We start from the raw sequence: 72,089 nt of genomic DNA, 5'->3' as shown, positions 1-72,089 counted from the left end.
CCTTCAATCCTCGCTTATACTACTACTTTTACTACTACTACAACAACAACTACCACTACTACTACTACAACTTCTCCTTCAAGACTTGAGTGAACGGCGTCAACAAAATGAATGGCTATTACGCATCCGCGCGCGGCATGCGAGAAGAAAAATCGCTTTTTGTGAATAAAAACCAAATTCCACTCATATAATGAAAAAAAAATTTTGAGGCAAGTGATCAGTACGAAGTGAGGACCACACCAAAATTTGTAGATCGTGATCTGTGCGAAGTGAGGACCACACCAAAATTTGTAGATCGTGATCTGTGCGAAGTGAGGACCACACCAAAATTTGTAGATCGTGATCCGTGCGAAGTGAGGACCACACAAAAATTTGTAGATCGTGATCCGTGTGAAGTGAGGACCAGACCCCGTCGGTTGTGCACACTTTTTTCCCATTTTTGCGAATAAACCCCAAATTCCAGGTGAAACATTGAAAAAAATTCGAGGCACCAGCCCCCTTGGAGGGGGAGGGGAGGTCCAGGGGACGAGGAAACGTCCATTTTTGCGCATAAATATCGAAAACAGGTCAAATTATGCAAAAAAAATTTTGAGGCACCAGCCCCCTCGGAGGGGGGAGGGGAGGTTTCCTTTGTCAGAAATCACAAAGCCAAGATGGTCTGCGCGGTTCTTGAAGAACTGCGTCTTAGTCGGATTTAATTTCAAACCGTTCGTTCTTATTGCCGTGAAAACTTTTATAATTCTCTTAAGAGTCTCCTCAAATGTTGTTCCAGAGATCTTTATGTCATCAACATATTTTGTGATGCCATCTTCGCTTGCAATCACTTGGTTAATCATATTCACAAATTCCCCTGATGATATCTTTAGACCATAAGGTAACCGATTGAATTCGTAAACTTGACCTTCTACTTGGAAGGCAGTGAATTTGCGCGATTTTTCATCAAGTTCGAGTTGCCAAAACCCTGCAGTGAAGTCAAGGGTGCAAAAGAACTTGTCTCCGGCATTATCGTATAACAGACTGGAAATTGTATCAGGTTCAGTGAGGACATTGCGTAGAAATTTGTTTAGTTCATCAGGGTCGAGACATAATCTGATATCTCCATTTTTCTTTACGACGGGTGCTATGGTGTTGATATAGCAAGAGTGCGAGTAACGGATGATACCAAGCAAAAGCATTTTTGTGATCGCTTTTCTTATAGCAGGTAAGAGTTTTTTACTAGGACGAAACTTTTCACCTCTCCATGGTTTTAAGTGTTCGTCTCCCTCAATGAAGTTGAAGTGAACTTGATGTTTGGTATATTTTCCAGGATTCATGTCAAAGATGTCCCAAAATTGGTTCAGATGTAATAGAGCTGTGCACATTTGTGCTTCCGTGATGAATCCGTTCTCAACTGCCTCATTGAGGTCATTTCGTAAATTCTCTATGTATATTGATTTTGCTACTTGTTGTTCTTCAAATACTTCTTGCTCTGCTAAGGTGTATATCGTTTCAGTTGGATCAGCGTAATAAGTATCGAAATCCTCATCCTCATCTATATCCAATGCGAATACCGTTAGCGCACTTTGAAACTCGTCAGGGTGTAAGAATGGGACTACGAAATTCTTGCAAAATATTGGTTCGCATTTTGCAAGTCGATTATGTATTTCCAATGTCATTTGTAGGTAATCCATGGAAATTCTTCCCATGATGAATGTTTGACCAGGTGCATTGATGATGTAGAATGGGACTTTGATGTATTGTGTCCCTATTAGCATACGAATTTCGGCAATGTGGGTCGCTGATTGGATTAGCGAATTGTCGGCTAATTTGAGGGTAACTTGCTTCTTCAACTTGATGAATTTTACCCATTGTGGTGCCTCCTCGAGGAAGGTCTTAATCATGACTCGGGAGAGGACGTTAGGAAGTGCCCCAGTATCTAGTTGTAGTGCAATTCTCCTATTTCCTATCATTACTGGGATGGCACATGCTGGGTCGTTAGTTTTCTGGGTCACTATTTGGGCAGAAGTTGAAGGATCAGGTTCCTCATTGCAGAAGTAGGTGTTGTCAATTGCGTCGATCGACTTGAGTCCTTTATTTTTTGGTTTTTGAGTTTTTTCAGATTCAATGTAGATCGGCGGTTGCACCCATTGATGACCATATTGTTCTACTAATATTTCACCGAGGTCCTGAGGTGATAATTCTGATGCTAATTTAATTTCTTTGCAATGTTCCTTCATTGTCGAATCATTTTTCTTCTCACATCGGAGCGTCTCATTTTGTAACTCATCGGGAAAATCTTTGGTTGCTATCGCTCGAAAACTCTCCATATCCTCTTTGGAATTAAAGTTAATAGTTTCGATGCGAGCCAATTGAGGTGTTTGTAATTTTCGTTGCGCAAGTTCGACTTTGGCAATTTCAGAAAAAATTGTCTCTCGGACGTCCATGTACTCAGTATTTGCCATGAAGTATCGATTTAAAGTCGTGTTGTGGTGAAATTTTTGCTCAATTGGTCTAAGTTCCGCAGATGCCCCAATCGTAGGTCTTATTATGGTCTTATCTCCTGCCATTGCGGTCTCCGTGTATAAGAATTTCATCGATGGAATTTTCAAAAATGTGACTCTTGGTCTATTTGCCACACGTATGTAAATATTCTTTATGTCTTTATACCGGTTCAACTTTATATCCTGTTCTCCTTCTTTTCTAGGTTTCATTACAGGGAGTAATAGTATAATGCTTTCTGCATCCTTATCAAGCAGTTCATGGACTATTAGGCTTAATTGAAGTTCAATTACCGCGTACGGTTTTCGCGAGTAGTTAAATTCTAACATGCCAGCTGATAGGATGAAATTTGATTTCTTTGGGAATCTAGCTCTTTTTACTCTAAGAAGGATTTCTTCAAACGAAAGTTGGTCTTGTAAATATTCTGGTAGCTCTTTTTCAGGTGAAATTTCGCCTTTTGCCATATAATGGGATAATCCATCGCCAACCCAGATATATTTTTTGGTTACTGCTTCAACTGGGGCTTTGTAGGCACTAGGAGTTGCCCCTCGGCTACCTAGTGTCTCTCGTTTCCCGCTGTCGAGCATTGGGCTTCACTCTCATCTGATTCTGATGGTATGTTCATCATTAAAGACTGAAGTGCTGCTGTGAGACTCTCTCTTTCTACTTCTGATTCTGAGTCCTCAAACATGGTGTTAAGCAAATTGCACATCGCTACTTGATCAGACGGATCTTCCTGAGGAGTATCGATGACAACATATTCGTTTAGTTCAGGATCGAATTGTATTGTTTGAATAGGAGCTGGTGGTATAGTTGACGCGGTTTTAGGTTGAAATTTGTTTATAAAGACTTTGCCATTTTTATCAATAGCGAATGGTTTTTGGTTTGTATTTTGAGGTATGAAGGTCGTGGTCGGTTTTGGCTGTTGAGGATTTTGAAGTATCGTTTTCTGTTCCGGCTTTTCCATCATAGGATAAGTTGGTACAGATTTTGTTGTTGGGGTGAAATTAGTTGTTTCAGTTTGCGCGGGAGTACGATTAAAGTTGGCTTTGAAGTTAGGTTGTGCCGTTTTTATGTAATTCCATAAAGCGATTAGTTGATCGTTTGGTGGAATCGGTAAGTTCGGATTTCGTTGAACTGGCGGTACAGCCTGAACTTGCGGTGTTTGAGTCGATTTGTTTATGAATCGTGTATTTTGCGGTGCAACTTGGTCATCGTATCTGCGTTTGTATTGACGTCGAAACACTATCGGTACTTCATTATCCGGGTCACGTTGGATTTTTGTCAATTTGGCTAATCTTTCCAAGAACTCTTCCATCGTCTGACCTTCTCTAGTCAACCTGACTTGATAATCTTCTGGCGCTTTGCCTATCAGGAGGTCGATGATCTCTTCATCATCCATATGGCGATGATGTATGAGCGATCTAGCCCATCTCGCCATCTTGTTCGCCATATCTTTCAGATCCTCACTGTATATGAATTCATATCGACACGCCTTTAATGCCTCATTCTGGGCTTTACGGTCCCAGTAATAATCCAAAAACTTCGATTTCATTTCCGGGTAAGTCTGAACATTTCTAACGGTTTCAAGGAATGAGTTTCTCGTCTTGGTCTGAATAACTCCTTTGAATGCGAGAATCTTATGCCCTTCGAGAGCGTTGGTTTCCATAAAGTAATTATCGAATTCGTCAAGAAATTCATGAGGAAAGTGTAATTGATCATCGGTAAATGAAATCCCTGCATTCTTTACGGATCCTGCGTCGATTGCGAGCGATTTCGATTTTATGCCATGAGCGGGTGGATTATGACGTATTGTTTCTTTTATAGCATTAATTTCTTTCACCATTTTTAGACTCCCTTCATCACGTTTCCCATTATCTAGATGAATTTTATCTATGGTTCTCGAAATTTTTCTAATATCGAATGAATTTTCTTTCGCGGCATTATTAGTTTCTTCTATCGCTACATTTGTCGCTTTTAATTTATCGTTCAATTCGTCCATCCACTCTCCAACTTTCATCAGATTTTTATGAGATTCAACTGCGACGTTAGAAATTTTCCCGTTTACGTATAATGAATTTTCACTGACTTTGTTTAAGTTTTTCACTAACGAGGTAATTTCCTTGTCTCGCTTCACAAGATTTTTATTTACTTTTTTATGTATTTTCTCGTTCCATTCCCATGTCTTTTTAAAGATTGCATAAACTTTCTCATCAGTGGTGTCTCTCAAAGCTTCTTGGTCGAATGGACATAATCTCTCTTGGGTACTCTCTTGAGTGCCTATCCCTTCATCACCTGGTACTAGATAGAGTTCATCGTCAGACGAGTCTTCTCCTACATAGATTTGAGTTTTATCACTAAAGAAAGAATGTTCAGAACCTTGACCTTGAGTTTGAGCCTGTTGGCTAGTCGAGGTACTAGGGACATTGGGAGCACTGGGGTTATTTTCAATATTTTCATTTAATTCCGCCATCGTTACGTTAATTGGGGGCCTAGATTCACGAACTGATCTATCGGAATCTCGGAGTTGGCGGTTAGATGAATTTTTACTCACTTTACTGCGTGTGTTTAAAGCTGGAGTATTCATGGATCGGATTGCAATATTTGATTGGATCAATTCGGACTCGAGCACTGGATCAACTTGGTATGGATCTTTATGGAATTTGCGCGAGTTGGACCACGACACGAATTTACGAATTTTGACAAATTTGCACGAGCCTGTCAATGCGATCTACGATTTTGCGAATGCGATTTCGGGTGTTGCGAAAATTAACACGAATTTCAACGGTATTGGCGCAATTGGTACGATTTCGCGAAGTACGAATTCGGAAATTGACGAATTTCTCGAAAATTATTACGAGGTCACGAATACGAAGACGGCACACAATTTTTCCGGAAAAATTCACGTAATATCGAAGATGTGAGTTTATTGAAAAAACACGAATGCACATGCAGTAATTTAATTAATTCGAATTTGAATTATACACGAACGCACAATTAAATCGATGTTGGTTCTAGTATAAGAATTTGAATTTCAGAGAAAATAAACGCGAGAGAGAATACAAAAGAAAAAATTCTAAGTTTCTACTGGCTACCACACTTTAGAAAAGCTTGAGAAAAAGAAAGGTCTGAAAAGTTCAAGAACTAGTCAAGATATAATTTTTGTTATGATCTAGCTTTGCTTATATAGTCATCTCGCGATCATCCCTTATCGAAGGGTTGGTGGGGACGATTTCAGATCTTATACCCTTTCTCCCAGACTTGGGGTGGTGTCGGAGACTTCGATTAAAAGTAAAAAAAAACTCATTGAAATGTATTTGATTTCGATTAAAAAGTAAAAAAAAATCGTTGATATGTACTTGACAGGTATAGTACATATCTCTATACAATTGCCGACTAAAAGAGACGCATCTGTCATTTCTTTTGTGTCGTGAATTTCTATTTGATTGACAGGTCTAATTGTCCCGCTAATGGATACATGCACGATACATGTATCTATTTAATTCAATTAAGAAATTCTAAAAAACCTGTGTATTTTTCTGTGAGCGTGTGCCTTTTCTTTTTGTTAGACGAAATGGATTAAAAAAAAATTTGATCCAATCTGCAGGGGTGGTGGTGGGGAAGCTGAGGTATACAGACTCGTGGGAGCCATATTCTCGAGCTATTGAAAACATGTACCGAGCCATGTTTTTCTCCCTTTCGAAAAAAAATATTTTTTCTTACTTTTGATAAAAAGGAAATTGAGAAGAGATTTAAGGGTTATCAAAAATAATTGATTATTGCCGAAAAAGAAAAGGGGGATAATTAGAATAAATTTTGATAAAGAGACTATTAAATTGGAGACAATTACACAGACGCTACTGTATTATTGAACCTTTCTAATACCCTACTCTATGAAAAAATTATTCTGGGTGCGTTTTGGGGATTTTTTCACTAGTTCGTTTTCGTGAACCGAAAACCTATTTCTTATCTAACTAATAGCGAACCACAAAAAAAAGTTTTAACTAATTTTGATACTCCAGAGAAGATTAATCAAAAGCACAACTTTCTAATCTCAGGCACGGTTAGGCATAGAGCTGCATCATTCGATCCTTTCTTCTTATAATGTTATCAAAACTACTTGCCACGTAACTTGTAAGCGTTCCAAATTACTGGCGCATTTTTGGGGTTAAAAATCTTCTCAATTTTGAAAAATGCAAATGAGATCATTATTCATCATGTTTTTATGGACAGTCGTCCATAAGAAATGAATGAAAAAATAATTCGCTGCCATAAGACCTACTAAAAGTTTATTTTTTGGGCACAGGCGCTCGAATTAATGACTTGTGACTTAATTAATCGAATACGATGAGATATCTTCCTACACAGAGTTCCGAGAAATATGACGATTATTACTTTAAAATAAATCTCTACGTAATTTAAAATCGTCTATATTTGTTGGGTGTGTTTAAAAAAAAAATCCCTGTATTTTTGATGGCTCTTAATTTTGATTGATTTTAATGACCTAATTATTTAAATGATCGTCATATTCCATGCAAATACATGGAAATATGATCGATACATTTTTCCTTTACCTACCCTCTTTTTTTTTTTATAAGATAAATTCACTGTCGCCAACAGATCGTCAGATCTTCACCCTCAAATCCATTAAGAGACTGGCGATTTTTTACCTGCTTTTTTTTTTTGCTAAGTGGTTGTCTAGACCTTTCTAAAGCATTGTATTTCGCATCAACGAAATCAATTAAATGGAAAGAAATGTCAATCACCTATATTTATTTTTTTTTTGTTGGTATTAAAATATTTTATAGACCTTATTATTTTTTTTTTTGTTTAGAATTGATTGAAAGTGTGTGATGTTGGGTAGTTTAATGATTTGTAATTTTTGACATCGAAATAATTAGGTAGTTTTCTCACTCATTAATTTTGCCTCTATGCTCCTAAACTTGACCACACATACGCCGAGAGGTGTTGGCTAGCACACATACGCCGAGAGGTGTGGGTGAATAGAAACAAATTTCAGACTGAGTTTCCTATCTAATTAGTCACTTCTCGGAATATTGATCAAGACATTGTCTTAAAAAAAAATCGTCCGAGAATAGTTACTTATAATTGAGTAGTATATTCTCAATGAATTACGAATCACTCAACTGTGAGCTAGTTAACTTTGAACCATCCTACTTTTTGTGTTATTTTATGTGATCTAAAAAATATTTTATGTAAGGATAATTAGGTATTAATTAAGAGGCCTTATATCAACTCTGGAAGGATCGTAGTTTTTAATTAATAAAACTAGGTTCCTAACTTAGATCTACTTCCAGAGGATCGTAGTTGATAAATTAAGTACACTATTATATTTCTAATTTTATTTATTGGATTTTTAGTCTCGAGTCATTTTATTAACTTAGATCAACCATTCGGGATCGTAATAAAAAGTTCTCCTTTTCGAAAACGATCTCAAGTAGGCGGTCAAGCCACCATACATGAGGGTTTCCTACTTCCGAGAAATGTTGAGTTATTTACTAGTCTAATTATTTCTATTACGTCATAGTTATTCTAAATAAATTATAGTCTGACCTAAATATTAATGACTCGAGAATGACCACCTAATGGTTCAAGGGTGTTCCTAATTTGGATTTTTTGCATTTTCAAAAATTCTCACAAACATGTGTTTGTGATTTTTATAGGTTTTCGACTATTTTTAGACATATATTTTTTTTTGTATAAGAGTTGTTTAAAGCGTTGGCCTACGACTTTGAACTATCCTATTTTTATGTATATTTTTACTGTCTAAAAATATTCTCCTTTGATTTTAGTTAGGCGGTTATATTAAAAGATTGGCTTAGATTTCAGTCACGAGTCATTTTTCTAACTAAACTGACTATTTTCATACTTGATAAAGATTTTTTGGAAAATGTTTGTTTTCGAAAACTTACCCAAGTAGGCGGGCAGGCCACCATAAATGAGTGTTTTCGTGAGAAGTAGTCAAGAAACATAATCAAGTAGGCGGTCAAGCCACCATAAATGAGTGTTTTTTGACTAGGAAGTGTAGTCGAAAATTACTCCAAGTAGGCGGGCAGGCCACCATAAATGAAGATTTTCAACAAGGAAAAGACGAAATTTTAGACTCTCAGAATAATAAAAAATTCACATTAAGAGATAGACCATTACTTCAGATCAGCCAGGGAGAGTGCCCTGTTTCTCTGTGAATAAGATGATTTTTCTGAGAGGCAAGGATAGTCGAAAATGATCTCAAGTAGGCGGTCAAGCCACCATAAATGAGGATTTACGACTTAAGGAGGAATTTTAAGGAAAGAATGAAGTTAGCCTAAAAGTTAGATCAGACCTATTAATGACTCGTGAAGACGACACTAATAGTTCAAATTTTCTAGTTAAAATAGTTATGATAGTGGTGTTCCAACGTAGGCCTAATTTCTAACTATTTTTCTATCTTGGTGGTCAGGTTGGTGTGATTCGCAACAAACACGTTCCTAACTCTTATACTCGAGAAACCTAGATTTGTCAACCTTTGTTTCTCTAATTTGACTCGAATCAATAACCAGCAAAATGCTTTCGTGATTATAAAAAATCCACATTAAGAGATAGACCATTACTTCAAGTCAGCCAGGGAGAGTGCCCTGTTTCTCTGTTGGATAAGATAATTTTCACGAAAGGTTTTGAAAGTACCAATTATAAGCCAATTGATGAGATAAAAAATATTGTCACGCATTTTATTGCCAACCACGAAATTTTTCTTAAAAATGTCTATTTCATCTGCGAAAAGATGCAAAAAATGGAGTTGCACAAAATTCCAATTTTTGACTTAGCCACGCATTCCTCAAGAGGTGTTGGTATTTAGCCATACAGTCCTCGAGAGGTGTTGGTATGTCGGAACCGGAATAAAATACAATCCAAGCTCGCACTTGTATTTCACTGAATCGTTAACACTTTCCGAAAAGAAGATAGAAAAAATAAACTTACGTGATTTTCAGATGGAAAGAGTAGATCTACGAGAGATTTTTCCCTAATCATATTAATATTTCTCTGTACTTTGACAACTATTCGAAGTCCAAGAAACATTAAGTGATCGTAAAAATGACCTGATTAAAACACTACTAAAAATTTTGAAACTATTCCTATTTTCTTTTTCATGCACGATACATGAAAAAGACTCTGAAAAAATTCTCATTTTTTCGCACTTACAAAAAATATGAAAATTTTAGTTTTCTATGGGTGGGTTAGAGCTTAGGTTATTTCTGCTAGTTTCATGCAAAACTAGAAGATGCCTTACGTGCAGGGCGCCAAAATATGATATAATTAAAGGGGGAATGACTACGTTAGTGAGGAAGGGTTCGAAGTTTCCTCTACGTGATAGTGATTAGAAATATTCCTTACGTGGGGAATATTTGCCTTCATCCCAGACTAGCTCAATTTGGGAGAGTATATATCATTCACTTTACTATATCGATATTTCCTGATACTAACTAGAATAAAATAGACACCTTACGCCTTTCAATGATATTTTATTACAAATCAGCTCAAGTACTAGAGACATTTCTGTACATCTACTATAAACTACACACAGGTACGAGTATATGCTCGTATATGTTAGATAGACAGATAATAGATGGGTTTTCACTATTAGCATTATTAAACACGCGATGCGAGTTTCTCCACTCTTAGTTGTAAAAATATTTATATTAGGTAAAATTCGACAACGTTACAATTCGACACTAATTAATATTTTTACGTTATGAGAAATATTCATCCGGAAAAAGGCCCTTATGTCCTAAGTATCCATTCTCGAAATGACGCATCACCGTGGACTTTCCTATCCCACCCTCCCAGGAGTGACAGATAGGTCGTGGGTTTGAGAATATGTTTGAAAGTTTCCTTGATACCGATTATTAAGAATTATTTTAAGAGTCGTTATTAGAGATTTTCGAGTTATTAAACTAGATAATTCGCGTTTTGATCGAAACTGTACGAAAACTGCGCGAATCACCAATAAAAGGTCAACGGTAACGGATTTAATCAATTACGTTAATGACTTATAAATTTCCACGCCGAAAGTGGTACAAACAGAAATGAGATGACATGAGCTGGAAGAGCTCATGCGATCATAATCAGATGAGGTGGCCGAAACCATCTCATCTATGCGGAACTAAAACCAACTTGTCGCGAACTCGTCAAAGTAATAGAACATGATCAAGAAGACCATATCCAAAAACTAATGTTTTAGAACAAGCTAGCAATGTCTGTGCATCGCTTTATATACTATAAGGGATGTAGACAGGGTGCACTGAGGAACAGGTACAACCCTTTATGCGCGATGCGCGACCTAATAAACCAGACATGATCGATTAATTTGCATCACACAAATAAAGAAAATACACACGGACAGTCGTCCGTGCATATGTGTGCGTATGATTGACGTTTCAACCCTTATTTCCCCTACTGGATACATATAAAAATGCGTCTGTGTGTGTGAGCTGTCTCCACCCTCGCATTAAAATAGACATGACAGGTGATCGAGTGACATTTCCCCTACAATATACACACGAATCATGCGTGCGTCTCTGTGTGGGTGAATTAAATTGTATACGATCTTTTTATGAATGATCGTATACTTATACTAGCAGTTAACACATTACCGCAGCTTCCAGCATAGGGGAGGAAAAAGAATGTACTTTATGGTACATATAAATGTGTACCAGCATTTCGACGTATTTTCCTAAGAAAGACTGACACGAAATACTAGTAGAGTGTGTAGGGCAATCCTTCCCATATCAAGGGGACGAGGAAACGTCCATTTCTGCACATAAACATCGAAAACAGGTCAAATTATGCAAAAAAAAAATTTCGAGGCACCAGCCCCCTCGGAGGGGGGAGGGGAGGTCTAGGGGACGAGGAAACGTCCATTTTTGCGCATAAATATCGAAAACAGGTCAAATTATGCAAAAAAAAAATTTTGAGGCACCAGCCCCCTCGGAGGGGGGGAGGGGAGGCCACAAGGTCAAAAATATTGTCAAAAATGAAATCAGCGTCATCGAAAACCTATTATAAGCATAGGTCACATGATTTTTTGGAAAATTTTCAAATTTGGCACCCCCCAGCACCCCCAAAAAAAGCTCGAAGGTCAAAAATTTTGTCAAAAATGAATTCCGCGTCCTCAAAAACATATATAGGGATATGTCACTCGATTTTTTTGAAAATTTTCAAGGGCTGTTGTTGAACTTAGAAAAAATAATTGAGTCTGGAGATAGAAAAAATTTTCGAGGCACCAGCCCCCCTTTTGGAGGGGGAGCCCGAAAGTGCTCGAGACTCCCCCACGTAAATTGGTGGAAGCGTGACGGCGCTCGGGCGAAAACGCCGAAAAACGGCCTTTTTTTGGCAAAGTTTACTGATTGCGGATGGTCGAGTTGCAATTGCTCGAGGTCTCAAGACCCTTATTTTTGGATTTTTCTCAGCCCCCTTAAGGTCTGCGGATCTGGGACCACAACGTACCCGAATATCTTTTGGCTAGCCCAATTTTGAGCTATAGAGTTGCCGGATTGGACGCACGGAACGTACCGCATTATAGTCCGGATAGGCGCTAGGATAGCTCGCCGCGGTTCTTAACGTTCATGTAGTGTCGCGCAGCCGAGTAGAGAGCGCGAGTCCGAAGACGAGCCGTTCTGCCACGCGTCGTCGTGGAGCGAGCGCGCAGCTCGGGGAATTTATTCTCCGAGCCGGCAACCTCGTTCCACGGCGATGCCATGGGCAGTGCAGCCGTTCGTTCGGATTTCGCACTCTATGCCCGAATGCCTCGTTCACTCGCCCACCATTTGACCGCTTAGCCGCGTACGGCGTGTCGTGTCGTCGCGTACGTCCGGAGGACGATAACGCGCGGCGTTCACGATGCGATTTACCCATGCACCTGGTGTAGGGCCTTTGTGGCTCTCACACCGAGCGGCACACCAATTCTTTGGTTTCGGTTTAGCGCGTTCGTTGGTTTTTTGACTGTACGAACGTGGGGATTGATTTACATCTACCTATGAGGCGATTGCGCGAATATGGCAACGTATATACGAGCTTGTCGCGCATCAGCAGAACTAACTACCTTCTTCCAGCGAGATGAATTCATCCGCTGGAAGTGAGTTGACGTGTCGAGAGAGAGCTACTGTCAGCTGATCGATACCTGCGGGTCGAGTGCATGCGTGCGATGAGTTTGATCGCCGATTGGATTACTGCGCTGATTGAGTTTTTGCGCCGATCGGGTTCGTTTGCTCAAATGCTTCGGGCAAACGTGCGACTTAACGTTGCGTGTATGTAGAGTTGGCCCGAATTGAACAAGGTTCGCGCCAAGTTTTCTCCTCGGCGAGTCAACTAGACGGCCCGATATGACCGCGACTGGTTCGCAATCGTATTGGTGAGTCGTCTGCGTGAACGGCAAATGCGTTCCCGACGTCGAATGACGGTCAACGCGACTAATTAGAGAATTTGTTGTGGAGTCGGTGAGATCGCGAACGTAACGTTCGCGGTTAGCTGGCCGCCTCGCTTCCTTCACAAAGATTCTCGAACAGCCGCGTCCTGAATTCGATTGACGGACACATTTGCACGCTCATGGTTCAAACGTGCGTGACTTAACATCGCGCGTATATAGAGTTGGCCTGAATTGGACGTGGCTCGCGTCACGTTCTCTTCTCGGTGTAAAACCTCAGAGCGAAAGACGCACTCCAGCATAGGTACCAGCCTTGACGTCGGCGCTGGAGCTTAGGTCGGCACCGCGGAGAACGGTGGTGCGGCGAACTAATGGTACCTGGTTACTCGTATCCTTGGTAGTGCAGCGACTTTTTCGCAATCGGATTTGTGCGCTGATCAAATTTGTGCGCTGATTGGATTTGTAAGCCGATTGGATTTATGCGCCGATTGGGTTTGTTCGCTCAAATGCCTCGGTCGAACGTGCGACTTCACGTTGCGTGTATATAGAGTTGGCCCGAATTGAACATGGCTTACGCCAAGTCCTCTTCTCAGAGGGTCAACTCTGAGCGAAAGACGCACTCCAGCATAGGTACCAGCCTTGACGTCGGCGCTGGAGCTTGAGCCTGCACCGCGGAGAACGGTGGTGCGGCGAACTAATGGTACTTGGTTACTCGTATCCCTGGTAGTGCAGATGGCCCGATCAGACCGCGACTTGTTCGCAGTCGGATTTGTGCGCCGAGTGGATTCATGCGTCGATCGGGTTCGTTCGCTCAAATGCCTCGGTCGAACGTGCGACTTCACGTCGCGCGTATATAGAGTTGGCCCGAATTGAACATGGCTCAGGCCAAGTTCTCTTCTCGGCGAGCCAACTAGAAGTGCAGTAGGTAAGATGGTCTGATCTGACTGTTACTTGTTCGCAATCGGATTTGTGCGCTGATCGGATTTGTGCGCTGATTGGATTTGTGCGCTTATTGGATTTGTGAGCCGATTGGATTTATGCGCCGATCGGGTTCGTTCGCTCAAATGCCTCGGTCGAACGTGCGACTTCACGTCGCGCGTATATTGAGTTGGCCCGAATTGAACATGGCTCGCGCCAAGTTCTCTTCTCAGCGAGCCAACGCTGGACAACAGGTCCGGCGGCGAACACCTGCGGGTGTTTGTCAGCTCTTCACGGGGCACGCCTGCACGCGGCGAAGAGTGCCGGTCTATTCTGAAGCTGCGTATGGTGCAAGGCGGTCCACTGAACCATCGTCTCATTGATGCGGTGATTCAGTGTTCTCCCTTGTATAGTACCAGTTTTTGGTGATCGCAAGTGCCCCACCCGCCTCTTAGCGAGGCGTAATACTAATGAATTACCTGTGTTTACAGAGCTTGTAATCGACTAGATAATATAATGCCAGGTAAAGCGCTCGCATGCCCTTACTGCGGGGTACTGCAAAAGAAATTTACCCGCCATGTTGAGCGAGTGCATGCGGAAGAATCGCGCGTTCGCGATATCATGTCAAAAAGTGACAAGTTCAAAGATGAAGCGAAGTTAAAATTTCGCCGGGAGCGGTATCAACTGTTGGTTCACGAAGGCTCATCGAAGTTCAACGCGAAACAAAGGCAAGAATCTCGCCCTGATGACCTCATTTTAGCTCGCAAAAGTCCTGCCAAGGTGGTGAAATGAACTCTCCTCGAGTGCTCAGACTGTCGAGGCACATATGCTGACATTAAAAGGCACCAATGTCTCAAGCGCAAATCTCAAGATAAGAACATTCGGGATCGGGCTTTGCTTCATACCAGGACCGTGGAGTTGAATGATCCGGAGTTGGCAGAGTTTGTGGCGCCCATGAGGTAAGTTAGTGGCTGGTCCCAGGTCACACATTTTCATTGTTTCTTACCATGTTCATTCTTTTCAGAAATGACGAGATACTTGATATAATCAAAACGGACCCGCTACTCAGAAAATACTTGAAACATGAGCTGTCGAAGATCAACAACGTAGACAGTGACAACGACACCGATGAAGGCGATATTGACGATCCTGAAACTGCAGCTCCTGCACCAGATGACGCGACAAAAGCTTGTAAACGTAGCGCGCTATACAAGACGATCAAAGAGCGGAGAGTAACGGCGCTACGTCAGGGCGTACGTATTTTTGCGCGATTTGTCGAAGCGTTCCGCCAGAGATGCGGTCAGGATGTCGGCATGGTGGACATATACAAGCGGGATTATATCGGTCATATGCACCGCGTTGTGCGCACATGCACGAAAGGGTATGAATATGCGGAAGCGTGTAGGAAATATACATCGAAGCTAGGTAGGAGCTTAGTATCTGCAGCGAATATACCCAGGGAGTTTTTTTTTAATCGTGTGTCTTTCTGTTTCTTGCAGGAACGATGTACGATTTCGCTAAAAGCGAATTCAATGAAGATCGGAGCATGGTGAAACGAAGCACGTTTGAACTCCAAGTCGATATCATCAACAGTCACGCGCATTCTACCAGAGCGCACAAGGAGATGACAAAGAAGAAGGGACCGCCGTTAGGACCGCAGGTTAAAATTTTCCGCGAACATCTAGTGGAAAAAATGAAGGAGTTCGAAGCACGTGCCAAATCAGAATTCACCTACAAGGATTATAAGGAGTACTGTCGATACGTGATGGCGCGGGTCACGTTGTACAACCTGAGAAGAGCCGGGGAGGTGGGCTCAATGTCACACGAGCAGTTCAAGAATCGCGAGGAACGTAAGTATACAGATAGGCTTAGCGTAAGTAAGAAAGTAGTTAGTATATTTTTAATATGATGTTTTTTTTTCAGTCCCGTATAATCACACCTCGTTATGTATGAAAACGCCGGAGGAGAAACGCGTGGCAACCGAAGCGAGGGTTGTGACGTTGAGAGGGAAGAGCGAGCATCACCAGATGGTGATTGCTGTGCTCACACCGGAGATGACAAGTGCCATAAAGCGAATTAGAACGATTGGCAAGAACTTGGTGCCGGAAAATCCGTACGTGTTCGCCTCAGGAGGCGAGAAGGGAACTTACCTTCGGACCGATAAGGCGTTCGCCGTGATCTCGAAACGTCTCGGTCTGGAGGGAGTAACCACAGGCAAGATCAGAAAAATGGCGTCCACCAATGCAACGTTCGAACCAGACGCGAGAAAGAAGAAATTGTAGGTATCCAGACTTCCAAGCATGTTCTGTGGTGAGAAAAAATTAATAATCAAAAATTCTGTTCCCAGGTTATCCGCGATTTTGGGCCATGACCTGAAAACACACAGTAGGATCTACGAGGAGCACATGGCGACAGGTGACGCACGCTTTTTTCACGTACCGGCCATTCTTAACTTCTTCGATACAGGCTGCGGAGAGTTAGATCATCTCGAGACATTTTTACCTGCACCAGAACCGGAGGTAACGGAGAATCATGAGCCGGGAACCAGTGTGTACTTTGGAACCAGAGTAGAAGTTGCTATTGACACATTTTAACTGATTTGCATATAGGAGCAGAGGCATGAGTTGAGTTGTCAAAAAAGCGAGCCCCGAAGGGGCGAGAGGCCTGAGCGGAGCGAGGGCCAGGGCGAGCAGCACGAGCGAAGCGAGTGCGCGAGCAGGGTGTGGAGCCCGTGGAGCGACCTAGGGGGCAAAGCCCCCCAGTTGTGTACTGAAAAGACTTCATAAAACTTAAAATATGCAATTCAAAGTCTGGAATAAATTGAGTTTTTTTTTTGACCAAATTTTATTGGCTCAATTTTTGTTTTACTATAAATAGACTTCCGACTCTAAAACATATTCACGTTGATGTTGAATGATTTTTTTTTCTAGAGGGGATTGCTTTCAAAAATTTGAAAATTGTACTCATACTAGTCGTGAGATATCTTGGGTTAATATTTTCACTTCTTTCTAACTAGGATAAAACTCTTTTCATTTGTATTTTTTTCCACAAAGTTGATTAATTCTGATTCCTAGTTGAATGTACTTAGTACTTATTACGTAGTTACGTACCTATTATTTGTTTCGTTGTCCTGGTAGGAGATGTCGGCAGTTTACCTTTCATTTCTATTACTGCCAGTGGTCTATTTTGCTCCACCATTCTCTTTCCAGAACCAATGTATTTCATGAGACGTTCATTCTAACTTTACTTTCTCCTGTGTTGTCATTTCGGGTTTACTTGCGTTAGTTTCAATGGTTATTTTCAAAGCCTGGTTTGTCGTGTTTTATAAATCATTCGAGGCTTCCTTTTAAGGATATTTTTATTTTTAAAAAAGCACGAGTACTTACTTATGTCAATAAAAAACCGAGAGTAGAAAATTTTAAAAATATTCAAAATACCTTCCTAGAATGATTTTATTGCATTTGTTTGAAATGCAAGAAATGTATATGAAGGTATTTAATTGAGATAAAATTGGAAAGTATAAGTATAAGGCCTTAATATTAAAATATCATAAAATACTTAGATAAGATAAACTTTTTAACATTTTGTTGAAATATCATCAAGTCAGGTAACAATCGTAGACTTTGCTACATCACCAATAATTTTAAGCGCTTCTTTGCACGCACGATGCATTTTCATCACTTCTTCGCGTTTCGCTGTTTCTTCCTCGCCTTCATCCATGAGTGATGACTGTTCCATCAGAAAAAAAAATGATTCAATACAATACATTTATTATTAATTGAAACTGGAAACGCTACGACATGATAGAAATTGGTATGAACAGGAGGAAGTAGTTTTATACCTGATTTTCGCACGTATTTAGATGAGCCGGCAATTCGACGCTGATGAAAGTTTTTACATTCATTACAATCAGGTTCATGATTATTTTCGGTAAATGATCACGGAAAGTTTTCATCTCGATTTTCATATACGAATCTACCAAATTGAGAATCTTTTCTACTTGATTTCCCAGTGAATCTTTCGGCTGCGTGTCTTCGTCCACGTTCTCTAGCTAATAAAATATTTCCAATATTATTAGGTATACTCTTGAAAGGACTTTTAAAACACACTACACAGTAGCATCGGTGAATCGTTTTTTTGCCTTTGATCGTCAAAAAATTCAAAACTATCATAAATTTTGTTTAAAATTATTTTAATACCAATATTTTTTGACTAACTAGATCATGTAGGGCGATTTTCAAACCATACTGCGTTACCTAGGGTATTTTTGTTTGAGTTTTTTTGCATTTGATAAAGATTGAGTCAGTTACAGGGGAATTTTTATCACGTTATTTTAAGGTAGGTACATACATAGACGCATCATTCAATTTACCCTTCTCTAATAAAAAACCCCAAAAAATTGGAAAAACGATTCACTCTAATTTTTGCAATAATTATGTGTATTTGATCGTTTTTCGGATTTAAATTCGAGTTCAAATCATACTTACGTCAGATATGTCTGACAGCGAGTCAGATTGATCGACAAGTATGCCAACTTCGAGGAAAGACGATGTCCACAAACTCATATCATTCGGATTTTTACTACAGAACTCCAATTGTTTGTGATCCTAGATATAACATGACAAAATAAATATGCTTACAATGACATCGCCGCATTGGTTACCATGAGATATAGACGCGTTCTGCCATTACCTGAAATTTTTTTCTGTTTTTCAGCTTGACCAAACGGAATACTTTCTTACGGGGCTCACCGAATACTTGTTCGACTAATTTCAATTTCAATCCATCCAAAGGTAAAGTGGCTTTTTTATAGCGTTCCTACGTTATGACATTTCGCGAATTAAAAACAAAATATATCATTAAAGCATTACATCACAATCTTCAATTCGTCTTTAGAAGCATACTCACATTTCTATCTTTATACCACGAAAGATATTTATTCGTCAATACGAACCAATAATCGCGAGGTCCATCTTTCGAGTTGCCCACATTTTGAATAGTCATTAATCCTTTTCGAATTATTTTGTATGCGAAAACAGTGTCTTCTTTTACTTCTTGCGCTTTGTGCCTTCACAAGAAAAACCATAAAATTAGTCGTTTTGATCTCGTAGCAATAAATGTCTAATAACTAATTACGACGAATTACCAATTTACCTTAAGGGATATCATCTAACCCTACTAACCCAATTTTGAATTATAAAAAGTAATTTTTTCAGTTTTGGTGAATTTTTCCAATTACAAAAAATTGAAATTTTTTATCTACTTATCGTATGTCCAAGAACTTACTCTCCTATTTCTTTTTTCCAATAATTAAAAATTTCCTTGTAATTTAAAAAAAAATTTCAAAATTGAAAATTGGTACCATGAGTAAGTAGGTACCTATATTCTTTCCCAGAAATTGAAAATTTATAATTATCAATAGGTACTATTATTTAAAAATTTGTCAAAAATTGAACTTGAAAATCTGCAATTTTTTCAAAAACCAAAGATTTATATTTTTTTTATAAATTTAAAATGTGTAAATTTGTGATTAAATAGGTAGATATAAAATAGATATTTATTTTTTTTTTAGTTTGAAAATTTAAACATTTTTTAAAAAGTAAAAATTAAAATTTTTTCATTAAATTAAAATTTGAAAATTTTTATTACTTAAAATTGAAAATTTTAGAAATTTTTAAAAAATTGAAAATTGGTATTTACGTATCTACTTGAGTATCTAAATTTTATGTTCAGAAATCGAATATTTATAAATCCCTATCAATATTTTTATTCTGAAAAGTTTTAAAAATTGATTTAAAAATTTGCATCTTTTCATAAATTAAAAATTTTGTAGTAAATTTTTTCAAAAATTGAAAATTTGTAATCATTTTGAAAATTGGGAATAGGATTGTTTTAAATTCAAATATATCCAAATTATGGTATTTTTTTACGATTTAAAACAAATTGAAGATAAAATTGAAAATTTTGTACATTTTTTCAAAAATTGAAAAATTTGTAGATAATTTTTTTCAAAAGTTTAAAATTTAAAAATTAAAAATTCGAGGAATTTTTTAAAATTAAAAAATAGCCAAATTATAGTTTTTCTTACTATTTAAAAAAATAAAAATTTGTAGCTAGGTGACAATTTGAAATTTTTCAATTTTTCAAAGAATTAAAAATTTTTACTTGCATTTTCCCAAAAATTGAAAACTTTGCATTTTTTTTCAAAAATTAAGAGTTTATGAGTTCTTTTGAAATTTAAAAATTAGTAAATTTTCTCAAAAGTTGAAAATTTGAAAAAGAATTTTTTTAAATTAAAAATTAAAGAAATTTTTTTGAAATTGAAAATTGGCAGATAGGTACTTACTTTTCTATTTGAGTAAGTAGTGAGCATCTACCTATTTTTTTCAGAAATTGAAAATTTTTAATACCTAAGTATAGGTACTTTTATTCTAAGAGTTTTAAAAATTATAAATTTGTAAATTTTTTCAAAGTTCAAAAATTTTGCAAAATTTTCAAAAATTGAAAATTTGTCAAAAAAAAAATAAAGGATGTACATAGAAAGTTGTATGTATTGTTGTTTATTATCTATTGAGAAATTCAAACTTTCCGAATTACCCCCTCCCATTAAGTAGGTACATCAGTATTCGCGAACACGTAGCAAGATGGATTATTTTTTTGCAAACCTGATGATATCATCCTGAGGTATGTTGATCAGGGATAACTCGCAGGCCATGAACGTGTTGATATATTCTTCGCATACTTCATCGCGTCTCAGAATTTGCTCCATGAGTATTCTTTCGGTCTCTTCTCTTAGACGTGGGTATCTGTTCATCTGGGGCAACGGAGGAAAAAAATAAGTATACAACTTCGATGTGATTTTGCCTCTCAAATGGTCGTTAATACCATGGGAAAAAGATACTTACTTTTTCGAGGCAAAGTTGTATAATTTCCTCCAACTCGGTTACGACTAATTCCTTACACTTCAAGCTGGGTTCTTTAAGCTTTCGTATATGCTTCGTGACTACAGTTTCGAAGGCCTTATCGGGCGGAAATAAGCCATTTCTGATAGCGTGAATGTTTTGAATAGCGAGCGTGATTTCATTACGTAACGCTTCCTCTTCGATTATTATTTTGGCAATTTCGGATTGCAAACTTTCGTGGAATATACGATTGATTTTAGCACCGCCGGACAGCTCAATTGTATTGATCTCCGTCGCAATGGATCCTTCGACTATGGTACCAAAATCGTCTCTCAATTGTTGGATCATTCTGCCAAGCACAATAAGTGTGAATAAATTAATCATTACCTACCTACATAAGAGTTTCATATATTTGTATGTGTATAGGAGATACTCACTGTTGCATAATTTTTGCTTTCGCTAACGGATCATTTGGATTGAGGCGGTTGATGGTATCCATTTCTTTATCTAGGTTTGCTTTTTGTTTCTAGGATTGAAAAATAAATTTAAAATGATGATTATTGGCCTTCTCGTTCGAGCAATTTTACGTCAGTTGGGAGAGAGAGGCGAGAACGACTTACTTGTATTTTTTCCCTTAAACTGGGTAACGTATTTCGAATGTGCTTAGTCAACTGTTGATTCAAAACTTTTTGTAGATGCGGCGTTCCTAGTTTATCTGCCATATGTCGATAAGCTGGATTACTGTGAAAATGCAACGAATTAAAAAAAATATTGAACTTGAAAAAATATTACCACTGTTGGCCTTACCTACCACAATGGTAATATTTTTAAGCGTGGATGGCAAATGAAACATACGTTTGGAAAAATTGTTTTTCAGCTTGCAACGCGGCTTTGATGTCTTTACGTCCATCTATATCTTTTTGACTTCTATTCACTACGCCTATATAGCCTCTACGTAAAGGTAACAATTTATTTTCCAGAATATCGCGAGCATCTGTTCCTTCGTCCATTAAATCCAATTTTGTAAGAACGCCGATCGTTCGATCACCTGAAATAAAACAAGTTATGAAAATCTTCCAGTGTCCCAGACGCTTAGGAGCTTAGGAACGCAAGAATGAAAATACCCATAGCCCCGCCACAGGCATTATACAAAATTACGAAATCAGCACAAACCTTTCGGGTCAACTTCTTTCGCAATTTTCAAAGCATCGCTATTGGCTAAATCCGAATTAGCCGGACTTATCGCTAGTATGATACAATTATCATTCTTCACGAATTCTAAAACCATATCTCTGATTTGCGTCTCGATATCTGTCGGCTGATCGCCTATAGGAACTTTCGTTAAACCTGGCAGGTCTATTATTGTGAAATTCAGTACTGAAACATAAAACCAACTTATTCACAAATTTTTCAAATTTCGTCGTCGTCGTCGTGGTTCCTTGTCCTTTACAGGACATTGGAAATCGCATTTTTGTGGTACTCTAACAGGGTGAGGCAAATGCCTAATATGCCACTAGTTACCTAAAAATTTTTAATTTTTTTTAATTTTGAAAAATTATAAAAGTTTTTAAATTGATTTTCAAATTGATAATGGCTTTCTGAAATTTCTTTCAAACTTGAAAAAATCCTCAGACGTGCTTTATAAAATTGTAGAAAAAGATTAAAGCTTTACACTTACGTGTAAAAGTCTTGCACTCAATACCAATAGAAAGATACCTGCAGCACTGAAGATCAGTGGGCTGCATGCATGATATTGTACAGAAATTTTAAGATTTTTATTCGGACTAATTCCTACAAAAGGTTTTTTTGCGGGATACTGTAGGGGAAGGGGTCCTATTTAACATACTAAAAGTCTCACCCCGTACCCCGCGTGCGTCGCGTGCTAGAGCGTGAAAAGTGTCACGCCGCGGTGTTTTTTGCGATTTTCTCGCGAGGGGTTGATTTTACGTCGAAAATAGCTTTATTTTTGTGTTCTACGTAAAATTTCCGATCTAGTGATATGTCAACTGTCCTTCTAGCCCCAAGGGGGGTGGAGCTAGAACCATTCAAAAAAGGGGGGTTTCCTGAAAAATACATAAAGACTATAGGGGCCTAAGAGGGGTGAAATGGTCCCCAAAAGCGTTCGAGTTGATATTAGCATGGAAGATGGGTACCATTGAGAAACTTCCGCGTGAAAAATTTCAGATCCACGCCACCTCCCCTTTTTTGGGAACCCCCCTTTTCTAAAATTTCAATAACACTTTTCTCGGCCCCATTTTACTCGATTTTGAAAATTTTTCAGTATGTTATGTATATCCTTAGTAGGTATCCCCACAAATGATTTCAACCCGGCGTGGATCTGAAATTTTTCACGCGGAAGTTTCTCAATGGTACCCATCTTCCATGCTAATATCAACTCGAACGCCTTTGGGGACCATTTCACCCCTCTTAGGCCCCTATAGTCTTTATGTATTTTTCAGGAAACCCCCCTTTTTTGAATGGTTCTAGCTCCACCCCCCCTTGGGGCTAGAAGGACAGTTGACATATCACTAGATCGGAAATTTTACGTAGAACACAAAAATAAAGCTATTTTCGACGTAAAATCAACCCCTCGCGAGAAAATCGCAAAAAACACCGCGGCGTGACACTTTTCACGCTCTAGCACGCGACGCACGCGGGGTACGGGGTGAGACTTTTAGTATGTTAAATAGGACCTCTTCCCCTACAGTATCCCCCAAAAAAACCTTTTGTAGGAATTAGTCCGAATAAATCCTCTCATTTCACCTAAAATTCCTGTACTAATAAAGCAACGCTTCAAAAGAAAGTTGTATAAACAATGGTGAACGTGGCAAAGTTATAATATTCATAAATAGAACAATTACAAAATTATTTAAAAAGAACACACTAACAGTCGAATTGCTTTACATGAAAAGGTAAGTATGCAGACCACAAACATACCATTTCATGCCCATAGAAATAACAATACGTAAGGTTCAGCTAACGAACATAAACATATACTATACTAGCGATAAAAGCTCTACGCGGCAGGCTCAGAGCCACTTCGCTGTACCTAATCGGTTCAGCTGCATGCGCATTTGATGAAGCACAGATAGTTGCTCTAAGGAAACTTTCCGGCGCAATCCTACTCGTTACAAAATTAATATTTTAAAAAAAATCAATTTTATTTATTTGAATTAATAAAAATATTAAGTAAGTAAAGTAATATTCAAATTTGAAAATATTTCAATTATGAATAATACACCTATTTTGTTTTTCAAACTTCTGAAAAATTATTAAATTCTTTGATGAATGTGACTTTTTGAAAACTTGTAAAAAATCGTTAAAATACTTATTAACTCTGTAATTTCTGGCTGATTTTTTTTTTTTTTTTTTTTACTAAATTTCTTTGACTGAATTTTCATTTTAGGTAGATCCTTATGTATAAGTAAAACTTTTTCATGTTAATACCCAAGCATGCCTTGTTAGAAAGATCGAATAATGGGTATAAAAAAGGATCAACTTACCATGTGGCGAATATATACTTAAATTGATGGGAATTTTGGAAATTCCTTTATTTTTCCCGGTAAGTCTATTGGTTTCAGCTTCGATTTCTTTTCGAATTTCATCGAAATTCTCAAATTTTTTACCTTTTTTGTGTAAAAATTCGCCATACTCTGTAAATTGAAAAGGAATGCACTGTGAGAAAATTATTCAAAACCGTGAGCAGCACAAAGTTTTTGAGATAGTTTTTTTTTTGAAAACATACCCAATTCACTGTGGTTTAATTGCAAAATCAACGGTCTCCTGGTGACAATTCCGACACCGCGAGGTAAAAAATCTCTGTAAAAATCAACATGATTCGTAAAACATTGCGAATAAATTAATAGGCCTACATTGCATCAAGAAAATTTCAAGGTATCGTTAAAAAAAAATTGATAGGAAATGCAAAGAACATATCTTGCCATGTTCACTTTAGTTATGAATAATTTTTATTCTGGATTCATTCAATGTCTAAATTCTCGAGGTCATGATGCTCGTAATTTAGGTTTTCAAATAAACATAAGCTGCCCCACATCTTCGTATTTTTTTTTTTTTTATACCCAAATTGATATACTTAGTTAGTTAGGTATCTAATTATTTAGCTATATTTTTTTGACAAGAGTTTGTTAAAGTTTGTATTTGCAATATTTGTGTGGAAATCCTTTCCAATGAATTTTCATTTTTCAAGCCTCCATGAGCGTAGGTATGGCTTTCCAAAGTAGGTATGATAAATAATTTTAAAAAACCAACCAATTTTTTCAATATAAAATGTGTGCGTGCATCTAAAAAGAAAAAGGGCCCACATTGACGATTTGATTTACCTACGAGTTGCGGCGATTTTTCTGAAATAAAGTCAAAATTATCGTTTTTGAGATTTTCAGCGTTTCTGACTGAGTGAACACTGCTATGTCGCGAACCACGATAACCTTGGTATGGTGTTACGGCTATAAGATGTGAACACGTGTTGCCTGTCGCGCCGTTACTATGGCAACGTTACCTGCATTCCTCCCTTCACCCTGTCAATGATTTCTAAATTTGGATGTCTCCGCGAATTTCAGTCTCAAAAGGCTGGGCTCTTTCGATCACAAATTATCGACTATGTGGCACCTTTTCAGATGCAGGTAGCACGTACACATCATAAATATGTTTTAGATTCTTGACCATAAATTCCAGTTCAAGTTTAATAATAATATTTATGAATTTTATGATAACAAGAACAACCGAATAACGAAAATTTTCCCAGTCTGATAAAGAATTAAAGGCTTCTGAAAAATTATGAAAACTTTTAGATTGATTTTTAAAGGTTATTGATAATTTTTTGAGATTCCTTTTAAACTTGAAAATTTTTTTGAAGATGTCATGGCTAGAGCTGGGATTTTTATGCTTCGCATATTTTTCTACGGACTAGAAAAAGTGCAGATTTGATGTGATCTCCGAGAATCATGAAATTTCCAGACGAATGAGTCCAATATCATTTTACATAATATTTCCGACCAAATTTGCATGTTTTAGCATTTTAAGGGAAAACCTGCATATTTCTATTTATTTGAGCGTTTTCTGGTATTTTTTTTGCAAATTTGCGGAAATTTCGCCAAAATTAAGATTTTTAAGACTTCTTTTTTTTTTTAAATCTCAACACTGCTGAAATGTCATCAAAAAAATTTGTTTGGTTTCTAATTTTTTTCGTTAAATTTTTATTTTTTTTCACCTCTTGATTTTATGAATTACGAATGATAAGTATTGATAAATTTAATTTTATAAATGATTTGTTTTGCCTATTTTTGAAAAAAAAGAAAATGAACTTTTTTGATCACTGGGTTCATTTTGTTCTAAATTGAGGAATTAACAGTTTTCATTGTTTTTCAGCCTGCAAAAAATCTTTTCCATGAATACATCAGTCAAACTGAAATTTTTGTACCTATATTTTTTGCATATTTTGGGTGAAAAAAATTGTATTAAATAGGCCTATTGCATATTTTCATCATATTTCTGCGTGAAAGTCCCAGCTCTGGTAATGACTTATTGACATTTCATCAGGCTTATGAAAAATTATAGAAATTTCATTCGACTTTTTATAACTTTCTGACTTTTTTTGGGCCTTGAAAAAATCTATAAAATTATGCTTGACTTTTGAAAAATTTTAAATTATTTATATTTTTTTTGACATCTCAACATTTTTTTAGGCTTAAAAAATTTGTGATATTGTCAAAGATTTAAAAATTCTTAAAAACGCTGAGATTTTTTGAAATCTTATCAAGACTTCTGAAAATTATAAAAATTTAGCAAATAATTAGACTTTTTGACTTTGTTTTTTTGAATCTTGAAAAAATGCTTGGAGACGCTTCCCACTTTTGAATGTCGATAAATACCTACATTATTTTTTTCTCAATTTTTTCGTTTTAAAATTTCCTCAACTTTTTTTTATTTTGTTAATTTTTTCATTTAAAAATTTTTTTATTTTGTAAATTCTTCAACTTGAACAATTTTTTTTTCAATTTCTACATTTCAAGTAAGTACATAAGCTACAGGGTGTCTGGTAAGTGGTTAGCCAAACCTCAGATTCGGATATAACCGAGTAGACTAAAAAAAAAGCGTTATATGAAAGTGTTGCCTATCTTTGAAATTTAAGGGGCAAATATCCTTCAGAAAAAAAATCAGCTCAAATTAATTTTAAATAAGAGGGATGGGAAGAACGTCAAAAAATGAACAAATTTTGTCATTATGAATTTTTGCCCAACTTGAAAATTGAAGGAGCAAGCAAATGTGGGTTCGAAAAAATCAGCCCAAATGAATTTTCAATAAGGGGGTGAATAGAGCATCAAAAACTAAACTAATTTTGTTAATTTGAATTTTTGCCTAAAATCAAAATTGAAGGGGCAATAATTTAATTTTCATGTTGAAAAAATGTGTTAGGACTAAGAAAATTGAATTATTGCCCCTTCAATTTTGAAGTTAGACAAAAATTCATGATAACAAAAGTTGTTCAGTTTTCAATGTTCTATCCATCCCCTCTATTGAAACTTCATTTGGGCTGATTTTTTCGAACCCACATTCGCTTGCTCCTTCAATTTTCCAGTTAGGCAAAAATTCATAATGACAAAATTTGTTCAGTTTATGATGTTCTATCCATCCCGCTCATTGAAAATTAATTTTAGCCATTTTTTCCAAAGGTATTTGCCGCTTAAATTTTACAGATAGGCAACACCATCATTTCACTTTTTTTTTTTTTTGTGGTACCCGGTTATATCCAAATCTGAAGTTTGGCCAACTACTCGCCAGACACCCTGTATAACTTTTTTCTACAAATTCTCATTTTGTAATTTTTTCAATTCACAATTTTCTCCTGAATTTCTACTTTATAATTTTTTTCATTTTTGTTTTCAATTTGTGTACTTACATTTTTTTTTATATTCAATATTTTTTGCAACGCTACATAGGTATTTTTAAAAATGCGAAATATTTTCATTTTGAATACCTATTGCACCTAGGTAACAATTTCAAAATTTTCAATTTTTTAAAGAATTAAAAATTTTACATTTTCCCAAGAATATAAAAATTTGTAATTTTTTGCAAAAATCAAGAATTTGTAAGTTTCTTTAAGAGTTTGTAAATTTTCTCAAAAATTAAAAATTTTAAAAAATCTATACAAATGGGAAATTTGAGACATTTTTTTGAAATTGAAAATTGACAGATATCTACTTTTCTACTCGAGTAAGTATGTACCTATTTTTATCAAAAATTGAAAAATGGCCCGGTCTTCCTCCCCCAATAAAAAATCAGACACATGACACATTCTCAACAGTGTAATTTGGAAATTTCGAACTGAGATGTACTTGATTACTTATCACTATGTCACAACCAAGAGATCAAATTTTGGACACGACAAAACTCGAAAGTTTTTTCTTTTGAAATAAATAAAATAATGGGAAAAAAATGGAATGAGTAAGGTATATAATATTACTCACCTGCCAACAAAATTTTCCAAAACCGAACTTTTGCCCGCACTCTGGACACCGACGACGGCAATCTGAGGGAGATCGAATTGCACAGTAACGTCGAGCTGAGTAAATGCATCTTGCAATTTGTTGACGATTGGAATTAACCGTTCTAAACCTGGATTCCCAGCCATAATACTGTCAGGAACCAGCAATCGCAGTTGTCAACTTGAATTTATCCAAACCGATGATCAATATAATTATCACTCTAAACCACGTTAGCCTTGAAACACAAATTCACGAACAATAATTCATGGTCCATATGGTTGATGCTGAGCCGGCCGCGAAGCTTGCAAGAATAAAGCACGCTGATTTCAAATGCGCGCGCATTATTATAGAATATTACGTAAGGAGTTATGTGTTAGTGTGCCGAATTACCAGCTGTTGAGATACCAGTGTAGAATACGTGCAGGAGAGACGATCACAGTACAAGAGGGTTCGGGTTCAAGTCTGCCTGTAACCTTGAATCTATTAAAAAAAAATTTCACTAAAATTCCGATTTTTTTTCGAATGGATTTTCAGGCGAACGAACCATTTTTGATAGTCGAGGTTAAGGTAAGATTGGAATTGGATGACTAAAAATTTGGCAATTAGGCCTACTGATACCTGAAAAACAGCTGGAAGACCGTTTTTTTTTCAGAGGTGCTGTGAACCTACATTTTTGATGAGTAACTCGTCAAATTGATTCTTAGGGGGAAGTGAAAAATTTTTTCCTCCCGCCCTCAAAATCAATTTTCCCTCCCTTCCCCAAATTAATTTTGTCTCTTACAGCACTAAAATAGGTAATTACATGTTATTATTATTATTTTTTTTAAATTTTCGCCCTCGCTTCGTTCAGAAATAATTACTTGAAACAAAAAATCAGATCAAATGATTTTTTGGAATTTTTGATGGAAAATCTGGGGGCTGTGACGAACTTCTTTAATTTAGGGAACTATTTTGTCAATCAAAAATAGGTACTGGTTTTTCTCCCTTGAATTTTTGAATTTTCCAGAATTTGCGCCCTCGCTCCGCTCGGGCATAGTTATTTTACTTTACAGTCACATAAAATGATTTGTTTGCTCTCGCTTCGCTCGGGCCAAATTGGCTACTGCTAATAATCATGTAGGTATGTACATATGTCCAAATCAAACTCCTTTTCTCGCAAAAATATGCTCATTTTTTCGAGCTAAAAAAATGTTGGAAATTTTTCGCTGTCCAAGTTGGTATTTTTAACGATTTTGCCTACCTATTTCCAAAATATAAAATTGTGAGGGGGGTATTGAAAATAGAGGGGAACTCGTCAAATGCCGAGGGGGATCACAGCACCTCTGTTTTTTTTGTTTTTTTTTCAAGTAGATATGTATCTACAATTTAAAAAAATGAGAAACTCAGAAAAAAGCAAGTGTGGTTCAAGTTGGGGTGAAATTTTTTCATTTCCAAAAGTACTCGAAATTAATTGAAAAATTTGGCGTTCTGTTCAACATGGCAATTTCTGAAGCCGGCGCGGCGTGTATTATTCCTACTAGCATCCTTACAGGGGAAAAAAAACTTACGGAATTGTTCACGAAGAAAATGGTCGCGGATGGCCGAGATGGCACTAGAATACTATGTACGTAATTTATCGTCACAAATTAATTCGATTGGCCCATGCCACCGGTTACTTTGACGTCATTACTGTAGTCGCGCTACGAATACTGAGTCTGAACTTCAGGATATACGTAGGTTGCTAGCTTGATAATCGCATACATATTAATGCGATACCGCTTATCATATCGTTTTTAGTCATATGAATTACGAATCACGAATTGCGATGTTGATATATCTATCAACCATTATTATGCTCGTCATTTTTAAATGTATAACTCAAATGCTTTCAGCGAAGAGAAGAAGGAAAAACTGGTCTGATGTGACGATCTGACTATTTGTCTTTCTCCCTCTTGTTGTTTCGAGCAATGCAATGGTAGAATTTTTTGTATTTAGAATTTTACAAAATTATCATAAAAAACCACCTGCTTAATTATATCAAAGTCCACTTTATATCTTGAGATATTTAGGTACTTTGTGGGAATGTGGGGAAGTATTTTGCATTTGCACTCATTCACAATTTTTTCATTGTGTAATTGGATTTTCCATATATATTTTTCATCGTTTCGACGAACTTGGGAATGACGATTACGAGAATGTTGAAACAAACCTGATATTTCTCGCGAGGTATCAGGGATGGAAGAACAAGGAATTTTGTTCTTCGTTCTTTTGTTTCTGAAATGAATTTTCACAATATGTTCTTTCTTTCGTTCTTTCTCAAAACTCGGACACTTTGTTCGTTCTTTCGTTTGTTCGTTCTCTCGTTCTTTGATTTTTTGGTTCTCCGTTCCCAGTGTTCTTGTTCTCGTAATTTTCAATTTTTTTTGCATATATGCCCAATTGTGGCACTTTTTTCTCAAATTTTGACCCAAAATATCCCAAAATGTTCGAAAAATGAATAAAAAAATGGAAAAACACTGAAAACAGAGTGAAAAAAAGAAGAACGGGAACAAGATAAAAAATCAGAAGAACGGTTCTTGTTCTTCTGTTTTTCAAAGACGAATAAAAATTTCTATTCTTTGTTCTCAGTGTTCTTCACTGGGATTTTTCCAGGTGTTCGTTCTTTCGTTCACTCATTCTTTCAAAAATTGGTTGTTCTTTTGTTCTTTTGTTCTTCGTTCCTGTTCGTTCTTCCATTCCTGCGAGGTATATGATTTCGGAATTCAATGACAAATTCTAAGAAAAAACTTCGGTAAATCAATGGTAGTGAACATATCTAAAATAAAAGAAATTCAAGAAAAAAAATTCACAAAAAAATACCCTCATCAGAAGAGAGCTTCATTAAATTTCTATGGGATTTTTATAAATTTTCAAAAGTTTGAAATATTATCAAAAACTTCAAAAAGTTATAAAAAGTCAGGTAATTTTAAGAATTTTTACATTTTTTAATGCCTGACAAAATGTCAAACGGTCATTATTAATGAAAAAAAAGAACAAAAAACAAAAAAAAGTATAATTTTCAGTGGTATGATTTATTTATTAGGGTATTAATTTTTAAATACTTGCCTAAATGAAATATATATATATTTTTAATAAATTTTTTCTGGTGCCTTCAGACTAAAAACCCCAGAGGGGTAATGTAATCCAGGGAAATGTTCAGAATTTAATGCTCTTTAAAATGAGATATTAACCACCTTTCTACCGGGTGACCGAAAAGTAGTTCCGGTGCAGAAATGCTTCTCAAAAATTCCCTAATCAACTTATCCAAAAAATTCAAATTGCTGTGTCACCCTTGGTCCATTACTGTTCAAACACCAACCATCTTAAAAAATTGCAATTGTTTTAAAATTTATGACGAGACAATAATTCACTCAATAATTTGAACACTAAAATCAGAATCATTGCCCCTTCAAATTTCAAGTTAGGCAAAAAGTTTATATGAGGTTTTTTGTTTCTTTCGCCAACCTCTACCAGCTCCATAGACTACTTTTGAAATATTTCATCATTTTAAAATTTCTCGAAATTCGCTAAAATTTTAAGTTTTCAAGTTGGCAGCACTGCGTCCCAAAAACAAGCCTTGCTTCGGAGAAACCGAAGACGTTGCGTGTGGAGCTCCTAAACGTACTGCATGTATGCAACCCTCCGAGCTTCTCACTGTGCTTATTACTCTTCGAAACGAAAATACTGATTTTTTACTTCAACTATTTTTTGGTCACCCGGTAGCTTTTTTCATTCTTGATGTATTTGAGAATAATCGAAAAAACGGCAAAAACAGCCCATTTAAACTCGAAATTTGGGCCCTTTAATTTCAATAGATCAAACTGGGAATTTTTTTCTGATTTTTCGGGTATTTATTTTTCTTGCAGCTTTATAGTATAGAGATACCATTTACAGGGAAAACTCTTGCATGTATCTTACTTTTATTGATTTTTTCCTCTTGTCTTGGACATTGGTGTTTTTCTCTTCTTCCTTCCAGAGGTACCTGGTGTTGCCTCTTATCTTATTTTCAGCGCCATCATTGGGGTCATTGGTATCACTGTAATCCTCATCACTTGATTCATTGCCTTCTGTGTGAGGTAGCTGTCGCAACATATCAAAAATGTTGATATTTGCCTCGTTTCCCTTTCTTACCATTTCCAATAAGGCAGGCACATGAAAAAACTTGGCCTCCTTGGTAAGAAGGTGCTCTTCATATGAGCGTGCGTGAGTGTTCATATTGAGCCCTTGTATGCTTGCTATCCTGTAAATTACATTACATTGAGAAAACCTCATTAAATGCAAGAACAAGCTAGACTAAAAAAGTATGTACAATTTTTTGATCCATGGGTCTTTTTTGTGATAAATGAGTCGTTTTTAATCGATATATTCGAAGTCGATATAAGATTTAGATAGGTAGTTTAGAAATACAGTAGGTAGGCAGTATAACGTTATCGATTGGTTTCGTTTTAGTTTCGGATTACTAGCTTTAACGTTTTTGCTTTAAAACTTGCTGTAATTTATTTTTAAGAGCTTTTGTAAAGTTCAAAATACCAAATGACTTTTAATATTGTTTTGCACGTTGAAATAAACGTATGGTTTTTAATGTGTTATTTTTTCTTCGATCTGCACGTTGTGCACGTTTTTATATAAATCAAATTTATTCGATGGATCGCGATTTTACTGCGAATTTTTATCTTTCGACGACATGGTAGCATCGCTTTGGTTTCGATCTACGGTTTAACGGTAATTTTATGAACGTTTTAGTGTTTTAATTCACCTAGCGGTGACCGAAATGGTGTATAGGCTAGGCCTAACACGTAAGTACTTTTCATCGTCCTAGACGACCGATTTATTTCGCTATTTTACGCGACCGCTTTTCGCTGTACGCGACCGATTTTGCCTTGCGCGACCGAAGGTGTTTTTATCGTCTGTTTCGGTGATCTGGGCTGGTGTCCGATACGCTGAACAGATTGGTCGAGCACGTGTTACGCTCTGATACGTTTTTGCCCAGTAAATGGTAAAAACTCGAGCTCAATTGGAAGCTGAAGCTGCTCGTAAAGCTGCCAAGAACAGAAAGCGTAAAGAAAGACGCCAGCGAAACTCAGCACTGGCTGACCAACAGAATAGAGACGACGAGGAAGAAGAAATTCAACCAGTCGCTATGGCCTAAGTACCTGCTTTAGTTGAGCGTTCGCAACAGTTCGATGGTGCCGAGGTTCGGTACGATAGCTGGATTATCCGGCTGAAAATTCGATTGGCAGCGTTAGGCCTGACCAAAGCCTGCGAGTCGGCTGAAGCTGAGACGGTGGAAAAGCGGGCTCAAGCCATCGACACCATATATTCGATGATGACACAGCAACTGGCCCAAATGTTTACGCAGACAACGCCGTTTGCGATACTGAAAGCGCTCGAAGAACGTTATGGTACAAAGACTGCCGCCCAGAAATGCGCCGCCAAGCTTCGCCTAGCCAACATACAATTGGTTCATTTTAAAACGCCGCAAGAATATTGTGATATGGTTCGAAAATTATGTACGGTACCGGTGAAGTCGATGAAGCTGCTTGGCTGTTGAACGGGCTTCCAAAGAACGCTGATGGTAACAATATTCGAATATCTGCACGCACTTCGATGCTGATGAACGGTAGCACCGTTGGAATACGTGAAGCGATCATTGAGGCGTTTCGTACTGATTGTCCGACTGTTCCGTCGTCGTCTTCTGCTACGCCGAGATCTTCTGCAATGTCGGCTGCCGGTGATACACGTCCTACCTGCCACTATTGTCATAAACCTGGTCATCTTGCGCGACAGTGTCGCCTGAAACAAAGTAGAGGTAATGTTATTAATAGTAATAATGGTTTAAACACCTTTATACCGTATAATAATCGTAATGGAGGGCCTAATGGTAGGAATTATAGTGGTTTTAACGGTCGTAGCGGTTCGTACAACGGGCCTAGGCAAACTCAGGGTCATCAAGGGACTGGTCAAGGCGAGTGTAGTGTTCAACAGGCTGCTCATTCGGCCGGAGGCTCCGCTGGTTCGGGCTCCGGTACGAATACGAATCAGAATTGGAAGGGTCCGAACGACCCAAACCCTCCTCGTTGTTTTCGCTGTAAGGGCTACGGACATATCGTCGCTAATTGTCCGAAATGGGGCGATAATACTAGTCAGAATCGTCGTCCGAACAATATCACCGGTACTGCTCTGATGGCTGGTGGAGTAGGTACCTATACCAGTTCACCTGGTCCGAACAAAATCGTATTCATGCTCGATAGTGGAGTGACAAATCATTTTGTTAATTCCGAAGAATACTTTGTTGAGTTGAGAGAAGTTCGTGAGCTTGTACGTACGGCTCAAAAAGGTCAATTTGTGACTGTAACTCGCGAAGGGACTATAGTTTTGTATGACGGTGAGAATAGGCGCTACACCATGGAAGGTGTCAAGTACTCTGAGGAGTTTGAGTCGAATTTGTTGTCGAGCCAACGTATACGTGAGAAGGGGTGTCGAATTGAATTGGCTGAGGAGGTCGCTTTGTTCGATCCAAGTGGGTCTTTGATCGCGAAAGCAGAGTTAAACGAAGATAATCTGCATGTATTTAAGTTCAGGTACGATTTGGCCTATGAATCGGCGTCAGTGGTCGTGGATGAAAACGTTAGGCTCTGGCACCGTCGCTTGGGCCACGCTTGTGGCGATACAATCGCGAACATTCCCGGCATACCTTCGAATAAGGTATTGACTACGACGACCTGTGGAGTGTGTTCAAGATCGAAAATGTGTAGGCTTCCGTGCTGCACTGAGAGAGCGACTGCTGGCAGGGTCTTGGAGCTTGTCCACACCGATACGGTTGGCCCTCTGCCAGTTTCGGTCGACGGTTGCTCCTTTATATTGTTATTCCTCGACGATTTTACCCATTTTGCGGTGATGTATTGTTTGAAAAATAGGGGAGAGACTGGAAAGTGCTTCGAAAACTTTGAGAAAGTGGCCACCGCGAAATTTGGCGTGAAAATCCATAAGCTGAGGTGCGATAACGCTTTAGAATTCGTGCGGGGCCAGACAAGGTCGATTTGCGATGCACGAGGTATCGTTCAACAGCCGAGCGAACCGTACGTGCATGAACATAATGGCAAGATAGAACGCCTTAACCGTACGGTCGTAGAGAAAATGCGCGCCATGCTGTACGACTCCGGTATGCCTTCCAAATATTGGTCATACGCGGCTTACATGGCGTGCGACATAGTAAACAGATTACCTAGTCGAGCCATCGGCGGTGAAATCCCGTACGAGCTCTGGAATAACAAGCCTGTCGATTGGCAACAAATCCGTCTGTTCGGTTGTCTGGTTCGGTCGTTCATTACACCTGAAAAACGTAAGAAAATAGATAAGAAATCGTTGGACTTGGTTCTTGTTGGCTACACTGATACTGGGTATCGTTTATTGGACGTATTTACCAACAAGGTTATTCCGGCGACCCATGTAAAGGTTGATGAGTCCATCGTTTACGCTGATTTTGTCGAGCATATCGACGTTACCGAAGAATATCTCGCCGAAGAATATGAACGTCCCGGTGACGTGGCGATGATGGCGACGTGCGTTCCGCAGGTGACATACGAAGAGGCGATCTCCGGTAAGGATAGCGAGAAATGGAAGGAGGCCATGGCGGCCGAATTGTCGATGCTTCAACGTATGCAGACGTATAAAATCGTCGAGCGACCTGCGGACAAAAAAGTGCTTGGTTTGAAATGGGTCTTCAGAATCAAAAGCGACGGTACGTATAAGGCGCGTATCGTCGTACTGGGTTATATGGAGCGGTTGGCGCTCAGTGACTTCGACGTGTACACGCCGGTCGTTTCAGTCGACGTCGTTCGGGCATTGATTGCCTTGGCTATTCGGTTCGATTGGCAATTACGCCACTGTGATATTACTGGCGCATTTTTGTATGGAAAATTGCCTTACCGAGTGTATGTGAATCTGCCAAAAGGCTTCCAGTATTTTGGTCGGCTGAAGGATCCGGTGTTGGAACTCTGGCGTTCTTTGTACGGTCTCAGGTTGTCCCCTGTAACGTGGTACGACGAGTTAAAACGAATACTCATTAAAGTAGGCCTAATTGTATCGTGGTATTGCGCCACTCTTTTTATTTGTGCTTCGACACCTACTAGGTGTATTGTTGGTGTGTACGTAGATGATTTGCTCATCACCGGTTACGATAACGCGCTTATCGAGCAGGTGCTCGACTTGCTGAAGCAAAATTTCGAGGTCAAGGACCTCGGTCCTGTCCAAAAGTATCTAGGTGTTCGTGTAAAAAGAACGGATGAAGCCATTTACCTCGATCAGACGGAGTACATCGCTATGGTATGCGATAAGTTCGGTTTATCTGACGCTGACAGTGTTAAAAAGCCCGTAGAGGACATCTCGTTTATGGATCCCAACGTTGAAATCGATCCGAAATTAGAGACCTTGTGTAGGTCAATGATAGGCTGTCTTTCCTATATTTCGATCTGGACACGTCCAGATATCTCGTACTCGGTCAACTTGGTCTCTCGTTATCAATCTAAGCCCTCAGCGTCGTTAGTATTGGCCTGTAAACGTATAATAAAATATTTAAAAGGTACCGCCGAGCGTAAATTATGTTTTACTGCGTTTGATAATACGTTACTCACCGTGTATAGTGATTCTGATCACACCGGTGATAAAGCTGATAGGGTCTCGACGTCTGGTTTCATCGTGTTTTTGTATGGCTGCGCCATCCAATGGAAGTCTAGAAAACAGCGTTGTGTCGTATGTAGTTCCGCCGAAGCCGAGTATATGGCGCTGGCCGACGCTGTCGTCGAAATTCGAGCCCAGAGAAATCTTTTGAAGTCGCTCGACTTTGTTCTTCAGACTACGTTGCTCGCCGGTGACAGTAATTCGGCGATGAATATAGTCCATAACCCAATGGAATCTCGTAAGACCAGACACATCGATGTCTCGTACCATTTAACCAAGGAAGCTGTAAAAAATAAAGAAGTTAAGCTCGTAAAAGTACCTGGTGAGTACAACATTGCAGATGTCTTCACGAAATCTTTACCTGGTTCGAAGTTAAAAGATTTACTTCTATCTATACTCGTCGATGACCTGCTCCCTTCATAGTGTCTCTTTTTGTTTGGTAATTTCTCGTTCTTGCAGACGACCTGGTCGATCTGTAAACACAATGGTGTTTTTTTATTTTTTATTTTTATTATTTTAATTAATTTAATGTAGTAGGTACTTAGTACTTGAAAAACGTGTACTTACTTTTTGATAGATGTTTTTATCGTGCATTTTTATTTCTGTGTCGTTTATTCTTAGTTTATCATCTCGCTGATGGCGAACATACGTGTTGGTTTTATACCTGAAATTATTCATTGTGTTATATCAATTATGTTAATGTGTTTTATGTTTATTTTTGTATTTTATACTACTATGTACGTGTTTTAATTATTTTAATGATTATTCAATCTGTTTTTTAATTTTATTTACCTGTATTTAATCCGGTTCGGTAGTTTGAAAAATTTCACCTTTTTGCTGTTTGTTTTGAGTCGAAAGATCTGCATCATTGTTTCGCAGCGTAATGGCTTTTGCCTTGTTTTTGCTCGAGAATAGTTTTTAATCGCGTTTCATTGAAAAGTATTAGTTTTTATTCGAGTTTTTATTAATTTTAATTAGTTTAATTGATCGATTAAAAGTGAAAGCTCGTAAATATTTATCTTTTTACCGTGTTTGTGTTTTTGTTTTTGTTGTTTTTGAGCTTTCACCGTTAGAATTTTTTGTACGCTCGATGTTTTCTAAATTTCCCCATTAGATGGGTTAAATTTAAGGAGGAGCGTGATAAATGAGTCGTTTTTAATCGATATATTCGAAGTCGATATAAGATTTAGATAGGTAGTTTAGAAATACAGTAGGTAGGCAGTATAACGTTATCGATTGGTTTCGTTTTAGTTTCGGATTACTAGCTTTAACGTTTTTGCTTTAAAACTTGCTGTAATTTATTTTTAAGAGCTTTTGTAAAGTTCAAAATACCAAATGACTTTTAATATTGTTTTGCACGTTGAAATAAACGTATGGTTTTTAATGTGTTATTTTTTCTTCGATCTGCACGTTGTGCACGTTTTTATATAAATCAAATTTATTCGATGGATCGCGATTTTACTGCGAATTTTTATCTTTTGACGACATTTTTCAAAGACTGAGGCCATTGCCAGCAAGTTCTGTACTTGGTGAGCAGACACACCTGGTTGAATATTAAGTTCTTCGGATACAAATTGAAAGGCCTTGCTGCTATTGATAAATGCTTTATCTTGATTGTTACAGTTGAGTGCAAAAAGGTAATTTGGAAGATGTTCGCTGGTTTGGTTCCCCGTTGGTGTCACCAGCTTGTTTCTTAGAGCCAGAACTCTTTTTATGGCCTTCAATTTGAGAGGTCTGAGCATAGTGAGGACCAGCAGGTGTTGATCGGTTTTACCCATCAGAGTGACTACTTGGATTTTTCTTACCAAGTTGGAGAGATCCTCTGATGCTCCCCTTGGAGCTGGAATGGCACCTACAAAAGTAGTTCAGGTATTACTTGGATTCTACTTACATTTTTTCTCAGTTTTTACTTACCAGAAAGTTTCTCTCTGTTTTCAAATTGCTCAACACTAACAGATGCGAATGCACCACTTCTACACATGTTGTAAATTGTTACAATCACAATGGTGTAGTAACAGAGCTGCTTATACCTATGTATCATACGTGAAATCAACTATTTGTTTTTCTCTAGTGAATTCAGTCAACTTTTGGGTGGCATACTGGTACATGGAATCAATATCTTCTTTAGGCAGAAGTTCCTTTGGCTCATTGATTGCTTCAACTTTTTGTCTCATGCTTGTCTGTGCTTGAGTTAATTTTGCCTCCATGGAAAATTCCACCTGCAACTCCAAATCATACCCATTTGTCTTACAGCGAACCAGTCTCAGTAACATACCTGGAATGAAACCAAAATTAGTTGATGATTCTGAAATAGAGTGGCCCAAAAGTCTCACGCCGCTTGGGTAACTGGTGGTTCACATAAACCTCCATATGTTCCCCTTCAATAATAAACACTATTCAACCAATACACCTTTGGAAAGGGGTAAGTTACCACTTTCCAAAGGTGTATTGGTTGCATAGTTTTTATTATTTAAGGGGAACATATGGAGGTTTATGTGAACCATTAGTTACCCAAGTGGCGCGGGACTTTTGCGCCACCCTGTATTTAACTGAATTGAAAACACCACACATACTCAATTTGGATACTAATATAATATTGTTGCTAACGCAATTTTTGCATTCCTTTTTGTGAGATTGCTAATTGCTCCACTTGCATAGTATCAAAGTGTTTGTGGTATGCTAGTAGGTACCAGGCAAACAGCAGTATTTCACTCATTGTCTGGGCGATCCAGGATTTCTATAATTTTGCGAGTATTGTTCCCTCAGCTTTCCCCCTCTTGTTGATACATCCTGGTGCTGGTGGAGATGTAGGTTCAGGTTCTGGTTCTGATTCCTGTTCTGTGTCACTGCTCTCACACTTTATTTGTGTCACTAATTTTCGCATTTGGTAATCCATCCAGGTCCGGATCAGTTTATCTCTAGTAGCGATCATGGAGACAGTATCTTTCCTGCAAAAGAACATACACATATGTGAGGGCGCATACGGAAAGGGGCCTTATGACCAGAAAATCAATTTTTTATTTCTGCGCCAAATTTTTGTAGGGACTCTTTAAAAATTGAGTAGAACCCTCCATAGGCCCCAATTTTTATTATTACATCGATTTTTTTTTTACTTTGAAGCGAAGCATGCATACATTTATCATTCATAAAAGTTGAAAAATGACGCAAAAAAATTGAAAAAAGATGTAAAAACGTGTAAAAAAATGAAAATTTTACATAAACTCGTGACTTTATTAAGACATGAGTGGAAAAAATCATTAAAAAAATTTTCCGATAGCGGAACTGGAATCAAAGACTTTCGGCAAGGTACATACACCTAGCCACCGGTATCGATTTACGAAATGTATTTTTTAACAATATATATATACCTAACTTTAATGTGAAACTATATAAAAAACACAAGTTGAACCAAAAAACACGGCCACAATCAGCAGCAACCGATTTTTATCAAAACTAATACCCTAAAATTCTTGATAATATCAACAGAATTGCTCACTTTATCAACTTTCTAATGCCTAATTTGGCCAGTACAGGTCGTTGGAGGATGTGTGTGAATGTGTGATAATGTATAGGACCTTCGAAGTTGGAATAGCCATATGTAATCGTACCTTAAAACAAGGGAAATAACGCAAAACTTTGAACCCTCCTCTTGTGAAATTTTACTTTTGGCCGTAAGGTCCCTTTCCGTATGCGCCCTCACATATAGATCACATCAAGTTTATTATTTCATGAATTCATGATACATACAAGTAGGTACTCACTTTTTTCTGCCAGTGAACAGTTGAGCAAGGTTACCATTACCCTCAAAAAAGTTCCTACAACAATTTCAGGGAACTTTTTTTTTTTTTTTTTTGGTCATATGGTCTGTTTTTGTATGCGCCCTCACATATGGACATTTGTGACGGCGGAGGCCTCTGAACATTCCCCCGCAGTCTGGACATTCTTTATGTCCTTTATGTTTTAAAACTTTCTTTTTATGAAGGTTGCTTTGCTACTACGTAGTAGTGTAGTACATACATAATGCTGGCCTTTCTGTTGGATTACATATGGCATTTACAAAACTGGTTGTGGCGGGTGGTATCCCACTGTTCCGTGCATCTCGGCTGGTATACAATCGTAAAGCTGTACTAATGCATGCAATTTTTCGTGTATAAAATACAATTTTTTCAATTGGTTGCAGGTTTGAGTGAACTTTTGTGCAGTCTCAAATTAAGGACGATGAAATTCTCAATGGATTGATGTTAAATTTAGGTACAATATTTTATTTGATGAAACCAACGCAGAAGAAACCATATAATACACAATGTTGTGAAATAGGACGAGATGAGTAAACATATCCGATGATTAATTCAAGTACGAGTACATAATTAGACATGTGGCTGAATTACCGAACCTGAGTAGTTCATCTGCATTAAAAGTAGTTGGCAGAGATATCTCCGAGTATACCTGAAAGGAATACAAAACAACTAAAATTTATAGCAAAGGGAACCTCTCGTGGCGATTCATGGAAAGAGCATCGTCTGAAACCTCGTAGGTACCTACTTAAAAGTTAAGCTGCTGCTGCTCAAATTAATTTTTCAATTTTTGGCGATTAAAATGGAAAGTAGTCCTGAAATTATTAAATGCTCCCTTGAACTGAACTTTGCTATTTCTGGCCATAACACATAAATTGATAAAATTTATGATCAATATGAAATTTTAAGATTATATTAATTGAAATGAAGAATTTTTGATCAATATAAATTTAGAATTATATATCATGTGATAAAATTTTTGATCAATATGAAATTATAATGAATAAAATTAATGATACAAAAATGAATTTATAGGTCGTTGACAAATTTTTCATTGTCTGACTTATTTCCGATTTTCAATCAGCTTTAACACGCACGCAAAATTATGAAGGCTGATATGTATGTTCTTTTATGAGCACTTTTTCACAACTTTGGAAGCCTAAGTACATGAAGAGGTAAAAATAAAATTGAATAGATAGGTACCTACTTAGTTCTTTTATTTTTCATACGTTTTCAATTTTTTTTTCTTTTTGAACTTTATTAAACTCTGCACTCAAAATAGGAATATATTACACTGAAAAACTGAAGCTCCCGGGTTTTGGCACCAAAATTTGAAGCAGCAAAAACTAGAGGAGGCGGATAACTTTATGTACCGATTGGCCTACGTGTCGTTCTTCAGATCAATTATAGTATTATTTTAATATACGAAGATTCTGTATTATGTTAGTACTTTTTTTTATCTAATAGGTAACTAAGTACATGTTTTGATAAAAAACTGTTTTCAAATTTTATTTTCATTTTCTAAGATACATTTTTAAAATTAAGCGTATTCAACTCGAAGGGTGATGCGATGAGAGGATATGTCACGCGGCGCGAGCAAGCGACCACTAATATGTACGTACCTTCGCAATAAAAAGTAGCAAATAGACATGAAATTAGCAAATCAAATTTGATTGCTGCTGAATTGCTATTGTGTGAACTGGGTCTCTCGCGAAAATCGTTCCGCTCGTACGTTACATCCAATCCTTTCATTTTTTCTGATTTTCATCAGGCTACGTTTTTAGGTGTAATATTGTAGGAGTACCAAAATGCTTGATTATGGCTTCCGCAGATCATTTAATTAGTAAATTACATCAGATTTATTAATTATCAAATTTATGAAGCCGGGGTAAAGGGCAACCTTAATCATTTAATAAACGTACATCTACATACATACCTACTTACATTTTTCAGGTTGAATAAAAGTAGCGAGTAAATACATAGCTTCTTGCTATCTATTTAAGTACCTATCTTTAAAAATTACAACACGACCAAACGGATTAGAATTGAGCAGTGAGTATGAGCAGGCTTTCCATGTGAAATGTTAACTTTTTGCTAGGTATCTTCAACCTAACCTGTTTTGAAAATGTGTATTTTTCGAAAAACGGAAATGTTTTTATGTGCTACGGTTATCGTAAGTTTAATGTGTCTATCATGTTCAAGTGAAAAAAACTTGGCCAGGGAAGATGAGCAACCACTCTCACCAAAAAATTCTCAAACTGACAAGTAGGTAATTGTATTTAATTGATTCCTTCTTTTGTTTTTTCAGATAGATAATGTAAACTTTTGATAGTTAGGCTAGAACTACATGTACCTACTTAATTATCAAAAACTTGAATAAAACTTATCGATAGGTATGTACTTCTCAAATTTTCAATAGAAACATGATAGCAACAATTTTTGGAAGTTGAATTTTTTAATTTTCTCATCAGAAGTAAGAAAGCATACTATGTACATACTTATTCCGTTTTGCTTGGAAAAAATTTGTGGGTTATAACTTATAAGTCCTCAATGAAAACTTTGAAATGGATAATCGACAATGAGTACCTACTACCTACTCACAAAAATCAGTATTTCTAAAAACAGAGGTTTGTTCCTACTCATAAGGGAGGTGTCCCGGGTGACATTCACAGATTTCAACGATTCTTGCACCATTGGATAGGGGACATCGAACATACCCCACCCTAAAATTTTTAGCTGCTGAAGTTGATATTTCGATTTTTTAGAGCAATTTTTCGATTTTCACATAGCAATTATGAAAAATTGGCCAAAAATAGTCGGCGCAGATCGCATACCTAAACCTTCAATATTATTTGAGCATTGCAATACATATGATAAGACTAGTTCATGGTGAAATTGTCAGCTGCTGAAGTTGATATTTCGGCCCTCCGAGGGGATTTTTTGATTTTCACATAGACATTTTGAAAAATTGGTCAAAAATAGCCGGCGTAGGTCGCATACCGAAACCTGTCACATTATTTGGGCATTTTAATACATATGATGAGACTAGTCCACGGTGAAATGTTCAGCGGCTGAAGTTGATATTTCAGCCGTCCAGGGCGATTTTTCGTTTTTTTCAAAATTGCAATGTGAAAATCGAAAAATTGCCCTGGAAGGCTGAAATATCAACTTCAGCAGCTGAAAATTTGGATTTAGGCTATGTTCGATGTCCTTTATCCAATGACGCAAGAATCGCTGAAATCGGTGAATGTCGCCTGGGGCACCTCCCTTGTCAGTTTAGTATGTAGATGTGCTTTAGTATTCAATACTTTTTTACTCACATTCAATTTGGTTTGCAAGCTTGTTGTATCATCGATGAATATTGATTATCAACTTGAAACATATCAATTCATTAATAAATAAATTTCCATGTAGGTGTTACATTTTTTTCTACGCAATCGTGTACCTGACTTATTTCAGGTATTAAGCACAGCATCTACACCTACAGGAGTTCTTGGTTGCAAAAATCCCTACTTTTTTTTTACCAAGAAGAGAGGTTTCTCAACTAGCAAAAAAACGTTTGATCCGGACAAAGTTGTGTCAAAAGACCATGCAAAAATGATTCCATCATCAGTCAACATTTCTGACATTAAACTGCATTTTTCAATTTTTGATGGACTTTTAAAAATCGGGCCAAAAATTGGAAAAATTGAAATTTTATAAAGTTGGCCAGGAAAGCTGGGCATGTGCCCTATATATTTTCAACCACCCCTAACCCCATCCGATTATTGATAAATTCAAACAGTTCCTGGCAGTTCTGGAGCTTCCAGCAGCTTTTTTGGGCGTCAAAATTTTTACACAAAATTTTACCAAATGATGTTGCAAAGGTAAAATCATACTTCCCACCCTAATTTCAACATGTTGAATCGTTTGGAGATTGTTTCAAACCGTTCTACAGCCTCCTGCTTTGTTCGAGAAATTCTAGATTTTCAAAAAGTGCTAAGTGTAAAAATTGTCCAGCAATTCAACAACTTTGGGATGTATAAACGTGAAACGTTATTGGTGCCTGTTAGTGACCTGCTTGAGCGGCTTTAAATCTAAAACTTCTACAAATTCATAGTACCCGTGCTGCTTGATGAGGATAAAAATTTGAGAAAGTTTTTGAAATTCAGCTCATGCCATCGACATGCCAATTCGAGTGGAGATTGTTTTAAGCTATTTTGGAGCCTCGGTAATTTTTTCAAAAATTTCAATTTTCGAAAAAAACGCAAACGTTCTAAAATCCATCCGATTTGACTTGAGTACCTACCTACGTACATATAAAGCGCTTAGCGCGTGTTAGCGATCCCATTGAACAATTACTTACGAATTTTTTTAAATCTGTTTCTTCCTGGCTCGATGAATGGCCAACTCATTGAACGATCATTACAATATACATTTATGTACATGATGCATAATTATATGTAGGTCGGTATACCTAGGTCACCAAGTGGCGTAGCCAGGATTTTCTTAAGGAGGGGGCAAAACCAGATTTTTAGGCATGAAAAATTGAAATCAGGGGTAATTTTCTGGAAATTTATTGTGATCTGTGATGATTTTATGATAATGAAGGCAAAATTACTGCTCGAGCGAAAATTTTTAGAAAAAATGGGTCCAAACAATGAAAAAACGTCCATTTTTGCATGTTTTCTTTCAAATTTTCGCCCTTGGCTACGCCACTGCCTTAGGTCACCATACAAGTAAAATTAATTTTTTAGTTTTTCTGTTTTCTATCATGGTTGAAACTTTTTGCTTTTCAATTAATTAATTAGCTAATTAATCAATTCACTTATCCTGAATATCGCCATAAAATGATAAATTTACTTTTATGTTTTTAAATAGACACACAAGTCCAGAAGTATTGACCAGTTGCGTTTATCATGTTAAAGATGGCGTGAGTACATACATTACTATCTTATGTTCTAATTTTATGCATTTTTTTCTCAACTTGCTCATTTTCTTAATGTCGCGTCCACTATCATATAAATAGTCGATAAGGATTAAGGGTGAGCTGAAGGTAAGCAGCGCAAATCTCCACTCAACCTTTGAAGACAATAAAGACGCGCGGCATGCCTTCATTTTTCATCACATAGAGTTGTTTTGCGGATTTATGTACCTACCTACCTACCGATGTACCTATACCTTCCACTTATAATAAGGTTTTTGGTGAATGAATGGCTGAACTCTAGATTCAAATACAGTGATGAGCCTTTAACTCTGTTGTATAAAATAAAATTGACGCAATTTTCCGTGAACTAGCTTCAGAGGAGGCATTTCAAGCAAACTCGAAATTTCAGCGTGAATTGAGTTCTTTTTGATGAATAAGAAAAACAACAGTAACTCAAATCGCATAATTATTCACCTATGCCTTAATTTCTTTTTCTACAATTTTTTGGCCTGCCATCGAATCGGAGACTTCATTTACCGCCGTGATTCGCAATTCTATCGAATTCGAATTCTCACTGGTTCGTTCCCAACTTTCCTCCTCCCACAAACGGTTTTTGAATTTCATCGTGCAAGTGCAAGAACATACCTAACTGATTTCAAAATATGGAAATCATTTGAAATGTCTTTCCGGATTCTGTTAGTGTTGATATGTACCATTAATGTAACCTACGGAGCAGATATGTATGAGAAAATATATTAGAAGGGTGATTTTTCGAAGTACATACGCCAATAGTAAGTCCACAACCAGTTTTTCAGAAACTAAAAAACTGCGCATACGGAGTACTGTGATTTTTTCATCGCCAATGATGATGAAGTTGCCTACTTGAGGTATTTAGGCATCAGTCTCTTCTAAATTCCGGTTTATCACTACAAATGATATTGGTCACATGTTTCACTACCACATCCGAACGATTGGACGCACCCAACTCATTTTCGTTAAAAAGGGATTTAATGCAATTTGAAAAATCACCCTTCTTTTTCTATGTCAAGCCCTATCGCGTATACCGATGTTGTCTTTACATTTCACAAAATTCTGAAACTCTGAGTAAAATGAGCCCTATACATATGTTTGAGCATATTTCAAGAATAACCGCATTTTTACATAGGTACCTATTTTGACATTTTTTGCCGCATATTTGAGCACATTTTGTTCGTTTTTGACCTTACACATAAATTTAATTCAGCCGAGTACCGTGAATTATGCGTGCTAGGGTACATGGGTAGGTGGTAAGTAGATACTCCAGATTCCCGAACCTACTTTTCACGACTGTACAAATATGAGGTCGTCCCTCCAGGTTACTTGTTGCTGTTCTTAAAAGCATAATATTCCAAGTTTGTATCCATTGGCCATTGCGGGGCTACTTTAACGCGCAGGGTTTGTTTACTTGTGAATCCAAAAGTGGTTATAAGGTATTTTACCTGCCTACTATTTGTATTTTGATGTTTACAGATTGATCTAGATAATAAATTGAGTGAAGCCGGCGATAAGTTAGTTGCATTATATTTCTTCACGGCGATATGCGATTCATGTGAAGCGGTCGTACCGAAATTCGAGGTACTGGTGATTCTACGAGTTTGTTTTTAATTTAATTACCTAATAAGACATACGTACTTATTGAAGTATCTTCTACTGTCAACTGTAGTGCGATAGGATACGAATAGGTACGATAAATAAGTACGTAACGTATGTATGTACCTTTTTGCTTGATAGTCGATTGTTCATACTCACTCCTTTGACGCAGGAATTATGCACTGTTGAGACCAACGTTGTCTTCTTGAAAGTGGACACGAACAAGTGCGAAAATCTCCCTGATGATTATAAATTCATTCATCCGCCTACGTTTATGCTCATGAAACAGAGGAACGTGGTGAGTTTACAACTACTCGTATACGGTTACCAGTGTACAATGTTTCCCTTTAGCATCGCTCTTCCTAGGTATCAATTATTCAAGTATTGATCTGATTGTGAATATATTTTTTATCTATAGATGGACTGCTTCACAAAAGTTGGTGGGTTAGAGAAACTCAGAAAAAAATTGCATAGTCTAAATTGAAAAATGCGTAACTGTTGCTCTCTGGGCCAATCGTTGATGAGAATCGCCATCATGAGATCGATAAAAAGCAAGCATCCAAAATTAATTTTTCATTGCGAGTAGGTAGTATTTTAAAAAATGTGATTCCGCGGATTTGAATATTAATAATATACTTACTAATGCAACACTGTATGGAAAATACATTTTTATGATTTGGTTTAAGCTGGTTCGAAACAAAATAAAAAGATGAAACGACTTACAGTTTGATAATTACATTGCCTGAATCATTGATATTGTTTTTCGACAATCATTCACTCAAAATCTCAAACATCTAACATGAAAACCTCAACAACCCGCTCACTCCAGACTAAATTTCGCTCAATGGCCCGAGCACGTCATCTTCAGTATCTTCACTTTATTAGTTTTAGAATCAAACTGGAAATTTCGGAAGATTACAACGCCTTTCGCAGCGATTTGAAATGAATAAGTAAGTATAGCCATAGAAAAAGCAACTTTTTCCGGAATTTGTGGATTAGTTCAAGAATAGTTGTAATCAGGGGGGGGGGGGTATTTTTAGATTCCAATCTCCAGATAGTACTTCTTGTAGAAGATGATTTGTAAAATACGCACTGATAGGCTATTTCCAATATTCTGAAAATCGACTTCTGTAGCCCGAAATTTGGATGACGAGACATTCTCTACGTTGACAGCTCGTATAAGTTTCCTCGTAAGATTTTTTTTTTGGTTTTCAGTCAACATTTCAAAACCTAAGCATCTTTGGAGAAAATTTGTAATATGTCTAGGGTGTCCAGGAAGTGATTTGGATGCAACCGGGTACCTACGAGTAAAAAAAACGTAAGATGAACATTGAACAAGTTGCCTACATTCTGAAAATTGAAGGAAAAAATACGTTTTCAAAATGCAGTTTTGATCATGGGGGTCGGTAGTATTTTTGAAAAATGAACAAAATCACCTATTATGACTTTTTGTCTAACTTACAAATTGAAGGGGCTACAAATGATTTTTCAATTTCAAAATATCGCGATGAAAAAAAAATAAAATTTAAAAAGTTTTTGAAGCTCAACAATTTTCAATTTGCTGAAAATTCGGTTAAATTTACAATTTTCGAGCTTCAAAAGCTTTTTAAATTTTAGAGTAAGAAAAAAAATAATTATAAGAAAATTTGTTTATTTTTTGACGCAGTATTCAATTCTGCATTCATTTTTTTCATCGCGATTTTTTTAAATTTAAAAATTATTTGTAGCCCCTTTAATTCGCAAGTTAGGCAAAAAGTCATAAGTAATAGGTAATTTTGTTCATTTTTTAAAGTATGTACTACCGACCCCCATGGTAAAAATTGGATTTTGGCTCTTGTATTTTGAAAAAGTATTTTACCCCTTCAATTTTGAAGATAGGCCACACCAATAACCTTTTTTCTTAGCCGTACCCGGTTTTATACAAATTTGAACGTTTGAAGTTTGCTTTGTATATATGTACCACCACTCCCCGAAGACTCTGTAGAGAAAAAATTATGCTTTACAATAATTTAGCCTTATGCACTCTTTTTTCTGTGAATGCTTTGTTAATTTCTGAATCGGAAGAAGAACTTGTTTGCTCAAAAAAAAAAACAACAAAAAAAAACAACAATTATATTATGTGCAACTTTCAGCGACTCATTTCTTTCAATCAAAATTAATATTGCTGCCATCTATCAAATCAGTGTTTATTCATTTCAGAAAAAGCGCCAGTCACACTTTTTAGTTTTCAGAAAAATAAAACTGGTCGACTCAACTTTTTTTGAGTAGCTAGACCAAAAACGTCACTGTGAGAAAAATGCAAGGAACCCATGTGGAATGCAAATTTTCTTTGTGGAACAAATCGTAAGATTTACTCGTATGTACAGCTCTCAGTTTTTCAAGATTTATTCCTCAAATACAGGCATCATTAGCCTACATGAAATCTCGCATAACAATATCCACAAACAAATATTTTTTTCTATACAGTATGACACAAAAGTAGTGTTCGGTGGCTTTTATTTCTAAGTGGAAAAAGCTAGCGAGATGAATGAAGCGGCGTTGAGTAGAAAAAAATAAGGACTTTCAAAAGGGAGCTTGAAAATTGTAGGCCCATGCACAGGGTGTTCACACATTGAAAAACCGGTTTGGTCAAAAAATTGAAACTGGTTTTTATTGGCGCAATGTATTCTACAAACTAAGGCGACAAAAACGTGATATGCATTTTTTGAAACCGGTTCATTAATTTGCAACCAGTTGACAAAAAATACCCAAAAATTGCAGATAGAGAAAAAAGCTTGAAACAAAAGTTGTAGAGCGTGAAAAATTACACAATTCTGTCTAATGACATTTTGGTTCATTGGTTTGCATTTAGCAACCAGTTTTTGACAATCGCCTAAAAATTGGAGATAGAGAAAAAAGCTTGATACAAAAGTTGTAGAGCGTGAAAAATTGAACCATTTTCGCTGAGCGGATTTTGAAACCGGTTCATTACTTTGCAACCAGTTATCAAAAATTACCCAAAAATTGGAGATAGAGAAAAAAGCTTGAAACAAAAGTTGTAGGGGGTGAAAAATTACACAATTCTGTTCAATCACATTTGAAACCAGTTCGTTGGGTCGCATTTAGGAACCAGCTTTTGACAATCACCTGAAAATTTAAGATAGAGAAAACAAGCTTGAAACAAAAGTTTTAGAAAATGAAAAATTAAACTTTTTCCGTTAATCAGATTTTGAAACCGGTTAATTGATTCGCAGCCAGTTATTGAAACTTACCCAAAAATTGCAGATAGTGAAATAGATACCTAAGCTTGAAAGAAAAGAAAAGTCGTAGAGTGTGAAAAATAATACAATTCTGTGTAATCACATTTTGAAACCAGTTCACTGGTTTGCATTTAGCAACCATGTTCTTGACAATCACCTAAAAATTGGAGATGGAGGAAAAAGGTTGAAACAGGGGTTGTAGAGTGTGAAAAATTAAACTTTTTTCGCGAATCAGATTTTGAAACCGGTTAATAATTAGTAATTCGCAGGAAGCCATCATAAATTACCTGTTTGCAAATTAATAAGCCATTTTCAAAATCCTATCAGCGAAAATGGTTCAATTTTTCATTTTCTGAATCTTTGTTTCAAGCTTTTTTCTCTATCTGCAATTTTTGGGTATTTTTTGTCACCTGGTTGCAAATTAATGAACCGATTTCAAAAAATGCATATCATGTTTTTGCCGCCTTAGTGTGTAGAATACATTGCGCCAATAAAAACCAGTTTCAATTTTTTGACCAAACCGGTTTTTCAATTTGTGGACACCCTGTGCATGGGCCTAAAATTTTCAAGCTCGCTTTTGAAAGCCCTTATTTTTTCCTACTAAACACCGCTTCATTCATCTCGCTAGCTTTTTCCACTTAGAAATAAAAGCCACCGAACACTACTTTTGTGTCATACTAGCTGTATACTTATTAAACGCGATTGCTTTGATGTCTGATAGCTATGACGATGACCAATTAAGCTGTAGAAAATCTAATTTAGTACCTAACGTCAATTTTTGATGGTTAGGTATAGATAGAGATACCTATAGGTAGTTGAGTTCAATAAATGAATATTCTTGTAGGTAGGTAAGGTATCCGGATTGTTTTCAACTGTCCCATAAAATTTAAGCATCTAAGCTTTGACCATGAGTTAGTTTCAAAACACTCTTCAAACCATTTTTTTTTTACAGTTGCGAGTAGGTATTCTAAAAACATCGGAAAATGAAAATTAACCGATTTAGAAGCATTGAAAGAAAATAAAGCAAGAAAAATAGTAAATTACAGAACCATGTATTTGTAATACTCAGTTGAACAAACCATACCTATTTATAATTGAATCCTTCAGTAAATAATAACTAACAAAAGTATAATAAAGGGGAGGTGAAAGACACTTTTGTCAATGCTGACATGAACTAACGACTACCTCGCGCCTTTCATCATCTGTACCACATTGAACAAAATCATTTTTGTACGTTAATAACATTACCTCTAAGACAGAATCATCGTTTAGGTAATCTCGCAACTTCTGCATTTTAAAATTAACCCTATCTTCGATCTCGGGATACCACAACTTTAAAATACGATCAAAATCGAAAAATCTCGTTAATCCAACGTCATAGCCATTTCTTGAAGAACTACAGCGGGCAATAATTTCAAACGCTTCGTCAATCGGCAACAAAGATTTGAATTCAGACGTCCTTTCTTCAGTTCCAGTACACCATGCTATAATGTCAGTTAGCCGGGAAAACGCATCCCCAAGATCGAGCGAGTTTCTGATGCGCCATACAGTATCACGCAACATCGTATCTTCCCAATCAGATATTTCTTGTTCCGAACATAAACACACTCGCACGAAATTATCCGCATCAGATTTTTCGCTCGCGCTTAAATGACTACGAATAGCATTTATGGTATTTTGGGAGTAAATCATCTTTTTTTTGAAATTTGCTGCTTCTTTGGTTGAAGGAAATACACGTTTGATAAACGTGTCGAATTCGATCGGTTTCCGAAATATATCAGAATACATCCAAGGTTCGAAAATTTGGTCGAAAACAGCGCTGGTTTCAAAAAAGAACGACTTCGTGAACTGTTTTTCATATTTTTTCGCTTCCTTCTTGGGTAAAAAGTAGTTCAACAGATACGGAATTTCGTTGAATCTGGCTTTTTGAATCAAAAAATGACAATACTTTTTCATTTTGATTACTTCTACTCGCATAAGGTACTCGAGTTCAGGCATTCGAATCGCTTCACCAAACCACGCGTCAGACTGAGCAATATGAAGTAAATGTTCGTAAGATTTTGGAAGCGGATTTAAGACGAAGTAAGTATGGATTATGCGTTGGGCCAACTGAAGTACCTCCTCGTCTGACGATGAACAGCTCGCATAAAAATACATGAAATCGTCCAATTCGTTCACACAAAATCTATCAATCAGCATACAATAATAATCTTCAATAATTTCACGTTTAGAAAGCCACGCTTTTTTGAATTCCCGAAACGCCTCATCGTCATCACTTTCGCAACACATTTCCATAAATGGTTCCAGATGCGTTGGACTGACACCATAGATCAGGTCTTGCCAATTTTCTATCCATATTTGAAGTCTGTCCGACAAATCGAAATCTTCGAATAATTTCATAAGGAATTCTAAATCACGCTGTAAACCGAACAATTCTTCAACGCTTCTAGTAGGCCTAAATTTGCCTTTTTTTGTAAAGGAACGTGACAGGTTCTCAAACACTTTGAGTTTCAAACGTTTCGAAGCGCTCTTCCATATTTTGATATAGGATGATAATTCATCTTCGGGTATTGTATGCAAACCAAGTTCTTCAGATTTTTCCATCACTCTTTCGAACATCGTTAAAAACATCTCGTCTCCAGCTTCGCGCCAAAAACAACACCACCACAAAAATACAAAGTCGTGCCATTTTGGCTTTTTTAGCATACAATCCAATAGACCTATCAAGTCCAGGTGAGATAATTCATTTTTCATTTCTTGCATTATGGACTCCACTTGTTCTGCGATGGCTATTCTAAAAACTGTCGGCATAAACGCGTTATTTTTGCTCAAAGTAGTAAGGATTTCATCTTTAAAGTTGTCAAAGAATGCTTCCTCAAAGTAATGTGAATCAGTTGGCAAACAACAGTTCTTGGTTTGCTCTTGACACAACCATCGAGCAAACTGATGACAAGCCAGATATTGTAACGTCGGGACAGTTTCCTCGGAATCGGAAAACATTCTAAATGATGCGATGTAAATTTTCTGATGTTGGTATCACCGCTTCAATTGGAAAATTGACCCCAAATCTGAAATCAAAATTTTCGTTATCGATGAGAAAAAACGAAAACGCCACAAAAATATGGGTTCATGATATAGAATGTGACAGAAGTGAAAGTCATAAATTCAATAGGAAATAATTTAAACATCTTCAAAAAAAAAAAGCTAAAACGGAAAGAAATTCGCATATTATTTAGTTTTTGAAAAATTGTAACAATCAACTTGATAGTTGCCAAAAACCAAAATTCAAGTTCTGAGAATAAATGACTTTTGACAAATTAATCAATCAACTCTCACATAGCAAAGCAATGTTGCGAGGTTACTTACACCGATCATATATATTTTTATTAAGGTAAGTTAAGTATGTACCTATGTAGAATTCGTTAGAAAAACTTCATCGATCCTAAATCGTAGAGACGAACGAATGAGAGGAAAAGGAGTGAATTTTCGAATTCGCACTTGATGGATAAAAAAGTTAATTTTTCTGAACCGCTCAGGCAAGAGTTATAGAAACTTGAGATAATTCTGAAAGCAAAAAAAAAATATTTTTGATATAAAAAGTTGATTTTTCTGGCTTTAACATTTTTAAAATTTGAACTAGAGGGCGCGAATTTCAAGTTGGTACCATCGAAGCGAGGATTAAAGCTTTTGAAAATTCAACATTGCGAGCATGATACGGTTTCCAACTTTTGACATTATTCAGACTCAGGCCAATGTTTTTTAAAAATGGTAAATTTTGAAAAAGAAAATTCACTCAGTTTGAGCAAAGGTCACAATAATAGCTTTTGAAAATTGATAACTGTGGAAGCTGAGAACGCAGGCTTATTTTTAATGGTAGAAAATGGTACTTTTGACCTCAACATTTTTCAAACTTGGACCACCGTTTTTAAAAAATTACAAATTTTGAAAAAGAAAATTTAGGTATTCCATTCGAGTGAAACGTGGAAAAAAGTTTCCGAACATTTATCAACTTGATAGTCTAAACAAAATCAATTTTGATAGTATAGAAAATAATATTTTTCATTTTTCAAACTTGAACACCTGTTTCATATTTTTTAAAATTCCAAATTTCAGAAAATAGAAGCCAAATGGTCCGAGAGAAGTCGAGACAAAAGCTTCGAAAAAATATTCATTTGAAAAATGGAACATCATTCTTGATGTGAAAAGATTTTTCATGACATCAGAATTTTCTTAAAAGAAGAGTTTTCTGTTAATCAAAACTATTTTGAAAATATGTACATACCTACAGTATGAGTGAATTGGCGCAAGTGCCCCCCCCCAAAAAAAAACTGTTTAAAAGAGCGGTCTTCAAGAATACACTTTCTCAACACTCTCGGTTCTGATTAAAAAATGAATCCTGAAAATTACAAGTCCAAAAAAGAAGTAGGTATGTACTGTACGTACCTACATGTACACCGTACTTGTACACTTGCATCATTACGATACATACCTAGAAAGGTTGTAAGGGCGTACCTAGGATCCCTCGCATACAGACCGAAATGGCGAGGGGGGATCATTTAGGTACCAATTCTGGCATCGTTGTCTATTCTGATTCTAAAACTTCGACATTCGTGTGCGGTGTGAGAGATGAACTTCGCAAAATATGTACTTAATTTTAACCCCTCAGGGTCCACTTCAATACTCCGAGTAACACGTTTGAAAATTAGTTATATGTACCTATTTTGCTATAAAATTAACGCACATCATGTCATCACATTCACTTCTTTGAATCTAATACAGTTCACTAGAAAATGAGCGAAATACAAACCTACGAAAATAATTTTGAATTTAAAGAGGTTTATTTCGAGGAGTGGAGGACTGGAGGTAGGTTCATGTGTCTCAAATTTTTTTTAAAACAATGAAAGTCCGTCTGTGCAAAGAATCTTTCATAATGAAAAATTGATCAAATCTAATTCTGATTAATCTCTTTAAAAATATGTATCTATAAGTAAGTACCTAATGAATTTTCAAAGTTGATGCATTTCCATAGTTTTCAAAACTTTTGTACTCACAACTCCCTCTTCATAATGTAGGTAGCGGGTTTCTTGAATCAAAATGAATTTTTATATCCGACAATTCTTTCTCTTTTGAAAATAGGAGCAAAAACAGCCAGAAACCGAATGAAAGTGGTCTTAGGTCCCCAAAGTCATTCTGAAAAAAGATTCGGTGGTTTGATTTGAAGCAAGCAATGCCAAGTATGGGGTGTAGTATTGAATTTCCAAGTAGAAAATTTCAAACTGCTCCCCGATAAAATTTCTTTTTTTTTGTGTTTACCAAAGTTTCCTTTCACCGTGCGTCGTCGCATTATTGAAGGTTACAAATCTGGCGTTCGCTATAGCTTGAACGACTTGGAAATTGGAATACATGCTATTCTTCGCATTAGCAACAAGAAAATATTATTTAGTTTCTTTCTAGCAGAGAAATACCTATCATAACTATTACCTACCTATGCAGGCAATTATCCATGATTAATGAACTGGTACTCATAGCAAATGGACATTTAATTCAAAGACCAAAACAATTCTTAAAAAGTATGTTTTTATAGAGAAAAACTCATAAAAGTAGTTGAGATTTTTATAATTACACAACAAATTTATTAGGTAGGTATCAAAAGAAAAATATTTATATCAACTTATTGAAAAACGTAGTTAATAATTCAATCTTTACGCACAAAATAAGATATTTTCATTGATCGATTAACGGGGAATACACGAGGCGAGGACAAAATAACGTTTTAGATCATCGTTTTCGCTTTGTAGATATCCATCTTTATTATCTTTTAACAAAGCTTCTAACATTGGATCATCGTCGGCGCACTTGCGTAACTTGCTAATTTTAAAATCAGCCATTTCTTGAACATCAGTGATCCACCACTTTATAATGTTATTAGCAACATTTCTCAATGTATAAACATCAGCACTTTTCCCGGAAAGAGCCCGTTCCATAATCGGGAAGATTTCACCGATAGGCAACGTATTAACTTGAAATTCGGTCATTTTTTCTTCCGAGTCCAAACACCATGACATGATATTGTCTTCTTTATGGAAAAGACCTTCGAGATGACGCGGTAATCTGATACTTTGCAAAGCATGCTCCATAAACCGCTCTTTCCATCTAGATACATCTTGTTCGCAGGACAAACACATCGTAACAAATTTCTGAACCTCACTACTATCACCGCTTTTACGATCCAAGTAATCAAGTAAACTCTCGTACGTAAATCGTGCGAATATGATATCTTTTTTGAAAGCGACAACTTCATCGGCCGAAGAAAATACGCGATTGATGTATGCATCAAACTCGTCCAATTTAGTGAGGAAACTGAAACGCCACATCGAGAAGAAGAGCCTATGGTCCGCTATATCCTGGATGGGTGAACTATTTTCCAAGAAAAAGAAGCGTAGGAATCGACGCTCGTATACAACAATTTCTTCTTCGGGCAAAAAAAACGACAGAAAATCACGCATTCCGTCAAAAGAACCTTCGTGAAGAAACCAGCGGCATTGTAGCTTCATTTTTACGTCATCTTTTCGCAAATGGTACTCGAATGTGGGTCCTTTAATTGCTTTCTCTAACCAGCCACCCGAGCGAGCAATTTTAACTGTATCACTGTAACTATCTACTCCCAGAAAGTGTATCACGTTACGAGAAAAGTACGCGTGGAGGATCTTCTCTGCTAAATCGAGTATTTCTGACTCAATCGTGGAGTAGAAAGACAAATATTGGTTCAATTCTGCATAACATCTCCATTCAAGTAACCTACTGTAATAATTGTCGATTATTTCATTTCGAGCCAGCCACTCGCTCTTGAATTGTTCAATTTCATCTTCAGCTTGGCAACACATCTTCATCAACGAGTGCAAACTCGTCAGACTAGCGCCAAAAATCAAATAAAACCAATTTTCACGCCACATTTTATTTCTCGTAGCCAAATCAAAATCCGCAAAAAGTTTCTGTAGAAATCGCAAATCACGCGGTAGAGTTTTCAATTTAGCAACCCATTCGGCATCGTGTTTTGCGAGTCCCCTATGTTTTTTTCTTCGTGAGTAATAATACGACGAGTTTTCAAATACACGCATTTTCAAATCCTTCGGTAAATTTGCCCATATCTCTAAATATACAGCTAGCTCATCTTCGGGTATTGCGTCAAAACCGATTTCGTCAATTTTTTTCACGATCCATTCGAACATGAATATGATTCGTTGTTGCGGGACTTTATCTTTTACACAATTCCATATTGAGGACGCGAAATAGTTCCATTTCGGTGTTTCCAATACGTGACTCATAAGAAGAGATATATTATAAGAGGAAAATTCGTCGATTATATCACGCATCACGCAGTTCACTTGCGCAACAATCGTTGTTTTACAATGGCTGGGTATCATCTGATCATTTTGGTTGAGTATTTCGAGTAGTTCGTTTTTGCAACGCTCAATAAATGGTTGATCAAGTTTAGATGATTCGATCGGCAATGTTGTGTGTTTGATAACCTGTAACCATAATTCTCTGGCAAAATTACGACACGAAAGTTGAAGCAGCGCAGGGAAGTTGTCATCAGAATCTGAGCCATCAGATCGCTTTCGTTTAGGCATGCTGAATTTGCAGATAGGTGATTAGTTCAATGGAAGCTTCGTTGTTTTCAGAAATCTGAAACAAAATCATAAAGAACTTGAAAGTATTACAGTAGATCTCAAAGAAATAAAATTCAAAAGCGAATCACCAATGAAAATCTCAAGTTTCAAAAAATCCCAGTAGGTACCTACGTCGTATTTTGCAGAAAACCACTCAAAACTTTCTCTTCACCTTAAACTCGACCCCGCACCTTCAAAAATTAACCGGAAAGTAGAATCGACTGCAAAAACAATCCATTTTGGACGTTTTTTTTTCTAATTCTTCAAGATTCCTACTCGACTCATAAAAAAATATACTTTTCAACTCATCACCTCAGACCTGTGATTTAACTGCGTTAATCGATTTGAAATGTCGAACTAGTAGGGATTGGATTAAATTTTCAGTTACTGAAGTTGAGAATAACGCAAAGTGGTTGCAATCGAACCACGGTTCGGCTCTAATAGGAAGAGAGAGGTTTGATAATTTATCACGTTTTGAGATCCAATTTTTATACTGGTGCACAAGAGGCCTGCATTTTTCAAAAAAACGAGTAAAATAAGTAGGTACCTAAAAGTGCAATGCAATTGAGCACGAGTCAAGTCTGTCCATTCGCATATTTCGAGATTTTGAGGATTTTTTTTCATTTTTTTTTTAAATTGGGGTCATGGAAATACATTTTTTCATTAAAATAAACGCGAACCTCAATAAAAAGCGTTTATCCCTTAGGTAATTAAAATATGACCGGAATAGACGATTTCTCAAATTGAAACTGCCAATGGTACTTTTCAAATTTTTACGACTTTTTTCAAATTTGGAGTGCTAAAAATACACTTTTTTTCAAAACGGAATGCTAGTTAGAGAATAACCAAGAAAAAAAAACAAAAAAAAAAGGATCTCAAGGGTTGAAGCTATTTATTTGCATAAATCAAGAATTTTGGCTTAAAAAAAAAAACTTTTACTCACCAATAATGTTAAAAGCATGTAAGTATCGAAATGCAATGTACCTACGTTAAAATACATTACGACTAAAATGGAACATAACTTGAATTGCAACAGCCAAATCATATTTTTCGGTATTCTGCATTTTTTTCCAAAGTAAAAATTTGGACCACCAATTACAGTCATCTTCATCGATACAAAAATTTATACCACAGTATGTGTACGCTATGCAGTTGGAAGTGTTATTGTTGTGTAAAAATAACGTTTCATACAGTAGGGTAATAAATTGAGCATTTATTTTTGATAAGACCGATGAAAGTTTTCACAAGCTACCCTTCGGGGGTCCTCAAGTTTTAGTAAAAAAAAAAAATGAACTAAATTGAATCTATAACCGAATGATTGAGAAGAAATAATAATATGTATCACAGAGTAGCCCACGAAAATTCATTTTTCAAACGAATAAAACTTCGATGGTATACATCAATTATGTACGCAGATACAATAATGATGATTGAAAAACCGAACGACCATACTAACTTTTCATCAATTTGCTGGTGTATGATGAAAAAATAACACTGGATAATTTTAATTCTGAGTTGACTTGAAATTACACTTCTAATCATTGTCAAACATTTAACTTGAAGTATCATAAGGCCTAATCACAAACGCTGATGTCAACACCCAACTCAACTTTAGATTAGAACTTTAAAAATAGGTAATATTGTTGACTGGTTCCAGTTGCATGATGATAAGATTCGTTGATTTTCAAAAAATTGGAAGTTTTTTGAATTCTTTTACTTAATTGCAACTTACCAACATTCATTTATACAAAAGTACCCACTACCTCGTTCTGTAGTTACCCAATTCATTTTTCAAAGTTTCCTATGTAAGAAATCCATGTACACATTGTTATAAGAAAATTAGAAAAAGATACCGCAAAATTGCTGAAAAGTCAAACGTTTAATAAGGTAATGGAATACGAAAACATCACATTTAGAATTATTTTAACAAAAAACATGAACAGATTAGAAACTGATAATCAAGTTTTCACGAGTAAAAAATACTTAATAAATCGAATTCAACTTAAAAAATAATAGTAGGTAATAAAAAGAACACCATCAGTATATAAACAATGAAGTTACCATTTAAAAGCCACTTTGAAAACCTCATGATAATACCTAATAATACCTAAGTCAGACAGACGTTCAGGTAATTGCCCTGCATAGACCAGCGATTGCCAAAAACGTCACCAGCATAAACTTTGAATTGTGTTTTCACTGGGTGGGTGTTTTTTTTAGGTGGTCTACGTAGGGCTAAAATACTATATCATAGAATAACGAAATACCAAATCATCACATTACTAATAATTTCAAACTTCTACGAATAAAAAAAAATGTAAAATATAATCTAAACTAAAAAAATAAAAAAAAATAAAAAAACAAGTTATCATTAACGTATTCAACAATAGATTCATCGTTTTGAGGTCACCTTTTTCAATATCTCAGTTAAAAAACCACGTCAACTGTAAGAAAAGTCGAACGTTTAATAAGAATTCATTATGATAACGAGATACCAAATCATCACAATATTTTGAATTACTATTTTTTAAAAACACGACCAGATTTGATACTTATTTGTAATAAGTAACAATTAAGCTCCTAAGAGTAAAAAACGAAATCTAAACTAAAGAAAAAATAATTTCATTGACGCGTTAAACACTAACGCCGCTACAAGAAGTTCAAATCTCTTCAACATTTTTTTTAAAAACTCACGGCAGCTACATGAAAAGTCAAAACGCTCAATTATACTTTATAATACTATATAATAACGAGATACCAAATCATCTCATTTAGAATTATCATAGAAAACACGACCAGATTCGATACTAGAGATTAAGTAAGAATGCTTATACAAATAAAAAAAATGAATAAAAAATCGAATCGTGACTAAAAAAAAAAATCAAAAAAGGAAAAAAAATACCGTTGACACAATAAACAGTAAATTCATCTCTTCCGGGCCATTTTGAAAGCCTCGATGTCTTCAACATTTCCGTCAAAAAACCAACGTAGCACAACTTCAGCCAAACGTTCATTGTCAGACTTCAATACCTTATCGATGAAACGAATTCTACGATTATTAACTTTCATCAATTTAAACTGCTTGACTTTCGCGTCGCTAACGAAATACCACGATAAAATTTCATCCAGTTTCTTGAATCGATCTTGGTAATGGTCATCGCTGCTTTCGTCATTATGGAATTCGCCGCAAGTGGGCAATTTAAACTCAGAGCTTGAATCAGAATCGGATGAATCGAACCAGAGTTCGTCGTCGTCCTCACTCGAACACGACAAATCATTTTTGGATAAACAGCGTTTGACATCGCGGACACTTTCTTCGAACTTTTTTTGGAAAACTTCATCAATAGGCACGGATTTCTTCATCTCCTCCAATAGCTGTTGATTGTCATCCACGCACCAGCACAAAAATTCATTCAATTCTTGCATATCGTACGTCAAAAATTTTCCTCGGTTTAAAATTGATTGACAATGTCGCTTGAAATCCTTCTTGACCATTTTAGTTTCTTTTTGACGAGTAAGAAACAGGAGGACGAATTTCATCACCGGGCGTAAAAATCCGCACGTCAGCAAGCCCAATAAAATATTGAAATTACCAGAAGCTATAACCATTTGACGTTTTAAATCATCGCGCTGCTCGGTGGACGGGGAAATCTCCGAGATGAAATCGTCGAAAGCTCGCATTTTTCCTCGATTATCGGCGTAACGAGTACAATATCTAATCGCACCGATTGTACCAAATAACATCGAACGCTTCAAGTGAGCTCGAACGGTTCGATCAGGCGAACAAAAACGTAAAAATTCGTTCAATTCGTTGAAAAGCCCATCTGAAATCAACGTATCGCAATAGTCTCCTATATTCGAAAACACAGCCATATGAGATCTTTTGAAATTCGCTATCTCTTTATCACTTCGAAAACACATTTTCATGAGTTCGGTCAAACGAGCTGAACTAACCGCTTGAATAACATCGCGCCAACGTTTTCGCCAAAAGATATTATTCTGGTGAACGGTTCTTTTCGAGAATAACTCTAGGAGTAATTTCACATCGCGCGAGCAGTTCGCCAATTGATTCTGATCCACGGTACACAACTTGTTCAACAACGTATCCACGTGATTATTCAACACATAATTCTTCAGCTGTTCTGGAGTGCTTTGCCAAATACGGTTTAGCAAAGAAGCTAAGCTCAAGTTGACGATGCAGCCTTCTTCGAACTCCGACGAAGCATCGCCACGATTGGCGCAATCCATCATGGACATTATCTGTTCTTGATTATGATCTAATCTCGAGTCGAGTATTTTGTCGATCATCTTAGCGAAACTATCACCAGTCATGAGATTCTTCATGTAATCCCACGTCTGCAAAGCGAATTCTACACTTTCGGGCGTGTCTAATATTTCTACAATCAGGTTTTCGGAGCACCTTTTGATCAGCTTCTTAAACTGAGGTTTGGTCAGCAAACGCATCAAACTTCTGACGCATTTCGGTTTGTACTTTTCAACGATGCAAACTGCTTTATCAATTAGATCTTCGGGTTTCAAACGAGACCAACAATGTATCAAGGCGGACGAATTATCCAACTCTTCCAGTACAATCATTTTACCTTCGATCGATCCGTCTTTCAAAGTTCGTACAGAATTATCTCTACATTGCATATGATAATCCCAATAGACTATCAAAGGATTCGCTTTGTGGACAGCATGAACAAGATGAGGTTCGATTATTGCGTTCGGCCACAATCTACGAACATCCTCTACGAAACAATACAACGCGGCTATTTTATATTTGGAACATTCATCCAACTCAGGCAACGCGATCAGATTCTTGGCCGTTTGTTCTTCATCGATAGAACAATCGGGACACCAGACGAACGAGTCGAAATAATTTACCAAAACGTCGTATTTTTTTCCATTCGTAAAAAATATACGCGAGTGGTGTAGCTCGACCCACGTCTGTATGTGGGGTTTCATACGATCGATGCAATTATTCACCAACTTGCCAACACTGGGCGGTATTTCGAAGAGACGTTCGACTCGAGGGTATGATTTCAGCAAAGAATCAAAATTTGTGCGATTGGATGTGATCTCATGGCGCCATGTTTGGGCTGCTAGGGCGATTGTTGCGGTTATCTGTAGCGTTGCCGGATTATCGTAGAAAATAAGACGATCGTTTACTGCCTTTGGTGCCATTTTTCATCAGCTTACGCCTAAAATCAAACATGAAAAAAAAGTTTATTTTAAAACAGGAAAGATCTTGAATCTAATATGACATTGATCGAACTGCGAACGAAAAATATAGAAAAATGCACCCGATTTAGCGGAGGAGGAGATTACAAAAAATATCATTACGTTCAGGTTTTAAGAAAAACTTGATAGCTGATTTCTGACTTTCATATTTTCGTAAAAAAAATGACCAATTAAATTTTAACATGATCCCAATAATAGGGAAATAAAACTCGTAATTGAGATTATATTTCAGAATAACTTCTCTTCACCTATGACAAAAATATTTGAAACTCATAAGTAGGTATCTATGAAAGTTTTATTCTAAGATATTACGAACTTTTTCGCAAATCCATTCCGTTCAAGAATCACTTAACTATCTTAAATTTTTCGAAAATTACCAAGTACATATTAGTATAGAGAGAAAGTGACTTTTTACTCGTAATTGAAAAAAACTGAGGCAGTGTTTATTTTTTTAAAAATTTGAATAAAAACAGCGTATCGTATGGTTTATCAGAAAATCTAAATTAGTACTCACTCTCACAGTCAAAGTTTTAATCGTGAATTTATCCATAGGCATACGTATACCAATTTCTGAAATCGACGTTTGAATTTTCAAAAAATAAAGAAGAAATACTTATTCAATTTTTACAATTTATAAATTTATATGATATGACAATATTCGAAAGGTAGTTTGAAGCTAAATAATTTTTTTTCCTAAATAATTGTCGAAAAACTATCACAATACGAAACCAAAATGAAACGAAAAATAAAAATGCATAATTTGCGGTCAACTTTTCACTTTATTAGTCACTAGAATGTCAAGAAAACTACTTGTACGCATGTACGAGTATTTCAAATTGGTATCCAAGCGTGCGAAATTGAAAAAGAAATGTACATTGTACATACTACATACCTATAGGAAACGATTACTTGAGATTTCGTAATTTTTTCTTAGTAAAATTTTTGATATGAGAATTAGATTTTTCAACTCTTGACATTTTCGAAGTTTCAACAATTGAGATTGAGTGAAGCGAAGAGGAAAGATTTCTAAAATTTGAAATCCAAGAAGCCAGATAAAATTATGTTCGATGTCGAAAAATTATGAAAGTTTTTTTCGCTGGATGAAATTCGTTTGGTTGGCATCCCCTCCTCATTGCACCGTCTATACCACTAACAATAATATGTACGTAATAATACTTCAACCGATCACATCACATCACATCACCATATCTGATATCAAAGTTACCAACATGTAAGTATACAGTACACATACACAAGAAATAAATTCAGAGAGGTTAGGGATTAAAACAATTAAAATATCAACTATTTGATGTTTAAAATTGGCTAATTAAATAAAACAAATTACGTTTAGTGTCAGTGGCCTTGATATAGTGGAAAGTATCAACGGGTTACTTTACAAGCTGAAAAATGAGGGAAATGGATAAAGTGAAGCGAGATCGAATTCTTTTTCTGAAAAACACAACAATGAAGTCATAAAATCAACAGTTTTGGTAATTTTCTTCGTGAAACAATTTTTTTAACTGATCACTGAAATGACAAATTTTTCCGACTACAAACATAGGTGCAGTAAAATCGTACAAAATATCTGAACGAAGTAAGGTGCTTCACTTTCGCTTTTCCCTATGGTTACTGCCTGTTTTGCAGGAATTGATTCAGAAATGGTCAATACTCAAAGTGGAAGAACATTTCAGATGCGAAATGGCCAAACTTCATAACACTGGTAAGTATTCAATTTTTTGAAAAAAAAAAACAAAAAAAAAAAGATAAATTAGTGAGTAAATGATAATACCTATTTGAAATTTCAAGACAGAATTTTCAAACTCGTCAGAAAAAAATATCAAATTAGAAAGAAAGAAAATCTAACGCGTATGGGAAGACAGTAAATTGTACTATAATAATTCAACGGTACGTTTTTAATGAATTGAGGAGATTGAAAGCGTAAATGAAGAGTTCTCCCTTACATATTCTTCTTCAGCAATAATCGAATAATACGAATGCTTGACGTATTCTTGATTGTTATATTCGATTTTATTGTGATTACAAATACAGAAGATTTTTGAAACAGAGCTATGTATGTAGAAGAAAAATCGTTATTAATTAATTACTTTTTCAAAAGTAAAAACGTCTAGGTACACCTTACCTTACCTATGAATATTGAATAGTAAAGCTGAAAAGTAGAAAACAGGGCTCGTACTCAATTTTTTCCAAAAAAAGGTAACTTTAGTAACCAAAAAAGTTACAAAATATGAGAAAAACATTTTTATGCAAAAAATCATGAAAAAAAACAACAAAACATTTCAATCAGGTAAAAAAGTAAAAAAAAAGGAATAATAGACATTTAAATTAAAATTGAATAATATGTAAAACTCGAACGAGATTTTGACAATCTTGGCAAAAAGCAAGAATGTTTGCCAATTTTTGTTGGCAAAAGACAAGTTTTTCTGGAAATTATCGGCGTAATAAAACTGACACTGTTTTGAGATTTTTATCGAAACAAGTAAGACTTTAGGTATAGCAACTTTTTGGTAAAAAAAAGTGACTTTATAGAGAAAGTGTTGGCAAATAAGGAAAATTAAGACAATTTCAGCAAAAAGTTAAGGTTTTTGAACGACAATTTTTGACAACAAAGCGAGACTTTGACAATTTTAGCGAAAAGCAAGGCTTGGATGAGTTCGACATAACGAAATCATTACTTCGCGTTTCCGAACGAAACTCTGTGTGACCGTAATGTTAAAACGAAAGAATAACCAGTTGGAAAATAATAAAGAATTGAATTTCTTAGTAAATTATTTTTACTTGTTGATATTACTATACCTAACATTTTTTCTCTGCTTCAAGAAGTAGAGCCAAGGTTTGAAAAACCAAAAAGTCGAATCATTGAAAAAGTAATTTTAGCAAAACAAATTTTGTAATCAAAAGTTACGTATTTTCTTCTTTTAATAGGAATGACTATGATTCGAATAAAAAAAACTCATGATTAGCGCGGGCAATCTGACTCGAATCAAATCATAGTATTCATTTGTATACCAGCAAATAATTCGTATTTGCGAATCAATATAATCTGAATAGTTTGAACCATACAGAAAATATTCGACATTTTCGAATACGTATGTACTTTGTGGAAAAATCGGAGAATTTTCTCATTTTGCCCATTTTTCATCTAATTTTGGAGATTGGCCATGCAAATTGCATAATACCTAATCATTTTAATCGTGAATATTAAGTGGTTTCCAACTTCAACTTCTCACTTTCAATGTTTGTTTTAATCATACTTTTGATTTTTTGCTGAAGTGTTTTTATGTTTTTCAATTTAAGATCAAAGACACGAATCACTATATGGTATCATTGGTGTGATTCGAAATAATGTAAGTTGTTCGAACCGCAGGTTTGTAAAATTGATTTTGATACAAATGATTTGAATAAAACATTTTGGTGCTTTATTCGTAATTAGATACTACCCGCATATAGATTTTTATTTAGTAACTGAAGATTCCAGAAAATTGAAAAGTATCAGAGTACGAGCCCTGATCTCCAACATCGTTTCCTTTCTTCTATATATTACATAAATGGAATATCTGAAATCACATTCGGGGTTGTCGTATTTTACAATATCACGTAAATAACACATCTCTACTCTAAAGTTGTCAGATGATAATTGATAGCTTACTGTAATCATGAACTAGAAAAATAACAAAATAAGGCAGAAAGAAAAACGACTACATTGCTTCGTCAATTGGTTAGTGGGAGTAGAGAAACATAAAAATTTCAAATCTTTTTCGGTGTTCCCATGCATGTTATTTAGAAGTTAGTGTCAAATCACATGAAACGAAAGCATATTTTTATGGTTAGGTTTTCAATCGTTCCTCACGATGCTAACTATATCGAACAGCAAAATAAGCACTTAGTAAAAATCATGAAAAGAACACCGCATAATGCGTTCTTTCTTTGAAGCATTTCTAGTTTCTTTCCAAATGAAAACGAAATTAAAATGTCAAAATGTCTCAATGACACGAGTGAGAAAGAGAACTGAATCATGAATGTGCAATGAAAATCCATCATTATCCACTTACCTCTCGTTTCATAAATACAGAGAAATGATACATGAAGCAGTAAACTGAGCTTGCTTGATAACATTGTTGATTTGTAATACTAATTTGATTCGTCGTTTTCTCATTAATTCATAGCACATGGGGAAAAAATACACAATTCAACAGAAATCATACTCGTATCTCACTTGCGGAGTTAACATCAACCGACGAAGTCGCTCTGTTATCTGTAACACAATATGTTGGGCTTTTTTGTTTTCAGCTTCGAGTTCACTGGCTACTTCGTACTTACACACGGCATCGCTCTTTCAATGCTTGTAATACAAACATGCTATAACATTATAAACAATAATTTCTCGTCACTATAGGGGATGTAATAATGCATTCAAGTATGTAGTATTGCATTACACAATGATGAAGCGAAGATTAGGAGAGTGTGCTAGTGAATGCTGTAACACATCACATATTATATTTATCTATGTACTTGGTGGCGTTTATTATTTCGCTACTGAGTTGCGTGCTCATTGCTCAACTGGTTCAAAAACAATTCTTCCCAAAGTAAATATGGATATGGAATGTATCAGAAATTCCGATGTCAGAACAGAATCACACTGTATCGATAGTCTGCCTCTGCTTTGTGTAATGATGTAACAATTATTTTGATAACCGAGCGAGCGAAACCAAACCGATAGTTTTCTCTTCTCATGAGCCCGCATGAGACTGAGAGTACCCAAATGCAAAATCGTTTCGCTCAGTTCACATATTTCATAATGAGTGACAAACAAACCTCACACTCGTCGAGATCGAGAATCCACTGATCCTTCATCAAGCCTTCGACCTCGTCGGGAAAATAGTACATGTCGTACGTATTTACTACCACTACCACTGCTACTAATGAAACACCCTGCTTACATTTTAAACGCAATTCAAATACATTCTTATGGGACTCCTTAGAAACATATCGCTTCTTCTAAATTATTATTATTCTCGAAAAAAGTAAACTCTGATCTAATCTATGAAAACTGAATGGTATACAAAAATGTAGCAATGTAGCTATTGGCTATGGAAATAAGTACACATTTTGCTCACATTACGATTACACAATCTGTGTAGCTGAAATTCTCATCAAATCAATTCCACAGCTTTTCGCGATGATACGATATAGAATTATAGACGAGTATCACTGATGGTATCTTGTACGCGAAGTTCTTCATGGTACTACTCTGATAGAATTTACTGTAACGACTTACGAACAACAAAATGAACAAGAGAAACGAGACGAACATTCAAGTACATACGAAAAAAGTAAAGGAATCCCGTGTTCAAGTGAATAATTACACAGCTTCAGCTTCGCAAGTCTAGTTCTCATGCAGGTATTTCAGTTCGGAAATATACAGTATATCAGTATCGTCTATCACATCAATGAGGCACATGGCCAATAAAATAATTATGTAATAATCACTCATGTGACGGACTTACCCTTCAATATTGTGCAATAAAATTCTGCTACTGATGGCGATTTCAAGACATCAAAGGAAACGAAATAATAGACGCGTGACGACGATTTTGATTGATTAATAATTAGAAAAAAACAGCAGCACGCGGTGAATCCGTAACTTATGTAGCTTGATAGCTATTACAACGAAACGATGAAACGAATAAATATTACTCTCTAACGACAAGCACGATGATACACATACACCATAGCGATACACTAACACAACATGAGACGTCGAGACTCGAGAATTTCGACTTTTCGAGAAGGGTGATGGGAGAAGTAAAAGATAAATCGCAATTCAAATCACAACTAGGTAGGGGCGGGGGTACAAGACGAGCAATACTCCTTCGAATACGTCACTGCGTCACTGAGGCTGTGTTAGTTAGTGCACTGTCGCTGTCTGTTGTTACGGGGGTATGCAGGGCTCAAGTATTAGTAAAGCTAAGCTAAAGCATATTTTATTTTTTAGAATTCAAAAACGATTACATTTACAAAAATTTTACAAGAGTCTTTTTTTGTAGAAATTGAACAAATATGACCAATTATGCATAAATCTTTCAATTTCATGATGTAGAACCAGAGATATTCATTATTCAAGATTTTTGCATAATTGGTCATATTTTTTCATTTTCTGTAAAAAAGGACTTTAGTAATATGTTTGTAATTATCTTTGTCATAAAAATGACGATCCAGCATACCCCCCCCCCTCCCCAACGTTACACGAGCACACGACACTCACGACAGAGTGATGATAGAGAATGCTCTTGATCATTAAGTCATTTCTCATTTGATTGATTGCCGAACCAAAGTTTGAAACCGATTAAATATTGGTGCTATAACTCTTCAGTTAGTTCGGTTTTGTATGTGGTTGGGTGGGGGGTTGTCGTACTTCAAGGGTCTGTGTCTGATTGTGGGTTGTACTCGTAGGAGGAGGCCCTCTGAGAATAAAAATTAACATGATCTTATAATATTTATATACCTACTCGATGGTCGATGAGGATTTTACGTTGGAGTGATCTACTCTATTGGTACTATTGGTCGTCTCGTCGCTGCATGATTTCTGATTTCTATTCATTATATAATATTAATATTTCATTCTGATGTTAGAAATGTTATTGATTATTCGTTGTCGATATTCGAAGAACAGCAGTCTCTGATACTGTGATCGTTTGATGATTTGGGATGAATTTCTCCTCAGTTCTAATTATTTTGATTTTTAAACCAGGACTATCAAATCAAGAGTCGAGATAAGACAATAATAGGTAAATAAAAATTTAATTTTTAATCATTCATCAATCAATTCAATCATTATGAATTCATTTTTCCTCCTCAAGAATATATTTATGCAAGTACATAGGTATTCGATTGAAATCTGAATGATTTTGCGTGGGTAGGTATGTAGGTCTAGGTATATTGTATTCATTCAGTATCACAAAGATTCATAATAATAATAAAAAATTGCACAATGGGAATTTAATGTACTTTAATTAAAATAGAAATCAAAAATAAAAATAAGGTCTGCCAAACGCTGAAGTGACAGCGGCTTGGGTCCTATAATCTCCCGAACACGATGGATTTCGAAGATACTTACGCAAATCTTTATGACTGCTCGGCTCATAATGTTGTGTGACATTAGTTGGCGAATGTTTGGAAATTAAAATTTGTTCCAGAAATGAGAAATTTTGATTGTAGCCCATTTTCGACTCTTCGAGTTAACTAGTGATGATGGTGCCTCCAGCGAATTTTTTAATTCTCTGTTTTTCGATAAAACGCCAGTACCATTTTATTGTATAGATACGTAGACGTACATACTCGTACCTACCTACGTACATACATATTAGTGGATCCACATTCAGCAGGGACTTTTCCCCTGGAAGGAAGATACATTATGAACTCTCAAAAATAAGTCCATTTTTGAAAAAATCTTGAAGGTTTTCGCTTCTGTTGCTACATGTTCTGATCTGAAGAAAATGACCCAGTCCCAAATTAAAAGTTGGTACTAATGAGTAAGTATTTTAAACTCTGCGTCGGTCTGTACTACTCGTGCTAAAATCCAAGACTACTTTTAAGGTTCTACTGAGCGGTTGATATGCACATCGTTCATTTTTGGATAAATTTTGTGCTTTGAAATTTTTCCTTTTCAAATATTTCGAATTAGGTAATCATGCAAAATTTAATAGATATCATTCTTGAAACCGGGGAAATATTTTTTGGAATACCAGCGGTGCCAATTTTCTAAGCATTATCGCCAACTTTGACAAATCGAAAAAATTTCGCAAACTTTGGGCTATTTCTCTTAAGTTTTTGAAATAGGCAAAACCTCAAATTTTCAAAAATGTCCTCTCTCTGAGGACTCATATCTCCCATCTAGGCGTACATATTTTTGCAGGCAACTTCGAACTTGAAATTAAGGTGTCTGCTGAATTTGGTCAAAATACGCCGATTGTTTTATCCGTTAAGGTAACCAGATATGTACAATAAATCACCTAGTTAGCGTTTTTTAAAAACAGAGAATTAAAAAATTCGCTGGAGCTAAGTAGGATGAAAATTAAATTCAGCAGCTGTAAATTTTCAGGCTAATTTTCATCTTAATCGCCAAAAATCGAAAAATTAATTTGGGAAGCTGTAATTTTTGAGTATGACCATACTTTTTCTATGAATCGCCTCGTGAAGTTAACTCCCTCATTACTTTTCTATATTTGAATTGTTTTACATTTCTTTCAGGTCTGCTCGGGGATATTTTTGTCAGCTACTTTTATTGTAAATGTACTACTTAGGTTGGGCTATCCAGCGCCCCATGTCTAACTACCCGATCTATCATTGGATATGCATTCATATCGTCCTACCTCACGACATTGTGTATTTTATAATTTTTCCAGTTTTGTTTTCAGCAAACGAAACTGTACCCATCATACCTCACCTACCTGTATTCTGCTTTGAATACTTGACATTCAAAGTGCTTAATTCTCAATAGTTCCTTCTTCCATACCTATCTTTGTTTTCAGTTTTCACTAATATGTGACAAGCTTACGTTAGAAGGTGGAAAAATACTAGGTACCTATATATGAATATGAAATGAAATTTTGTCTCCTCATGGCATTCATTCGTTGTTTTTTAATTGAGAGGTTACTTTTCATCATCGAACTAAT

The 72,089-nt window shown here is 36.2% G+C and overlaps 4 protein-coding genes across 9 annotated transcripts; 1 reads left to right on the top strand and 3 right to left on the bottom strand.

Moving 5' to 3' along the window:
- Positions 1–17,295: 17,295 nt before the first annotated feature.
- Positions 17,296–29,921, bottom strand: LOC135831760 (dynamin-like). 3 transcript variants are annotated; one of them, XM_065344489.1, is made up of 16 exons: positions 29,768–29,915; positions 28,611–28,700; positions 28,203–28,540; positions 24,464–24,537; positions 24,222–24,371; positions 21,892–22,095; positions 21,574–21,766; positions 21,339–21,459; positions 21,156–21,244; positions 20,722–21,067; positions 20,482–20,630; positions 18,725–18,884; positions 18,509–18,634; positions 18,304–18,423; positions 17,658–17,867; positions 17,296–17,545 (listed from the first exon to the last, which is right to left on the bottom strand). In XM_065344489.1, exons 3-16 carry the CDS (start codon positions 28,364–28,366, stop codon positions 17,420–17,422), a joined length of 2,232 nt encoding a protein of 743 aa, XP_065200561.1. In that variant the 5' UTR covers positions 28,367–28,540; positions 28,611–28,700; positions 29,768–29,915; the 3' UTR covers positions 17,296–17,419. The 3 variants fall into 3 exon arrangements, with proteins under 3 accessions (XP_065200561.1, XP_065200563.1, XP_065200562.1); XM_065344491.1 differs by having other exon boundaries at positions 28,203–28,455; XM_065344490.1 differs by lacking the exon at positions 28,611–28,700 and having other exon boundaries at positions 28,203–28,455; positions 29,768–29,921.
- Positions 29,922–42,697: 12,776 nt separating this feature from the next.
- On the top strand, positions 42,698–47,968 carry LOC135831759 (thioredoxin domain-containing protein 2-like). The gene is made up of 5 exons (XM_065344488.1): positions 42,698–42,976; positions 45,572–45,623; positions 47,127–47,231; positions 47,419–47,544; positions 47,665–47,968. Exons 1-5 carry the CDS (start codon positions 42,837–42,839, stop codon positions 47,728–47,730), a joined length of 489 nt encoding a protein of 162 aa, XP_065200560.1. The 5' UTR covers positions 42,698–42,836; the 3' UTR covers positions 47,731–47,968.
- Positions 47,969–51,518: 3,550 nt separating this feature from the next.
- Positions 51,519–69,355, bottom strand: LOC135831758 (uncharacterized). Of its 3 annotated transcripts, XM_065344487.1 has the most exons (3): positions 68,922–69,355; positions 53,894–54,049; positions 51,519–53,553 (listed from the first exon to the last, which is right to left on the bottom strand). In XM_065344487.1, exon 3 carries the CDS (start codon positions 53,483–53,485, stop codon positions 51,644–51,646), a length of 1,842 nt encoding a protein of 613 aa, XP_065200559.1. In that variant the 5' UTR covers positions 53,486–53,553; positions 53,894–54,049; positions 68,922–69,355; the 3' UTR covers positions 51,519–51,643. The 3 variants fall into 3 exon arrangements, with proteins under 3 accessions (XP_065200559.1, XP_065200558.1, XP_065200557.1); XM_065344486.1 differs by lacking the exon at positions 53,894–54,049 and having other exon boundaries at positions 68,922–69,354; XM_065344485.1 differs by lacking the exons at positions 51,519–53,553; positions 53,894–54,049 and adding an exon at positions 56,007–58,171 and having other exon boundaries at positions 68,922–69,336.
- Positions 60,883–68,892, bottom strand: LOC135831756 (uncharacterized). 2 transcript variants are annotated; one of them, XM_065344484.1, is made up of 2 exons: positions 68,532–68,892; positions 60,883–63,356 (listed from the first exon to the last, which is right to left on the bottom strand). In XM_065344484.1, exon 2 carries the CDS (start codon positions 63,337–63,339, stop codon positions 61,078–61,080), a length of 2,262 nt encoding a protein of 753 aa, XP_065200556.1. In that variant the 5' UTR covers positions 63,340–63,356; positions 68,532–68,892; the 3' UTR covers positions 60,883–61,077. The 2 variants fall into 2 exon arrangements, with proteins under 2 accessions (XP_065200556.1, XP_065200555.1); XM_065344483.1 differs by lacking the exon at positions 68,532–68,892 and adding an exon at positions 67,467–68,491.
- Positions 69,356–72,089: the final 2,734 nt, after the last annotated feature.

The sequence above is a fragment of the Planococcus citri genome, chromosome 1 (assembly GCF_950023065.1).
Source record: "Planococcus citri chromosome 1, ihPlaCitr1.1, whole genome shotgun sequence".
NCBI classification, from domain to species: Eukaryota; Metazoa; Arthropoda; class Insecta; order Hemiptera; family Pseudococcidae; genus Planococcus; species Planococcus citri.
This window is presented reverse-complemented; position numbering and strand designations above follow the sequence as displayed.

Excerpts from the sequence above, each read along its gene's own strand:
- LOC135831756 (XM_065344484.1), bottom strand. The coding sequence starts at position 63,339 with ATGGCACCAAAGGCAGTAAACGATCGTCTTATTTTCTACGATAATCCG.
- LOC135831759 (XM_065344488.1), top strand. The coding sequence starts at position 42,837 with ATGTGTATTTTTCGAAAAACGGAAATGTTTTTATGTGCTACGGTTATC. Across the intron at positions 45,624-47,126 it reads TTTATCATGTTAAAGATGGC|ATTGATCTAGATAATAAATT; the intron begins GTGAGTACATAC and ends TGATGTTTACAG. Across the intron at positions 47,545-47,664 it reads TCATGAAACAGAGGAACGTG|ATGGACTGCTTCACAAAAGT; the intron begins GTGAGTTTACAA and ends TTTTATCTATAG.
- LOC135831758 (XM_065344485.1), bottom strand. The coding sequence starts at position 58,116 with ATGCCTAAACGAAAGCGATCTGATGGCTCAGATTCTGATGACAACTTC.
- LOC135831760 (XM_065344490.1), bottom strand. The coding sequence starts at position 28,366 with ATGGCTGGGAATCCAGGTTTAGAACGGTTAATTCCAATCGTCAACAAA. Across the intron at positions 18,424-18,508 it reads AAAACAGAAAAAAATTTCAG|GATCACAAACAATTGGAGTT; the intron begins GTAATGGCAGAA and ends TGTTATATCTAG. Across the intron at positions 17,868-18,303 it reads CGCTGTCAGACATATCTGAC|CTAGAGAACGTGGACGAAGA; the intron begins GTAAGTATGATT and ends ATATTTTATTAG.